Here is a 72,089-nt window from a genome sequence, read left to right as displayed (position 1 = left end):
AAAAATTATGAAATTTTGACACAATGATCTTCAGCCTCTTAGCTTCCTTTTCCAATTGGCCTTGCATAAAAACTCTTTCGGAAAGTCGACTTATCATAAAAAAATGTTCTTAGTGTGCAGTTTGGCTGAAACTGAGAAAAGGAAAGTAATAAGGTTCTTTTATAATCAATTCCTTAACAAAACTTAGGGATAATTAACATGAAAATATGATAAATAATGCACCTATCAAATACCCCCAAACTAAGCTTTTGCTAGTACTCGAGCAAAACAAAAATAAAAGACAACGAGGAAAGCACTAGACCTTCCATAAATTAGGCTCAATGCAATCTAAAACGGTCACCAAACTTAAAAGAATTAAATACCTTTCAAAATAAAATTAACCAAACCTTACACGACATTCTCAAGTGTAGTGGGTGAAATAACCAATGTCAATACAACTTACTCAACCCAAATAGATATATACAAACCAAAGCTTCCACTTCAAATCCTCTACCATGAATATCACTCATAAAGAAATCACACATTAGAGGCCAAAGTGTTTCACTCAAATCATGATAAGCAATACAAAACCCCATAAGCTTGCTCTTCACATCGTCTCTCCACTAATGTAAATCAATGCAACACCAAAGATCAAGGGTCTTTACAAGGGTTGTAATGATAGGCTAGGTTATAAGCTATCAAAAAAAGGATAGGGAAAAACTAAAACTTAAGAAATACCAAGACCTCTTCATTATGTAATTTGGCCGGCCCTCTTTTGACACTTGATCTTCAATTATTAGTGTCCAAGACTCATGATGTAGGGATGGAACAATTTCAAACTTTTATTTCCTAACTTCGTAGATATTTTTTTTCTTTTTTTTTCTTTTCTCTTTTTTTTCTTCAAAAATACGATTAAAATAAAGATCATACTACACATGGTACCTCGGTACACGCCACTTCTTTATTGTAGAACCCAACCTTTATCTTCCTTGATGTCCACTTGGTATCCCTTAATCTATAAGGTATGGCAAATATAGGTTAAATGGGTAGGGATGAATGTGGGTAATGAAGGAAAAGGCTAAATGTTTGGCTTCAAGAGGATAACTAGGGATAATATAACATAAAAGGTTGGTTAGAAAAGCTCAAACAGTCCAAAGATAGCCTTAATCATCTCTCTAATGTTGCATGACTTAGGATTTCGCCTCAAGAGATATTGAAGCAAGTTCTAGTGAATGATAATGCTATCATGAAACTCACAAGAAAGAATATGCAAGAGACTCAAAATCTCACAAAGGTTCAATAAGTTTTCTCTTAAAATCCACATATAATTCTCTAAGTTAAAAGCTAATCATCCTGAGATTGGTTATTTATAAAAAATAAATTTGAGAATGATCGTGTAAGAATCTGATTAACCATATAAAACAATTGAAATTTCACATAAAAAGAACCAATTCAAATAAGTTTGTGACCTAGAAGAAAGTGACGTATTATCATTGACTTATGGAAGATCTAACTAAAAGAAAACAACTCAAGAAAAAAAAAATCTTTTTGAATTTTTGACAATTTTTTTGTTTTTATGACATTAATTTTAAATAAATGACACATTAGAAAAAAAAAACTAAAAAAAAAAAAAAAACAAACTAAAACCTAAAAAGTAAGGAAACGACCCAATTAAATTAACTTTCAGCAAAATCAACTCCTAGCAAACTATAATCGGCAATGCTTTGAAAACCATAAATTTTTCGATATTTTTTTTTTCTTATGCTTTCAATGCTTATAAAACTTAAATCCAATCCCTACCCCCAAACTTAAATTAAACATTGTCCTCAATGTTTAAAACATAGAAACATAACAAATAACACATGTAAAGAGGGGGTTTCGAAAACTTCCCCGGATTTTTCATTGGAGCATGAATGAACAACACTAAAGCGTGATGCGAGATGCCTTATAATGAATTCCCCCAAACTTGAATTTTGAATAGCCAATGTTCCTGAAATCATGAAGGAAATTAAAAACTGACTCAAAAAACAAAATGAAAATTACGAAAAATAAAAGAAAGATTTAGAAAACGTGGGTTGCCTCCCAAGAAGTGCTTCTTTATTGTCACAACCCGTCCCGAAATAGTATATTTTTAGGTATGAAAAGTCAAGTATGCCCTTGAACGGTTGTAATGTTGTGTGGTTTAAACTTTGGATTTGGACCAATTCATTAAGTCCTTAATATTTTGGGACCAATTAGAATTTAAAGACTTAAGGTTTTGTGCTATTGGTGACCCAACTAGGACCACACACACACCACACGTGCATACTCAGATCTCTCTCTCTCCTTTCTTTCGCATTTCTGCAAATTTTGAACTCCTAGCAATCCCAGGAATCCAACCATACCTTTGGTTGAAGCATTCCAGGCACGGATCGAAGGTTTGAAAGGTGATTTTGAACTCCTAGCAATCCCAGGAATCCAACCATACTTTTGGTTGAAATCAAACCCTTCGGAAACCAGAGAACCAAGAACCCTAGATTTGATGCACTGTTCATGCATACGTAAATGTGGAGTTTTTGGAAGATTCTAAGGTTATAGGAAGCTTTAGATTGTCTTCACGAAGCTCAGAGAAGAAAAACCAAGCAAATTGGACGTCGGGAGACCTAGTTTCGACAAGTTACAGGTTTAGCTAGATTATCGGGGGATTTTCTGGCGAGTTCCATCGTTTTTGGAGCATTAAATAGGTATGGGGATGTTCTACAAGTTAAGAGCTTTAAATTGAGTTAAGTTTCATGAAGTTTGGATGAAAAATGACTGAGATATTAAGGTTAGAAATTTTCCAATTTTTCCGACGACGACGACGGTTGGCGAACCAAGGAAGGAGACAACGAAATATTCCGTCAAACTTGATGGAATATTCTAACAGCGTCAGGTTAGTTTTAACGGTATATGCTATTTTTAACGAAATATTCCCTAACGCCGTTAGGGTTATCGTCAATGTGCCTGGCACGTGCCCGCGTGTGGGCGGTGCGTTTGGTCGTGCCTTGGCTGGCGCGTGGCGGCGCGTGGATGGTCGGAAATTTTTTCTAAAAATATGGGGATATTTGTGGAGTTGTGTAGATCATGTTGGTATATTCAAACATCCCATTTGAGCAATGTATGAGAAGTTATTAGCTAATATTGGTTATGTGCTTTAAATTAACGTTTATTTAGTTAATTCGCATATAGGTGAGACTTATTCCGAGGACGAGCGCAGTCAAGGGCGACTCGGGGGCTACGACCCTTCGACATACCAGTGAGTGGGCTTTTGGTTTTCAGTATATACTTACATACTTGATATTTTCTCAGAAAATGCATTTAAATGAAAGTATGCCTTGAATGTCATGCATATAGATTTATATTTTGTATTTGCTATAGTATATGATGCATAATATATAATTGTGGTGTTGTGGATGCTCAGGTAAGTACTAGGTGAGTTATGTTTGGTTATGTGAATCATCGATGATGTGATATGTGATTGAGAAACATTGAGCTCATAAACTTGCACCTAGGGTGATTATGATTTAGCCAGAGATATGGCACAAGCCTGTATATAATGTCACCTCCCGCACCATATGCTCATATTGGATCCAATTTAGGTGCACAGTCTTGTCGTATAGACCATCCTAGGTGGTTCCGACTCGTAGGTGACTAGCGACTTATCGCTTAGCTATCATGAGAGAGTAGTATTGAGCATAATTATATTACACCCAGTCTTGTCGTACAGACCTTTAATTGGTTCCGACTCGTGTACAGTGTAATGTCATATAGGTCATATTAGTGACTCCGGCTAGATTGACTATTGAGCTATGAATTCAGCCGTACAGATTTCTACAGGTGTTCCGGCTAATATGTTACTTTCCTTGAATTTATTCTCACCCGAATTACCTATTATGTTATATCTTGGCATGGCATACTTATGATTATGAATATGTGAAGCATGATTTGAATTGAGATAATTACATATACATTTATGCATATGTCTATATTCTATCTCTGGGAAAATTATACATGTTTTACGACGAGGGGTTAGAACCTTTGAGAAATGAAATGGTTTTGTAAAACATTTGTTTTTTTGCCCACTCACATTTTCTGTTTTGTGCCCCTCCAGGTTTTAGGTAAGCTTGCTGTTGGTGGCGTACGAGGATTTTGGCGGTTCTGACAAATTAAAATAATTGTAGGACATCTTATGGTATTGTATGACTAGTACTTGCCCTATTGGATTGCACCTAGACTTTCTACGCTCTAATTAGGTGTACTTACACTTGTATTTCACTCTTTGCACTTCTGGTTTATGAGTGCGCATTAGTAACTTTCGATTGTTATTTATTCATATATTTCCTATCCTTATTGTTTCCGCATTGTGCACATGGCTACGTCACCCTCACATGACTGCCAGCATGCCTTGATCTCGATCGGGGTGTGTCATTTATAGTCATAAGCTAGACTATGCCAAAATTAAGTGGAGGATGGTGGATCATTGAAATGAGGAACCACTCCGTGAATATTCTTCTTGTTCCTTTTCTTCCACCTTGTAACTTTGAAATTTGGCGTCGATACAAGGCAATGAGGCACCGCATATTTCTGCTTCTTCTTTATTTTCGAAGCTCGAGACTTCTTTCTCTTCTTCACTTTTTTTCCGCTGCTCTTCCACTATATCTTGGTCATTTGAATGGAATTGAGTTGACCATACATATCTTCAATTTTTGGTTCAATTCCGGATAGAATGAATGAACTAGGAATAAAATTTTACAACTTAAATTTCATTGTATTGCATAATTGAAATATATACACATACAATCCTTGTTCCATAGGGAAACAATAAAGGACACAAACATATATCCTTCCTAATAAAGGACTCCTAATATTTACACAATCTTTACATTCCCTTTTAATATTTACTCACGTTTTACACTTCCCCTCAAGTTGGTACATAGATATCATCAGGGCTGGTCCTGAGTTTTCGCGTGCCTAGTGTGAAAGCTCAAAATGTGCCTTTTTTATTAATACGGAAACATATGTTTAAAGAAAAAATTTAACGAGGGCTGGAACCTAGTCGAAGCTAGGGGAAAATGTGGGAAAATTACAAGAAATGTTGTGGTCTTTGTTGTAAGCGAAGCTACTTGATTTGTTGAAATTTTTTACATTGTTTTGGTGCTTTCAATTTTGCTCAAGTTTTTTTGTTTTCTCAGGAACCAAACAGAATGTTGAAACGTATAGGATAATAAAAATTCCCACTTTACCTGATTTAGTGCCTGTTTTCTGCTTGTAATATGTTCAGTTTCTCAGGAAAATTGCTTTTTCTTAGATCTTATGAAGAAAATCAAGAGGAAGCAGCCAGAGGAGGCCGGTGTCAATTCACACGAGAAAATGGGTTTCCTTATGCAAGCATTGTGTGATGTAGGATTCCCCTTTCCGAAGCCAAGGAATGTTAGTCAATATGTGGGTTTTCATTTCATTGAACCTATCCTATGAACAAAATATGATAGATCTGATCCATCAAATTAGAAAGAAATTTAGGGGTTTTTTTCTCCATTCCCAAAATCATAGTTCTCAACCCTAATTAAGTTATAATAGAAAACATGTAATAGCAATTGATAAATACACCCTTATAATTTGTACAGCACACCCAAATTCCCAGAAACCCTAGAATGACAATACAATTAAAAATGGGAATAGAAAATTAGGGAAATAAATTCAAAAATTCGATTGAGGGTTTGCAAGGTGAAGCATACCTGATTCTCGAAGGTAACAAAAGACTAGGAAATTCAACCAGACGGAGGTGATGGAGGTCATCGTTGTAGAAGTCGTCGGCTTCAATGGCTGTGATGAGAGGTTTGCAAATAATATGACCCAGTTTCAATGAGAGAGAGAGAGAGAGATAGAGAGAGATTATAATGGCAAGCGGAGAAATTATATAATGATACTGCAGCCATAGGGGAAGAAGGAAGGCTGCGTTTTGGGGAAGAAGGAAGACTGCGTTTAAGCACTTCAACCATGAAGTTAGGGTTTGAGGATGAAGGAAAGTTGGGTTCGAGGAAGAATGAATGGTTTGGGGTTTGGGGAAAAAGGTAGGCTGGGCTTTTGTTGCCCCTTTCAATTTTGGGCCCTGGACAGTTGCCCTGGTAGCACTGGGCATGAGCCGGGCCTGGATATCACACATGCGTAACTTTGCAAGTGAGTCATCAAACTTTCGACTACACACAGCATGAGTAAGAATATTTGCAAGTTGCTTATTCGAATTCACAAACGGTATTGACACAATCTTCTTCTCGAGCTTTTCTTTGATAAAATGTCAATCAACCTCCACATGCTTTATCCTATCATGCTGCACTGGGTTATTAGCTATATCTCTCACTGACTTGTTATCACAATACAATTTCATGGTCTCCTTCCACTTGAACCCAAGACCCTAAAAAAGTTTCTATAGCCAAAGAATTTCATAAATTCCTTAAGCCATGCCCCTATACTCGGCCTCAAGAGGATCGTGATACCACATTCTGTTTCTTACTTCGCCATGTAACCAGATTCCGTCCAACAAAAGTAAAATACCCATAGTAGATCACCTATCATTTACATCACCTGCCCAATCAGCATCCGTGAACCCTTCAATCTTTAAATGCCCGTGGCTCTCATACAAAACTCATTTTCTTGGTGCAGACTTCAAATATGCTAGGATACGCATAATAATAGCCATATGATCTACACTTGATGAGTGCCTAAACTGACTTACGACACTCACATCATAGGCAATATCCGGACGTCTATGAGCCAATGTAAAACCTAGAAACATTTATTTAATTATGTGGACCTTGTAAAGGTCTAGGTGGATAAAAATAGGGTGTGTGTCAAGTTGTTATTGGGTATAAAAAAAATAAAAAAAAATAAAAAAGACAAAAGGAATGGAAAGCACGTGAGTTAAGATGATCCTTTCATTTTTTTGGTTTTCGGTCCTCAGTGTCCAAATGATCAAAAAGGAAGAAACAACCATGGTTCTTCTTTAGGTATCAAAAAAAGAAAAATGCATCCAGTCTTTAGACATCCGATTTGCAATCTGTTTTCGCCTCTGTTGTCACATCCCGAGCTCGACTCCGCCGTAGCACGATATTGTCCATGTTGGGCCGTGACCACGCCCTCACAGTTTTGTTTCTGGGAACTCACACGAGAACTTCCCAATGGGTCACCTATCATGGGATTACTTTTACGCGCACTCGCTTAACTTCGGAGTTCCGATGGAACCTGAAGCTAGTGAGCTCCCAAAAGGCCTCGTGCTAGGTAGAGATGGGAATATACGTATAAGGCTTATAAGATATACTCCCTTGGGCGATGTGGGATGTTACAATCCACCCCCTTAGGGGCCCGACGTCCTCATCGGCACACATCCGGCCTGGGATTGGCTCTGATACCAAATTGTCACATCCCAGCCCGGGCCCCCACCACATCTTGGGCTCGACTCCACCGTAGCACGATATTGCTCTCATGCAAACTCGCTTAACTTCAGAGTTCCGATGGAACTTGAAGCCAGTGAGTTCCTAAAATACCTCGTGCTAGGTAGAGATAGGAATATACATATAAGGCTTACAGGATATACTCTCTTGGGCGATGTGGGATGTTACAATCCACCCCCTTAGGGGCCCGACGTCCTCGTCGGCACACATCCGGCCCGGGATTGGCTCTGATACCAAATTGTCACATCCTGGCCTGGGCCCTCACCACATCTCGGGCTCGACTCCATCGTAGCACAATATTGTCCGCTTTGGGCCCTCGACTCCATTATGGGATTACTCTCTTGCAAACTCACTTAACTTCGATTTTTCGATGGAACTCGAAGCCAGTGAACTCCCAAAAGGCCTCATGTTAGGTAGATATGAGAATATACATATAAGGCTTAGAGGATCCACTCCCTCGGGCGATGTCGAATGTTACAATCCACCCCCCCCTTAGGGGTCCGACGTCTTTGTCGACGTATATCCGGCCAGAGATTGGCTCTAATACCAAATTGTCACATCCTGGCCCAAGCCCTCACCACATCCCGGGCTCGACTCTACCGTAGCACGATATTGTCCACTTTAGGCCCCGACCACGCCCTCACAGTTTTGTTTCTAGGAACTCACATGAGAACTTCCCAGTGAGTCACCCATCTGTGACCATAACGTCGAGCTCTACAAACGAAGGTAAGAATTCAAAGCTTATTTGCATATTCGATTTTTTTTTAATTGGGGATTTCATGTTAATAAGTTTGAAAATTCATGGTTGAAGTGCTATATGGTTGAATTGAGAGTTTTGGAAGTCTCAAGGCTGGTCGAAGAACATTATTGAAGAAGATAGGTAATTAAGCTACGACTCATATGAATAAATATTAGATTTGATTATTTTGGAACATGCACGCACTGGGTCAATGGAATTGAAGAGTATTAGTATGTGTTGGTGCATGTGAAGTGTGTATTGATATGTTTTTTTTTTTTTTTTTTCTTTTCCATTAGGCACTCTCATGGCTTAAGCAAGTTCAAATGATAAGAGTGAACATTGTGGAAAGAGTTGGTACTTGAAGCTTGGAATACCAGGTAAGGGACTCACACCCTGGTTAGTGGTTTTCGGTACGTATTATGTATGTAAGTATTGATGCATGCAAGCTATGCATTGGATTTTGTTGTTGTTAGAACTTCATGTTAGGAAAAAGAGTTTGATTTTTTTTAGCATGTGATTTATGTTATTCTATATTGTAATGACGACCTGAGAGTGAGGGGAGCTGTGTGACTACCATGGGCTTCGATCCTTTAAACCTTCAGAGGGTTCTATACAAATGGACTCGTACCATTAACCGTAAGGGGAGGGTACTTGTGTCTATGTGGTATAGGTTGTAAGTGGACACTCTCACTACCCTACCTTGTGTTGGTATTACTTGAGAATTTTATTTTAGGTACGAGTAGTTGACCGCATGTTCAGTTGTCCAGACCAAAAAAATGTAGGGATCCCACTATAGTTACTTGTACAAGCATGAAATAAATTTTAACTCAAGCCAAAGGATTTTGTTGTGCAAACGGTTTCCTTTATATGTAGTACAAAGGTATATCTAGTTTGAAACCTAGCTAGGGTGCCTTCCGAGGGGGTGCAAATGATTGTATGTGATGCTCACCCTTACATTTTCAGGTGTTGTGCAAGATATAATGGAAGAGTTGGACTAAGGTGTGTAGTTGTAGCTTGTTAACCTCAAAGCTTTTGAGTCTGAAAATCAGCTTTTGAAATGTAAATATTGATTTTCTGGTTTCAGTGAAAACTGTGTATGTATAGCCTCTTTTGCTTATGTAGATATTTATCTAAACCTATTACTCCTTTCGCTTTTGTAAACTAAACTTCTGGGTTTTCTTTGGTAAAACGATTGCTTATAAAATGGTTTGAATGTTATGGCTTTTACTTGAACTCGAATATTTATTTTGTTAAAAGTTTTAGATGCCTTGCATATCTTAAAGATATAGGAGAATTGTCGTGTTCTAAAAATGGAGCATACAACTCTCATGCGTTTTTAAGATTCGCAGCGTTGTCCCGTTACATTTTTAGGTCATGACGGCCAAATAAATTAGTCTTCCTACAAGTCTCTGATATCTACCTTTATCAACTGATTTCTAATTTGGATCCAAACAAAGATGATGCCTTTCAACAATGGGAGTGTCTACTGGCTTACACCCTAGCATACCAGCTTCTTTTAATAAATCCAGAACATATTTACGTTGAGACAAGAAGATACCTTTAGATGAGCGAGCAACTTCAACCCTAAGAAAATACTTCAATTCCCCCAGGTTCTTTATTTCGAACTCAGCTACAAGGTTTCCCTGCAACTTTGAAATCTCATCAAAATCATCTCTTGTTATAATCATGTCATCTACATAGATGATTAAAGCTGTCACTTTATCTTGTCTCCGTTTTACAAACAAAGTGTGATCAGAATGACTCTAATGATACCCATTCTTTTTCATAACTTAAGTAAACCTATCAAACCATGCACGTGGTGATTGCTTAAGTTCATAAAGTGACTTACGCAACCCACATACTCCGGTATTCCCACCAGCACTATACCCGGGAGGAAAATCCATATATACTTCTTCCTCCAAATTCCCATGGAGAAAAGCATTCTTCACATCGAATTGTTTTAAAGGCGAGTCCATATTTGCAGCTAAAAAAATCAGAACACGTACCGTATTCATCTTGGCAATTGGAGAGAAAGTTTCCTGGTAATCTACACCATATGTTTGGGTGTATCTTTTAGCTACCAACCTTGCTTTGTACTTGTCTATTGATCTATCAACTTTGTATTTAATTGTAAACACCCATCGACATCCAACTGTCTTTTTGCCTTTGCGTAGAACCGTCACCTCCCAGGTATTATTTTTCTGTAATGCTAACATTTCTTCATTCATTGCTTTTTCCAACTTTGGATACATCGAGCTTCATCCACTCAGGTTAGTACTTAAATAGACTCCATATTGTCCACCAAAGTTTGACGCTCCAATGCAAGACCATTGCATGATACATAGTTGGCTATTAGATACCTCACCTTCCTTTCCGGAGAAAACCTATCAGGGGGCACACCTCGATTTTGTCTTAATGGCAATTTATATGTACTTACATTATTACTTGGATTAGTTACATAATCATCTACAATACTTACCTCAGGTATATTTAGAGAAGATGTATTGGACGACACTGTGGAGCTAGAGAGAGGATGACATATCAGTAGGTTTGACAAGTGTCTGCCGTGATTGAGTACTAGTCTCGGCAGGAATCTTCCATGGCCGATCAGAAGCTGTCTCGGCAAAAGCAAACTGAAAAGCCTCCTGATGTTTGGTATAGGCTGACGAAAGTTCTGCCATAGGTTCAGCAAAAGCTGACTGAAGGTCAACAAGATCATTCCCAACACCTGCAACCGAGTGTTATTCGACAGTGGTAACAAGTGTGCTTTCGGCAACTATGTCTCCCCCTAGGACCTACCAACCTAGATCACCAATAATGTTCTCCCCTTGGTGATCTAAAGCGGAATACACTTGAGTATAAAAATACTTTGATTTAGAAAATGTCACATCCATGGTTACATGCATATGCCAGTCTTAAGATGATAACATTTATATCCTTTTTGATGAGACGAGAAACCTACAAATACACACCGTAGGGCACATGGATCCAATTTACTGCGATGAATTTTCTGGATATGAACATAAGCCACACACCCAAATACTTGAGGTGTGAGACTATTAGTAGACACCACTAGATGTTGAGTGAGAAATTGGAAAGGTGTTTGAAACTCAACAACCCGAGACAGCATACGGTTAATCGCATCCACGGTATAAGTAACAGCTTCAGGCCAAAAATGCTTAGGAACAAATGCTCCAAGAAGTAGAGCATGTGTCGTTTCTAAGATATGGCAATATCAACTCTCAATAACCCCATTTTGTTGTGGGATGTGAGGACATGTTGTTTCATGGAGAATGCGTTAATCACGGAGAAACTCCGATAACTCAAAATTAATATATTCACTGCCATTGTCAGAATAGAGAAATTTAATAACAAAAGAATATTATGTCTGAATCATCTGAGAGAAAGATTGAAACACCATAACAACATCACTTTTATTTTTCAACACATATAACCAAGTCATACGAGTGCAATCATTAACAAATGTAACGAACCATTTAATTTCAAAATGCACAAGTTCAAACGACAAAGATCTTTTATTCATACTAGGAGGAAATGAAGCATAATGGCTTTTAGCAAGAATACATACTTCATAATGTAAGTCTGATTCATTTATTCCACTAAATAAGCCATATGCAGTAAATACCCAAAATATGCATGCCCTAACCGACGATGCAATAACCATACTTCTTGTAAATTACTAGTACGAGACGCTCGAACCGCATTAGCTCTGCTAGGAACGACATCATCCACATAGTACAACCCCTCTCTCTTAGGGCTATGCCCAATTATCTCCTTGGTTTGAATATCCTGAAGTAGACAAAAAGATGGATACATTAGAACAACACAACCCAATTGTTCAGTAACTTGTGGTATTGATAATAAATGATGTGATAAAGATAGAACAAGTAAGCAACAATGTAAAGAGAAAGATGGTGTGAGATGCACGGTGCCAGCGTTAACCACGGGTGTAAGGGTGTCATTGGCAGTTGCTATACTTTTCCTGTGAGATGTTGTCATATATTGAAACATATTTCTATCATATGTCATACGATCCGTTGCACCAGAGTCCAGAATCCAAACTGTATGATGCTCATTATCGGAGGCTAAAAGAACACGCCCCACAATACTTGTGTTGGATGATGAGTCACCATGAGTAGTACGAGTCAATAGAGTTTGACTTAGATCACTAGAGCTAGGCTTGGCCTCATTGGTTATTGGTGTGGCAGCAATAAGGAAGGCACGACCTTCAGTTGTTCCCTCATTGGTATGTCCTTTGGCACACAATTGTTTCTTCAATTATGGAAACCACTCAGGCACCCCATGCTTGGTAAAACATGTATCTTCAGTATGACGGGTTTGATCGCAAAAAGTACACTTCAAATCATCTTTGTTTACTCGGGTAACGGGACGAGAATTCAAAGATGGATTAGAGGAATTAGCTTGATGGAATGATGTAAGTGGTCGAGATACCATAGCCACCGACGGTGTCCCTTGGCTATTTATGTTACTCCTACCCATCATAGTGGTATGTCGTTGTGCTTCACACCTAACAACAGAAAACACCTTCTCGACAGATGGTAAGTGTTGAGTTCATAAAATATCACTACGTACCTTATCAAAGATATCATCCAAACTGGCCAAGAACGCATAAACATGATCTATTTGGATTTCTTCACGTAGAGTCTTGAGATCAGTAGTACATTCCATCTTGATTGGTCTCCGTTGATCTAACTTTTGCCAAACGGACTTAAGGTCAGCATAATACACACTAACAGGCCAACCTTCTTAATAAATTTGAGAAATATCCGAACCATCATATTATGTTCGAGCCACCTTTTCCCAAACTTCTTTAGTGGTACGATGGTGAATGAAAATATCATGATAGTAGGCTCCATAAAATTGATCAGCCACTATTTCACTATTGCATTCCCTATCTCCCATGTTTCATACCCATCATTATTATCTTTAGGTTCCTTGATACTCTCTGTCACGAAGCCCTTTTTACCACGTCCAGCGATGTGCATCTCCAATACTTTGGACCAAAGAGGGTAGTTTGATCTGTTGAGTTTCACAGTGTTTGGTACGACGAACGCATCATTCTGGATAACAACCGAGTTCAAAACTGGATGGTTGGTTGATGTACGGGAACCACCCTCCAATTTCAGCGCCAAGTTATCACCTACACTAGTCATTCTGACTTGCAGGAACAAATTTCACCGTACTTAATAAACGACACAGCACTAAACACGGTAGCAAGAAAATCACATTGCTGCAAATCCACCAACGCACGACTGGACTTATTGCTGCAAGAAAAGCACAGGAACAAGTCAGCTGAGAATAACACATCAGTGGAAAAAAAATTTATTTTTCAGTGTCTAGGGTTACGGCAAACCAGGCTCAGATGCCAAATAGAATTTTACGACTTAAATTTCATTGTATTGCATAATTGAAATATATACACATACAATCCTTGTTCCATAAGGAAACAATAAAGGACACAAAAATATATCCTTCCTAATAAAAGACTCCTAATATTTACACAATCTTTACATTCCCTTTTAATGTTTACTCACGTTTTACCCTAGGAACTTTAAGATCAATGGATTCAAATATGTAACACTTAGGAATTTTAGGTGGAATTGGATTTGCTTCAAGCACTTTAAAATTTGGTAACTCATCAACACCTTGAATTTTGGCAGGGAGTGCCCAATTAGTAGTGGCTATTTGGCTAGGCGACTCATTCAAGGGGTCATCCAACTTTGAGTTTTCTATCTTTTCTTCATCTTATGCTAATTCACTCAATTCGTGGTCAAAAGTCCTCCTCACTTCTCAATGTGGTGTAGGCACTATCTTCTTCATGGAATGCATCTCGCTTAATTGAATTAAATTTGGATTCACTTGGAAACATTTCACCGTCTATTTCACTCAATACTGCAGCAATTTGACCAACTTGCTTCTCCGAATTTGCGATTGCTTGGGCATTTTATTGCTCCCATATTGGAGAATTTGATGTCTTTTAGTGAGAATTTGCAAAAGTTAAGTTGTTGTTTGTTGATATTGCATATTAACTTGAATCATCAATGCAAAAGCTTCTTCCCATGAAGGTTTCTTGGGTTCCACTGGTGTGGCTTCTTGTATAAACTCAGAGAATTGAGCACTAGAAGACCAATTTTCCGTTGGAAATTGTTGATAAGTCATCTCTTTCCTACTACAGGAAACAATGAAACGAAGTTAAAAAGTAACAATGGAAAAGGAAAATAATAAATAGAAATTAAAAAATTTTGTAAAAGAAAAGTAAGGGAAAGAACTTAATTCCACCACAAAGAGAATCCTACAGTGGGTTTGAAAACTAACAAACTACCGCAACCATTTTGTTTTTGTTTTTTTTTCAAAAAAAAAATTAAAAAAAAACTATGAAAACTAAACTAGAAAAATTAAGTAAAGCGCAATTAACAAGCCAAATTAGTATTAAGGGGCAATCCTCGGCAACGGCGCCAAAAACTTGAGGCGTATTTAAACTAACTTAAATAATAGATTAATTTAAACCAAATTAAACTCGCAAGCGCACGAATCAATTGTAGTAATATGTGCAAATACGAGGTAGATCCCACCTGGATTGCTTTAACACCAATTTAACCGATTAATCACGCTAGACTTTATTAAACAAAGAAAGGATAGATTGAATTGAATAATTGAGTACTTGATTAAGACTAAAATTAATAAGAAAAAGAAAAGACAATTAATTAAAATAACCACACGACAAAAGAAAACCCAAGGTTATGAATTCACCAATAACAATCATATTTACTTTTCCTAAAGCCAACTACTATCCAATTATAATGCCAATGTTACAGGTTGTTCTTTCTAAGGTATGAATTAATCTGTGGTCAAGCATCAACTCTTGTATCTCTATATGATAATTCTATCCTATTGGTTAGGCATACAATTAAACACATAAAAATCCATTAAGCGTAGAAGAATCATGTAAACCAAGTAGGACTAGCTTGATATTGGTCATCCTCACTAGTTTGTCTACTCTTCTTAATCTTAGTTCCAATAAACCTAATTGATTGGTCATCCTCATAGATTTATCTAACTATGCAAAATTCCTAAAGGTGATCAGTTATTAGAAATCCGAATCTAGAATAAAATACTCACAAAGATTAAGCATATAACATGGCATATAATAAGATAATAATTAACAAAGTAATTCGTAAATATTCATGTCATGGTTTCATCATAGACGTGAGAAAATAACTTAGTTACACATAGAAATAAAAATAAAAATAAAAGAAGGATAGAACCCGGAATCCATGGCAAAGCACGTCCCCAAGCTCTTCTTCACTAATTGCGGAGATGATGAATCGTGTAGCGGTGCGGGTGATATCGAGGGATGCGGGGATGTAAAGAGAGCTTAGGGTACCTTATTTATACTAGAAAAACCCTAAAAGGTCTGGGAGAAACTCTCCTAAATAAAACCAACTCTTAAACAATTAATGACACAAACTAGGAAAGAATCATTCTTGGCTAGGGAAACACGTCATCTGTCTTGCACGACAGTTTTGGGGTCGATTTATCTCCTGGAAAATTCTGTAAAAATATGAGAAACATAGCTTTATCTTTTATCTTTCCAAGCATATATTGCACACCACTAGGAAAAAATCAGAAAAGTTTTCAAATCTTCATTCTCCTATAGCTGAGTAATTCTGATGGGAAAACAACTTTTGCGGGATTGATTTGTAAAACTAGAATGAATGGTTCCATGAAAAATTATGAAATTTTGGCATAATGATCTTCAACCTCTTAGCTTCCTTCTCCAATTGGCCTTGCATCAAAAATCCTCCGGAAAGTCGAATTATCACCAAAAACGTTCGAAGTGTGCAGATTGACTGAAACTGAGAAAAGGAAAGTAATAAGGTTCTTTTATAATCAATTCCTTAACAAAACTTAGGGATAATTAACATAAAAATATGATAAATAATGCACTTATTGATGAGTCAATATTATACCATATATTTTACCCTATTCTTAGTTATAGTTTGGTTATTTTGGTAGAATTTTGATACTTTGTTATATATTTTCAATGTAGGACATTTGACTTCCTCTGGAGAAAAAAGTAAACAAATAGATGAATTTTGGAGTGATTCCAATTGGAGGATATTTGTGCTCCTTTAAAGATGATTGTATCAAAGTTTCAGATTTTTTTACTAAGCCATTTGACCGTGGCGATGAAATAAATGCCCAACGTGCAACTTTTTCAGATTGACGTTTTTGGACATTTTGGGTATTTTAGAGGTCAAGATGGTATATTTTGTGGAAGATTCCTTCTGAGGATTTGTAGGGGACGTTTCCAGCTTTCAAAAGAGACATTTTGGAATCAAATCGAAGTTGATGTGACTGGTCAAAAGTCTGATTTTATGAGAAATTTGAATTTTAGTTTAAATAGGAAACCTTTTATTTTATGTTTTATTATTTTATTATGCTTCCTAGTTTTATTTAAGACCTTTTAGGTTTTTATTTTGTAGTAGCATAAATAAAGATATTTAGCCATTAGGGTTTTGAGGAAGGAAGGAGAGCAGGAGAGCACACACACACACACACACTTTAGAGAGTATTTCAAGTTTATTTTCTAGGTGTTTTCTATTCTTATTCTCAATAATATTTTGTTTTATAGTTGTTCGTAACTAATTTCCTTTTGCTAGGGTGAAGCCAAGAGCCTTAACATGAATATGTGACTTTATTAATTTGCTTATGAATGGATGCATTTTTGCTTTGAATTATTAATCACCATGATTAAACTATCTAATTGTCTTAATGATTCGCGACCATTAAGGTTTTTAGACAAGTAATTTGATGCAATTTCTGTTGAAACATCATTCTGAAATTGAGGAGGGCTTCTTGTGATTAGTAATTGTAAGTTCACTTAAGGCAAACATCACGCTCTTAAGGGTTGCATTGTTTTTCAAAGGGTTTTCACAAAACGTAATGAGTTTTAAATGTTTATATTTGATTTGAACATCACAGACGGGTTGCATGTTAGATATACGTTTTCGCTTGAACATCATGAGGAAAATATGTATTAGGAAAGCCTAACCTTCAAAGCATGAATGTAGAAATGCATAAGTAATTGGTAAAATTGCATAGAATTGTTAATGGTGATGACAGAACCCTAGTGTTTAAATTGTTTTCCAAAATCGTTTTCTTTTGCTTTCTTTACTTTGTTGATTTTAATTGTTTTTATTTAATTTCGTTTTTATTATTTTAAATTTCAAAATCAACCTTTTCAAAACCTTGTTTTAAATAATAAGCTATGAATTAGTTTAAGTACATATTATTCATTCAATCCCTGTGGAAAACGACCATACTTGAGCTACTATACTACGATAACCTTATACTCTTATAAGTATTTTTAAGTGTTTTTATCCTTACTTTTGTAGGTGGCAAAAACCCTATCACTTATCACTATTTAGTAATGGCGTGTCTCTTTACGTATCATCTCTACTTGGTTATTAATTAATTAAGATAATTAAATATTTTTCCTGTATTTTTTTTCTTTGCTTTCTTAGTAGCCTTGTAATCCCTTTCTAGTTTTATGTTGAATTTGTGTAACATGAGAAAGCAGCATGATTTGTTGCACAATTATGAGTTTGCGGGTATCATCATTCTCATTTATATGCTTACTAAATTCGAAAGGAATTTGAGTATGATATATTCATGTGTTTACTAACCAACTAAAAATGATAAATTAAGTGGACCTACATTGATTTTGGGTATCTCATACCGAATTCTTCATCTTTCCATCTCTGGTAAGTAAACAAGGCCATGATTAGATATGTACGTAATACCACCAGCATTTAGAACAATTTCCAATTCGGGAGAGTAACTTCGAAATTTTTTTTTTGTTTTTGAAGGTGTGAATTCGAATTTCAACCATATAAGTTTATGGACAATTTGGAAGGAACATCATCCTATTACATCAGCTCATTTAATAGTATTTTGAATACTGTTGTGGCCTATTTTTCTAAACAGAGAGAGATGGTACAACGACAAAGAGAAAAGAGAGAGTTGGGTAATTTTGTGGTAATGTTTCTCATCACTTATATCTTTATTTATAGTAATCTTAGTAGACTTACTCACCTTGCAAGTAATACAAACCTAAAAGAATAAGCTCTTCTAGATTACATGGAAACCCTAAATATAATCTAAAAATGATTTAGACAATCACTCATGTGGTATAAGTAATATTACAACACTCCCCCTTAAATGTATTACTCAAGTACTTGTCACGTCAAATCTTCGTGGATGATGTAGAAGCAGTTGATGAAGTCGTCTCGTCTAGTCAGCATGATGAGCAAATGCAAGTCTAAAAACAAACAAAAGAAAGCATATTGAAGTGAACCTCACAATACCTGACTATGGTAAAACCCAAGCAACACATAGTCTAAGGAGAAAAGTGATAAAATGCATTAAATAAAAACTAAATATCTTCATGATGCAAGTAGAATGCACACAAAGGTATGATCAACCTATAGTAGGTGTTTTATCAAAACCTCGTCAATCCAAAAAAAAACCCAATGGGAGAAAATGATCCAGATCGTAGTGCCACACCCCTACCTGATATCCAAAAAAAAATAAGGGTAAAGATGTGATGGATATCACCAAATAGGTGATGAAGCCATAGGTAAAAATTTAAAATTTGTATGTGACAAAGAACTCACAATTACCATGTAAGGGAAAGTTCAACTACAACAACCCTTCAACTTGGACACAGTAGGATTCAAACCCATTATTACATGTCACATCAGTTCAGAGCACACCAGTAATAAAAGCAACAATACTCGCAAATCTCTTGGTGATGTGCAAATATAATCACAAGCTTGGTTACAATTTATTTCAAGCAGATAAAGATAGAAGTAAATCACCCTACTCCGTAGGAGAGATGCACTACTTCTAAAGCCCACTCGTCATCATTCACCATTGCTTTCGTCTCACTGGGTCATGACGGGGTAAAAAACTAAGTTTGAGTGGATCATAATCATTTATCTAGTTTGAATCAATTCGACGAACCCCCGTTTTAGAAAACCCATATGGTATAAAATACATACTAGTATCTACTGTTGGAAATGTGCCCTAAACTCAACCATATGATGATACTTTATGGACATTTCACATGTTAAACTAAACTTGTTTAATATAAGGGCAAAGATTATTTGTATAAAGTTGTCTCATATAAATGTTATATGCTTGTACAATAAGTCCAAGGAATCTGTAATTAGGAGAATGTGACATGAAGAAGCTAGATTCATGAGACCATTCTCTTTCATACACATATCCTAAATGGTCCTGATCATAGGATTGCTAATTGGGCATTGACAATCCGTTGTCTTCTCTGAGGGAGAATAGCTAGTCTCGAGTCATTAGTGTGACTAACACCAAGACAAGTACTTAGGTGCTCAATAGAGAATGAGTCCACTGAACGCGATTGACAACAGTTCTTATACTCATGTCATATGAGAACTCATGGTTGAGATAATGCAAAGTAGTCATTTGACCTGAGGCATTATAGTTATCTTGTGGTTAGGTCCTTGATCTTTGATTGTGTTAAAGGCACTCCAACAGAGGGTGTCCACGACATAGTTAAGCTTAAGTACTGTATTAGAGAAATGCCGTATTATATTTGTAATCCCAAACCCAAACTGAATAAGTTTTCCAACCTCTTCTGGTTAGCTTGGGTAGCTAGGTCATACTGCTAGGTGTCTCTCATGGCTTATGTAAGCCCTAAAGGTGTATAATCACTAAAGGGAGAATTGAAAGTAAGTTTCAATTCACAATTGATTAAGAATAAGTTCTAATCACCCACTGCCTCGCTAAAAGGAACCTAATGGATTGCACACCTTGTAAGATAATGGTTGCAGGAAATCACAAAGATGAGTAAGGACAATTAAATAGTTTAATAAATAAGGCAATGATTAATTAATCATACTAAAGGTTCGTATTATGCTTTTACGTTAGTTTCGGGTTTCGGGACCCAAAAGGGTTTTGATCTACAAGGCCCATTGAGTTTAAGTTGTATGACAACTAAAATTAAATGGAAATTAACCCAAAATTAAAGTCAAAACCGGCATTGCACAAGAGGGAGTGGTGGTGCATTATTACAAGTTTGCGACTCACTTAGAAAAAGGTATACATGCAACTTTAAAGCCTTAACCTCTTTAAATGGTTTTTCTTTGAGGAAAGATGAGAGAACACAAACTCTCACTTCCTCTCTAGGAGGCTAGCCATGTGGGAGGAAGATACTAGCATGTTCTTCCTCTTACATCACTCATCTTCTTCCTACAACTATCTTTGGTGTAGAAACTTAGAGGCTCTCAATTTTGGGAGCTTTTGGAGAATCCATTCCTCCATCCAAATCCAAGAAGATATGGAGCCAAGAAGTAAAGTTCTTCCATCCACATCCATGGAGCCAAGGAATAAGGAGACAAAGGAAAGAAGACCCTCACATGGGTGAATATCCTCTGCAAAGCAAAGAGATACTTCAAAGGTATAAAAGTCCTCAACTCTCTTTGTGTTTAGAGTTGAGTCTTGGTTCACCACCACTACTAGGCTTTGAATTTAAAGGTTTAAGTTTTTTTTTAAAGTGTATAGAAACATGCTTCCGCCATTTAATTGTTAAATGCATGTATTATTTTGCTTAATAAACTTAGTTTTTTCATATATTTTCATCTACTACAATATATAGTTGAAAATACATGTCAGTCACAAATCAGAAATCATACATAAGGAACTGCAATACATTACAAACATCTACTAATGCGAGTATATGCACATGTATGAACATATGCATCTACATGTATATGGCTAGCAACTGCCACTCTCAAGTTCTTATTAGCATTTGCTAGTACATCTAGCCTCTACCAGAAATAATAACACTTGTAAATATACAATGCTGAAGATAATTCTACACTCAATTTACAACAGACAATATGGTGACAATAAATCACAATATAATATAACTCAATTAACTATCATGTACTCAACAATATCAAATTTAGTCTCTTTAGAGACCAAAATCAATGCATGTATGTTTATCAAAATCATCATGTCTATTCGTAGAAATTTAGATCGTTCCTCTACAATAAAGGCCTTCCTTTCATTAGTACAAGTCATGTGTTTTTTTCTTTTTTTGGGGTAAATCCTTTTTGTAGAAAGGAACAAAGTTTTTATTCCAAACTTAGATTACAAACCAAAGGCCCATATACACATATAAACAAAACAAAACAGGGGCCACCACATCAAACTCAAAAAGGCCCAACCACAACCCAAAGCTAGAAACAAAAACAAAAGAAAATTCTAGAGTCCTGTTACCACCACCACAAAAGTATTTCCCGATCAATCCTTTTCGCATTCCCCAGCAGACACCAGAAATCCTACCAAGTAGCACCCCAGAGATTAAAAGCATGAAAATCCCATCACCCCAACCACAAATGCTGTGCCGATCTCAGCCAGAAATTAAAAGAAGTCTGTGGATTTACCACGAACAACAATGCCAACATAGGCAGACAGAGAGAATGAGGTGGTGTTGTAAACACTCGAGCCAGCGTGATCACCGAAACTCTACACAAGTTCTTGAAAGATCGCAACAAATTGTATTGAAAATTAACTGCAAACCGAAATGAAATTGGTCGAGGAAGATGGACGTCCATGAGAATTGAAGAAGAGGGTAAATCGGTATGGATAGCAGGAGGTGAAGGCAGCAAAATGAACAAAAAATAAAACTTAGAGAACGAAAGATCTTCCACTGACCCTCGCCACAGCGAGGGCCGGCAGCGATAGAATTAGATGACAGGGAAACCACTAACAGTGGAAAAGACTCTCAGAATGAGAGAAAACCTCTCACACATAGAGAGAAATAGTGCTTAAAAGTGCTAAGTATTTAGTACAAGTCGTGTTGGCACCGATATCAATACCTTTAGTCACTTCCAAGTCATTTAATGTTTCCAAGTTTCAAACTTGATAAATAAATCTGACTTAGTGAAAACGAAGTGTAAAACTTGATATAGGACGTTGAATAACCTTAGGGTAGGTTTTGGGTCCCTACATGCCGCCATCGTAAGGACAGACACATGCCATAATAACAGGCATCACACACCATCACGCATCACCTAGTTGCGGCAGACGCGCCGCCACAATCGCCACCAGACAGCTGCGCTGGTGCAATGGTAGTCGTCGCCTAGTGCTACCACATTTCAGGTGAGTGTGAACTAATGATGGTAACCGCATATATGTTTGTCGTTAGAGATTCAGTTAATGTTGACGTCGTTAAGTTCGTTGTTGACCGCCGAGCTCTATAGTCAGAATCTTAATGGGATTCTGCATATTTCCATGAAAATGCAGTTCATGTAATTGAACTACAAAACTTAACAATAACGTTGGGAAACTCACCACAATCAAAACCAACAAGGTTTGGACAATAATTAACCTTGAACTCGACAAAATTTGGTCGATTTCCCTTGCTAAAAATTGAAAACTGAATACAAAGGTATACATAATCTTCAAATCAAAACCAAAAACCACACATAGGGTATGAGTCCATCACTTGGACTCAATTTAAAGAAATTTTGAGCTCGACCGACATCTAGTTCATCGATTTTCACCACAAAACTCGCCAGAGAGCTTCTGTAAACTCTAGTCTCGAGTTCATCTCTTTTCTATCATCAACATTTCAACAAAGTCCATCACCAAGTGAAGATGGTGGATATGATTGTTAAGTTTATGTAGTGTATGAATTATGTGCTTTATTAATTAAGTTTATTAATTGTCGTTTGTATTAAGTTGATGTTGTTTATTATGTTGTCGTTTGTATTAAGTTTATGTTGTTTATTATGTTGTTTATTATGTGGTTTATGTACTTTATTAAATTTATGTCTTATTATTATTGTTTCTATTTAATCTAGATGTCTTCAATAATTATTGTACTTATTATTGTACTTATTATTTCAACCTCCATTCAATAAATTATCCAACGTAGTAGACAAATAACAACATAGTACACTTAAAATTATTACATAAATGCTCAACCAACATCATCAACGTTCACCTTCTCGGCGCCACACATGCTCAACCAAATCCTTGCGGAGTGTGTCATGAATTTGAGGAGCTTGAATTCTATCTCAACCGTTGGTGAAAGTTTGGTGTTGAACGGTTGGTGAAAGTTGAAAGTTTGGAGTTGAACGGTTGGTGAAAGTTTAAAGGTCGGTGAAAGTAGCTTGCTTTGTGAAAAAATTAATGATTTTTCAATATTTATTGGAATTTAAATTTTTTTAGATTAAAATGTTCATAAAATTAATTTACAATAATCTACATTTTAAAAAAAAAAAAAATTGATTTAAGAAAAAAATTAGCCTAAGTTCATTCTTTAATAATTCCGAGCTAAAATTTTAGGCCAGAAGGGTTGGAGCAGAAAAGATGTTTCTGGGCTAAAAGCCAAATTTTTCGGGCTAAAAAATTTGGCTTTTAGCCCAAGGGTTGGAGATGGTCTTAAGAAAATTTTGTTCCGGAAATTTCTACAATTCCAGTGATGGCAGTTCCCAAACATGTTGACCATCTAGCATGTAACAACTGGCGGAGCCACTTAAGGACCATGATAGACACAGGCCCCATCAGGCTTCTGCAACTCCTACCACAACATTAGCATGTTGGTTGACAGGACTTTTCTGACCCCTGTTTTACTGAAGAAAAATAATTTTAATATAAAATAAGGTCTACTACATGGTCTGTTGCCATGGTAGCAGTTGTAAGCTATGACGTTTTCTGTGACAGCCCATCCCTGATTTTAAGAGTTTTAAAGTTTTAATAAAGGATTTTACAAAAATGCCCTTTGAGGTACGCGCATTATTCAAGATTAATCGTTGTGTCATGCCATCTAAGATTTTTTTTCTTGACATATCCTCGTAGTACTCGTCGCTACGGACGTGTGAGCGCTGACGGTTCATTATTTGGAGTTATAACGAAAAAGATTTTAAAGTTTGAAGTTTGGGCATTTTATAAATTTTATTATTAAAATTTGGATGGCCCAGATTTAATGAAGAATTAAATGGATGGCTTGGATGTAAGGAAAACAAAAATAAATAAATATAAGTGAAAAAAGGTTTTTGTGTGTGTGTGTGCGTGAGAGGAAGAAACAGAGGAAGGAGATTGGGCAGAAATGCCCAATCGGGACAAGAGAGAAGAAGGCATCAGGAGGGATTGAGAGAGGGAGAAGCCGACCAATCGGAACAGAGGAAAGGAGGAAAGGAGAGAGGGCGAGAAGCGGAGGAGAGAAGATCAGAAAACGGGTTTTCCCCCAACCCGTTTACTCGCGACACCCACACCCAAATTCCGGCAATTTTCACCGGATTTCTCACAAATTGGATCAAGGTACCACTTCCAATCAACACCTAGGCCTTCCCTCTTCATGTTTCACCCAAAAAATCATGAAATTTCGTGGTGATTTCGCGAAGAACACCCACACGGGTGCCACGACCTTCTTGTCCAAATTCTTCAAATCTTGAAATGTTTTCTTTCAATTACTAACACCATTAGTATTTCCTTAGGACCTGGAACAAAGCCTAAGCTTTGATTTGGACGGTGGAGTTGATTTGAAGGTCGAATTGGAATTCACCCAATTCTAGGGTCCGCACGGAATTTGATGAATTTGAAGTGTTTCCAGGCCAAATTGGCCTTGGCCACAGGTATGAAAGTTGCTCTACTCATTGAGATCTTAAATTCTGTATTTTTTGAGAATTTTTGGAAATAGTTGGATTTTCCGGCGAGCCGGGGCGGCCCGTGCGGTGGCGCGTGGCCATTGGGCCGCCAATGTCATTCTTAGCATGTGTTTAAGATTCTAGGTTCAGTTTTGATAATTGATGGACGTAAATTGAGTAATTGAACCTAAGTTCGTTTTGATTCGTGGTTAGGTGAAAATGTGAATTTACAATCCAACCGTCGGATCATCACTCAACTTTGATACATTGTAATACGTAATATTTGAGGATTATAGGAACTTATGGATCGGGAATCCGATATACGGATCTTTTGGAATTGGAGTTGCAAGTTCATAATGTAGAATGTTAACCGTCACTTGGTTTTGGAAATTGACGGAGATCCGACCGTTGGATGGTAATGAAATTTTGGGATGTTGTCCTAGAGGTATATTGTGGACCTTTGCAAGTTATGGATTTGAAATCTGAGTTGCAGATCTTCTGGATCGAACTACGTAGTGACGTGTTTTATATAAGTTACATATTCTATCGATATGAATTCTGAGGTTGGATTTGATTATTGTTCTAGGCGCCGATCGTCCTGACGCCTTGATGTGTGGTGCTAGGGAGTTGTTAGGCGAACTCCAGGTGAGTGGGCTGTATTTCTGTTTATACCTATATACTATTGATATTTTTCCCAGAAATTGAGTTTAAATGAAAGTACGTTTTAAAATGCCATGCATGCATATTATGAGATATATGAATTGATAATTGATGCATATATGTTAAATGGTGCTGTGGACGCACAGGTGAGTATCAGGTGAGTTTTATGTTAATCATATGATTTGTTGTTGATGTGAATTGTGTTGAGAGCTCATAACCTGCACCCCTGGTGTTAGTGCTTATATTATTCACCGCACCGCACGCTCACCTTGGATCCAAGTAGGTGCATGTTGTACAAGCCATGAGAGGGTTCCAACATGCTAGTCGTACAGACCACTAGAGGTGGTTCCGACTGGTTGGTGACCTTAGATTATGTGCACAGATGATTGATGAGAGAAGCACTAGAGCGTATTATTACACCATTCTTGTCGTACAGACTACTTTAGGTAGTTCCGACTTATGTGCAGAGTAGTGCCGTACAGGTCACAGTGGTGACTCCGGTTGGATTGGATATTGAGCTATAGAATTAACCATACAGGACCAACGGCAGGGTCTCCGGTTGATTCCTTATTTCAGCTGTTATATTGATGCATCCATATTCTGTTTTTGACATTATGGCATGGCATACTTTTTGGTTTTGATAAAGATTGATGATTTGAGATATTTGAAGGTATATGCTATTATGCTATTTTCTGGGAAAGTATACAGGTTTTACAGCGAGGGGTTAGAAATGTTTTAAATGAAATGTTTTCGAAAAACTTTGTTTTACTGACCCACTCAATTTTGTTTTGCGCCCCTCCAGGTTCTAGATAGCAGAGATTTGGTGGCCACGAGGAATCCAACGGTGTTCTGACAGAATTCACAAAAGTAGGACTCACCCTCGGGTGTTTCATCTTAGTAATTGTATTTTTTAAAGCTTCCGAACTGTGTAAATGGTTACGTCACTCTCACGTGACGGCCAGCATGCCCTCCTTCGGGACGGGGTGTGTCATTTTCAACTAGTTCACCGTTTATGATATAATTTTGTAATACCAAGTGTCCCATAAAATCTCTAAAGCCTCATCATTTCTCTTTAGTTTATAATTACCATAATAATGTAACTGTATTTTTTTTTCACTTATAAGTAGGTGATTTTAGATCAAACTCTCATTAAAAGTGAGTATACTAAAGTATTGTTGCTCACTCATTGCATCAAAATACTTATCTAGTCAACACAACAAACACCTGAAATTTTCTTACGTTATTTATATTGTGCTTAATTCCCTTAATATGACCTAGCCTAAATGCCTCTCCTAACCTCAATTTCTGGCTCTGCCACTGCAATACATCATGAATACATGAAAAACATTGTGAACACAAGACAACTCCAGTGGTAGATCTAGAGGACACGTACAACTGCAATCAAAGGCAATGTAACGAGGACATAATATTCCTTTTTAAGGTGATAGTTTTAGAAATACATGATCACCTACAATCTATTTCCTACCTTTGGCATGTCTATGTGCAATATCTTTATGTTGATCTTGTGCTACTTTCAGGTTTCTCTTCATCACTTTAATCTTTTCAATGACGTCATCCACTAGTTCTAGACCCAAAATAGCTCGTTCACCCAGTTCATTCCAACAGAATAAGGTTCTGGAAGATTTCCTATACAGCGCCTCAAATGGTGTCACACCAATACTTTTATAGAAATTATTGTTGTAAGCAAAGTCCATCAATGGTAGATATATGTCACAAGTGCCATCGAATTGTATTATAGTGGTTCTCAACATTACCTCAAATGTCTAGACAGTTCTCTCGGACTGCCCATCTATCTGAGGATGAAACAGTTATGTATAGTAATTGAGTACCCATAGCTTGATGAAAAGCTTTCCATAATTTAGAAACAAACATCACGATCAGAGACAATTGGTACAAGAACTCTATGTATCCGAACAATCTGACTAAAGAAGAGTCTAGCCAATTTAGCAATTGAATAAGTTTCACGAACCACAATGAAATGCTCTAACTTCATGAGTTAGTCAACAACAACTCAGATGCCATCATAACTATCCCGTGTCTGAGGAAGCTTATATAGAAAATCCGTAATAATCTCTTCCAATTCCAAACAGAAATAGGAAACGGTTGAGACAACCTTGAAGGTTTCTACCTCTCAACGTTGATTTGTTGACAAATTAGACATCTTTCCACATATTCAACAATGTCAATCTTCATACCCCACCAATAGTAGCATGGTCTAATAATATAATACATTTTGGTAGCACCATGATGCATAGCTTAGGCCGAAGTGTGCTTCGGTAGAATCTTTTTTTTTCTTCATCTTTAGGGACATTTAGTCAATTTCCCAACATAAGCATTCCATCTGTTTTGATTTTAAGATCTTGTCTGATATCATTTCAGACATAAATGACCATTCTTTTGAGCTGAGGGAACCCGATCAACAAGTACGTGCCTAACTTGGAAATAAGCTAAAAAGGCTCAACCATCTTCAACTCCTAATTGAACTCCAGTTTTTCTCATGTTCACAAGAGTAAGTAGATAAATCTCATGAAGAGTGAAAAAGTTGACGATAAGACTTACGATTAAGAGCATCAACTACTACATTTGCATGACCAAATGATAATCGATCGTACAGTTGTAATCACTGATTAGTTTCATATTTTAGCTTTGCCTCAAATTAAGATACTTTATGATCAAACAGACACTTCAAACTCTTGATGAACAAAAGTATGAAATGACTCTTCGTAAAGATAGTGTCGCCACATATTCAATGCCAAAACTACTAATGTCAACTCAAGATCATAAGTAGTATAGTTCTGCTCATCACATTTCAGCTACATAGAAGTATAAGTTATCGGTCTACATGTTGCATCAGCACATAACCTAGACCTTGATATAAAACGTTAGTGGAGACTTCATATTCTCCTCTCTTATGAGGAAGCGTAAGGACTGGTGCATGAGTAAGATAATACTTCAGGTCCTGGAAACTTCGCTCACAATCTTCATTCCACTCATTAGTTATTCTCTTCTGGGTCAACTTAGTAAGTGGGGTAGCTATAGAAGAGAAGTCTTTTACAAACCTTCAATAATAGCTTGCAAATTCCAAGAAACTTCTTATCTTTAACATATTCTTTTGTTGTTTACAGTTAACTACTGCAGAGAATTTTTGTGGATCTACAAAAATTTCTTAGGCAGAACTGACATGACCTAAGAAAACCATGCTAGCAAACCAAAATTGACACTTTCCTAACTTAGCATACAATCTTCTCCTTCTTAATCTTTCCAACATTAGTCTAAGATGTCTTGCATGATCTTGTTCACTCTTAGACTACACATGTATACCATCAACAAAATAGTATCACAAATTTGTCTAATCGAAAAGGCATAACATGAAGTTCATAATGACCAAACCATGTTCTAAAAGCAGTCTTCAGAATATTCTCACCACAAATCTTCAACTGATGATATCCCAATCTCAAACCAATCTTAGAGAGAACTTGGGCTCATCTTAACTGATCGAAAAAATAATCTATTATGGGAAAATGACAATGATTCTTTGTTGTTGGCTACACAAAACCTTTGTCAACTAGTTCTTGAAGCCAAACATTCATTTTCCTTAGTTCAGCTAGTGTCATCCGATACAACGTGAGATATATAAGATTGATTCTAGTTACGAGTTTGATAGAAACCTTAGTCTCTCGATCTGGTGGCAATCCAGGTAAATCTTTAAGAAATAGTAGTTCATTTCCTCGTGCAATTGATGACATCATGATATTTGGAAAGGTAGTTCATTTCTCAAATTATTCGGAGTCAACATGGTTTAAGGGAATAAGGCGCAGTTAAAGCACAATCCAGATCCTAACCTACATTTACCTTCACTGTATGTGAAACAAATAGTACACAAAGGGATAAGATCTCTTCTAAAAGAACCACTCCATGATCCATTTCCGAAAATTTTGAGCTTCTAGCCGATAACTTACTCAAACTAGGTGTAGCAGGATTTTATGCTTCATTAGATACTGAAGATTGTCTCTTCTTTAAGCAGTTTTCTGTTTCATTCAGCCAATAGACAAAGTTTCCTTGAGGTTCTTTGCCTTAAACTTATTACGAAACCCACTAAATTAATCATTACTACCTGTTGATAGGAGCATATTTATGCGACTTAGTTAGCTTGTTCTTGTGCATTTATATTGTTTTTTCTTAGTCAATTATGTATTTTAAGCTATTTTCGTGTGTTTGTAGGTTCAAATAACAAAGTTAGCAACAAAGTGCTATTTGGAGCATTTTGGAGCATTTTTGGGCCAAGATTGGATAGTGCAAGCATGGAGACATGAGGATGGACGTTTTTGAAGAATTGAAGACTAGAAATCAACATGTGTGTGTGCAAGTGTGTTGACCTACAACTCCAAACATCCATCCACTACACCCATTAAATCCACTCATTACCAAACATACACCCACTACACCCATTACATCCACTCATTACCAAACACTCACCCACTACACCCATTACATCCACTCATTACCACAACATACACCACTACCACCTTAATTAGATGGTGGTCCTCTCCCTAGCCTATAAATACATCCACCCTTCACCATAACAAGGGGAAGGAGAAAAGATCCATCAAAAGACACTACATTCACATCTCACAACTCCATACATTTACACTTTCATTCCTTGGCCGAGAGAACACAATCCACCCATCCACCCTTCACCATAACTCACCTATATCCATCCACCACCATAATTTACCACTCATCCATCAAACCACACCTTGTGCCGCAACAAAGAGAAGGAGGACCCTTGGATGTGCTTGCCATTCAAGTTGGATTGTTGGAGCATTTTTAGGTGTTTTCATTCTTTTGTTTTCAATGTCTAAATTTGTTTATCTTTGCTTTGTGAGTATGAAGAACTAAACCCCCCTTAGCTAGGGGGGAATTCGAAACCATGTTCATGCTTGCAATATGATTTGATTACCTTCAGTTGTGATTTCATAAGTTGTTAATTCAATTTGTTTAACTGCTTGATTGATAACTTATTCGTGTATGTTTATTAAGAGTGCACACTTAGTTTACATGCATGAATATGATGCTAGAGTATAAGGGAGTTTCACCTAATAGTTACAAACTTATATTCACAAGTAGTGGAGGTCGCTTATAAACGATCGTGTTAAATAAATTCTTGGCAGGAGTTTCATGCTCATCATGATAATGAATGCCTCGTCAATACTTATAGTTTTCATAATGCTTAATGATCTTTGATTGTATCTTTATTGTGCTGTTCACGTAAAGAACTTTTGAAAAATGCTTGAATTGTTGTATGCGCTTTCCCATCCAATTCAATAACTTAAGGAGAACTTGAAGGTTAATTTAAGCAGACTTAATTAACCTGGGGTGTTGAGTTTCATGATTGATCGAAAGAACAACTGAAAATTGGTTTATGTGCAAGTATGCCATGTGTGGAGAAGAACCTCCTAGCTAGCCTTCCATCCATTCAATTTACTCAAATTCGTGCAGATTTCATTAGTTCTTTAATTTACTTGTTTTGTTTTCAAATTCGTCAAAATCAAAACCCCTTTTACTTTAAAGTGTTTTATTAGTCAAAATCTATTTTGATTTGTGTTTTTAGGTGTCCCAAAAGTGTGTTAGAGTCCAAATCTGCCCAGTTTGTGTTTTTAGGCAGATTTGAGCGTTTTTAGCTTGTTTTGAGTCCTTTGAGTTTGTTTTAAGTTCTTTGAGTCTAGTTTAGTGTTTTTAACTTTGTTTATATGTTTTTAAGTCAGTTTAGAGGTTTTAGCAAGCCCTCCTAATCCCCGGTTTAGAACGATCCCTACTTGCATTTATACTACAATTTGACAACAAGAGGGTTTAATTTGTGTGTTAAGTTAATTTTCGCATCACCCGTCTATTTACCTTTCATTGTTTGTTTCTCATTCTTGCAAATATTCACTTGTTCCACACTTTGAGCAATACGAAAAGCAGATTCATACATAGCTTCACCACTATGAAAGTGCACAAGGGTTAAGTCCAGTTATGACCTGCTTCTTGTTTACTTCATCATTATCTTTGGAACTCTAGTGAACGAAATTCAGGTTTCATTGCTTGAAAACTCGTGACTTAGAAAACTTCTCTTGAACCTTGTCTTGAACATTTCCCATATCACAATTGTAGTGGTGGTAATAGATCTCTTTTCAGACTTCTGCCAATTCTTAACACTTTCTTCTAGGAAAAAATATTGCAGTGTTGACCTTCTGATCAGCAGGACATCTCATTAATTTCAATACATCCTCTATATATTCCAGCCATGATTATGAAGCTTCACTCAGTTGCGACCGTCAATGGTATAAGCTTCATGGCTAAAGACAATTTTTACTAGTGGACGACCTCTTTTTCACTTGGAATCAATTGAGCTAAAGGATCGGTCAATTGCTTTAAAGCAGGTACATTAGTTTATTCCCGCCTAGAAGGCATAATTCTATCAATAAAGACGCTAAATTATTAGCACAATAACATGCATCATCCCATGCAAATGCATAACTTCTAACCATGCTCTGATACCCAAACAAACACACCCAACCCAATAGATATCAAACACAGGGTAGAGATGTGATGGCCACTACCAAATAGGTGACGAAGCTATAAGAAAAAAAATTAAAATTTGCATGTGATAGAAAGAGCCAATGAGTTCATGTTTAGCAAAATAAAAGTTCAACTACAACAATGTCCTCACTTGGGGACACGTAGTGTTGAAACTCATTATTACATGTCACATCAATTTAGAGCATAGTAGTAGTAAATGCAATAATACTTTCAAATAGTTGTGCAATGTGCAAACAAAAACACAAGTTTTATTATAATTTATTTCAACTAGATAAAGATAGTTCTCCATATGAGAGATGCACTATTGCCTAGTCCACTTGTCGTCATTCACCGTCACTTCTGTCTCACTAGGTCTTGTGGAGGCAAAAAACAAAGTGTATGTGCGATCACATGTATCTACTTGTATATTGCCAACATCTACTAGCTCTCAAGTCATTACTAGCGTCTACTAGTATATCTATTATTTACTGGAAATAATAACACATGTAACAATATGTGGTGAAAATAAATCATAATATAATAAACTCAATTAAATATAATGTACTCAACAATCTCTAATCTAGTCTCATTCAAGAACGAAATCATTGGCATGTAAGTTTACCAAAATCATCATGTTCACCAAAACTGTTAATGAAAAGATCCACTTACAGAAACTCATATTGTTCCTCAGCAATAGGCGCTTTCCTTTCATTAAGACAAGTTATGTTTGCACCTGTATTAACACATTTAGTCACCTACTAGTCATGTAAGTTGCACCTTTATTAACACATTTAGTCACCTATTAGTCATGTAAGTTTCTGGTGTCAAATGTGATAAATGACTCTGAACTAGTGAAAACAGAGTGCACCACGTGTTTCATGACATCGAATAAACTTACGGTAAGTCTCATATGGCCACGCTCCACTGCACGCCAAGCACCGTTGTACAGGCATCATGCTCCACGGTACACGCCACCATCGTCGGCGGGTAGCCGTCTCAGTCGACCTCGCACAGCTACGTCGAAACAATTGCAGTCACCGTCCACCGCTGCCATGTGTCAAGCAAATTTGAGCTAAAGAATGTAACAGAATATAGCTTTCAGTTACATATTCCTTTACAACTAACAGAATCCTTCATTGAAGTCGTTAAGTTCGCTATTGTCGAGCTCCGTCGTTAGAATCTTTGCCGAATTCTACAATTTTTAACCCAAAACATAACTTAGTCTTCGTACATTCGTTTTCGAATCTGCTTTTTCTCACGCACTCATTAGCACAAGTACTAATTGAACAAAACTATAAAAAATGATAAAACTAATTTATACTCAGTGGTCCGTAATTATTCAACATAAACTTTGCCAAGGCATTTTCGTCAATTCATACTTTTCGGTAATAAAAGACATTTATTTAAGCTACGGGTCATAATACACAAGGAAAAGAGTACACTAACGAAAATTGAGTATACTTCTGAATAATATCCCTGAGTTTGATTAAATTTCATAATGAGAACTACTAGCATTGAAAGTCAGACAATTTATTAACAACGAAGAAGATGTTGGGTGTAGTGCACTGAGCTAAGTACAATAAAGCATCATTGCACTCAGAAATAGGTATTCAGGCTCCAAAACCTCTTCCGCATCAACTTTAGGATGAAAAGGGCGTTCTCGTTTTGCATCTAGTGTTCAAATAACCATACGAGTACTCGAAGGTTTTGCTTTATCCTCATTAAAGTGCCACAACCTTCTTGGTGTAGTTCGATTGATGAACTAGAATACCATCCAAACAATGCTCAATCTTTAGGTTAAGATAGTATCAACTGCTGCCTAGATCTTTCATCTCAAATTTCGACTTCTGCTACCAAACCGTTTTCTCAAGCTTTTCGGGAGTCCCAATAAGCTTCATTTCATCGACATAACTGAAACTATGCAAAACCAGAATGCGACTTCTTGATAAACTAGCATGGTGATATTTAATTCTTCACATATGCCTGACCAATCAATACTTAATCAGACAATAATACAACATTCGTCTGATTATTTCAATATATAGATTAAGTGCCTCAATCAAATAAGATGGTGTTCCATGGTATAGAACTATTTGGTCCAGTCAATATAAGTCATTTGAAAATTTTCATGTAGAAGTCTTATCAAGATCCCCATAGAGATACGTAGTTACCATGTCCATAAGCTGCATATTCAGTTTTTCAAAAGCTACCAAATTGATAAAGTAGCGAAACGTTATAACAGCCATTATGGGGGAATACGTCTCCTCGTAAACAATTCCAGGGCGTTGAAAGAATCCTTTCATGGTAAGGCGTGCCTTATATCACACTATTTCATTCTTCTCATTACGCTTCGTTACGAAAACCCACTTATAGCCAACATGCGTCACATTTGGAGGTGGCGGAACTACAGACCCAAATATTTTACATTTCACAATGGAATCGAGTTTGACCTCGGCTTCTTGTTTCCAGTTTGACTAATCAATTTTACGTCGGCATTCATCAACGGACCGCAGTTCAATGTCATCGCTCATCATGATATCAATAACTATTGTGTATACAAATACATCATCGACTATCATCTTATTATGATTCCAAAGTACATCTAACCTTGCATACTGACCAATATCTCTCTATACTTGGGAGGCATATTTGTCTCTACAATGGCACTTCCATAATCTAGAATACCCTTATGTGTTGGAATGTATGAGCTAGCAATGGTAGGATTCAACCTAGGTTCACTAGTGTGTGTCGTGGGTTTTCTCTTCCAAGGTTGTGAATCCTTTGATCCTACACGTCTGCCATGCTTCAGGGTAGTAGCAAATGATTGGTTGGCCACCAGTGTACCAAGCCAAGCAACAGGTGCGGCCACCCGTCCTTTGGGGCCATCTCATCCTTCCAGTGCGATGTTTCGACGTACACAAGGCACATCTATCCTTGAATGCACGTTTGCAGCTGATATATGCGATCTTGTCACTTTCACTAGGTCTAGACACAGCTCTTGCAATTTTTAGGGTTTTGGAATCCTAATTTTCTTTTCTTTTCGATATACTCACACATATTCATCATCATATAACATGCATATAGCATAGAACAGTAATCACAGTATACATAGAATAAATTAAATTCAAATAGATTAGGGTTTTACGATTACTTGGATGTTTGATGAAGATGTTGAAAAATGTACGCACGATTTCCTTGGGATCCTCTGCTTCTCACATAGACACGTTCATGCTAATAACATGTTATGAAACTAATTATAAAAGTGGGTAAGAAAAGAAGGGAATGAGAGAGAGATATGGGCTCAGGTTTATGTGAGAATTGTGTTCCACCTCCTAGCCTTATGCCTTTATTTGTACTAATCATAATGGTTTTTCTTGCCTTATAAGTAATACAAATTCTACAAGAATTTGATCTCCCAACTGCTTTGGGATTCCTATTTTAATGTACATCTTGATTTTTTTTCTCTGCATCTGTTTCTTGTTGCAGTTGATAATGGCACAAATGATTACTCAAAGTATTTATTCAAAATGTCACGCAGTAAAAGAAATAAAAGATGAAATTGTTGCAAACAGACTATAGAAATTACATCGTATCATTAATTATTTCCCACTGCCACCAGCTGGCGCTACTTACCAACTTACGAATGGCTCAAAATAAAGGATGTAATTCACAAATCAAAAGTCAGAACCCTTGTGTAAACTACAACTCAGCACCTTGTATCCTTTCTGCAAAATTAAGGACCATGCACGAGCAGTTAGCCTGTTAAACCTTGCATATGAAAATTAATTTCATCCCCCCCTCAAAGTAATATTTTAATCTTGAAACATAAATTATATGAATAAAAAATAAAATAGTAAGGTAGTTAGTACTACCGTCTAGTAGTATTTCTCTTTATGTGTAAGTGAGAGGTATATATTACTTCCGATTCTTGATGAAGCCAAGTTTGAATTGGTTATTGTGGTTGGCTCATTGTATGACTTTGGCAAAATTTTCCACATTGAATCTTAACATATCATTGTATTAGAAAAAATGATTGTATTAGTTAAAATATAGAACTACGAAAATGTGTATTGGATATATGACTTTTCCACCTACAATTCAGATAACTTTCAGACTATTTGTTTATTTCAAAAATATGTTTCCTCCAATTTTGGCAAATTCTCATGTGTGTGTGTGTATTAATTAACCAAAAAATAAATCACCAAAAAGTTAAGAATAAGTCAAGGTAAGTTACTCAAATGTAGCATCTAATAAAGGTGAAGATAGCATTTACTTCCACATCTAGATCCTGTAACCTTTTTTACCGTGATTAGCACTGCCTTGTATGATTTAGAAAGCTCTATAAATTTCAGTATTCATAGACTGAGGCATCTCTTTCTCAACACTTGTATAAATGATCTTTGTGGTCGTTGTTGGTTGTGAATGATGTTTGAATCAAAGAAAACTCATCTTCGGTTCTTTGCTTTAACAATTATTCTTCTGTACTTGCACCCTATAGCACTTACAGCTAAACCACTTGGTAATGCTAAATATATGGACTTGTATTCGAAACTGATTTCCGCACACTCATTTTCTCCTCCTACTTACTCATGTGCAGAAGGAGAAGTCGTGAGGGAATCATTTCCATCATCTTACAATGATCATCATTATTACATTCATGTTGAATTCGAATTTTTTATGCAGACCAAGAAATAGAGTTTGATTATAGAGAAGGAAGCGAGAAGGGGCCACAACACTGGGGAGAGCTTAAGAAAGAATGGACGGCATGCAAAGATGGAAAATCTCAATCACCAATAGACTTAATGGAGGATGGTGCCACCAAAGTGATCCCAACTTTTAGGGATCTTACAATGCACCATAAGCCTTCTGGTGCAACCCTCAAGAACGAAGGTCACTATATCGCGGTGAGAAAGTTAGAATCACTTTAGAGTTGTTTCATGGTTTTAAATGAGTACAATGTATGTCACATAGTATTATAGTCTAGCGGTATTTTCTTTACTTGTAAGTAAAAAGGTTTAATTGACTTTCTCACCTCTTAGTGTAGATAATATCATATATATGTTAAAAAAACATAGGGAATGCATGGTCTGTGAAGTTTTACAACGTATGTGGTAACAAAAAGTTATTTATTTATTTCCATATTGAATATCTATCGTCTGTGAGATTTGAATTCAGGATTTCATAAAAAAAAAAAAAACTGGAGATTAAATGATATAGTCAATGTGAATTCAGAAAAATGGTGACTGAAGAAACACTACATTAATATTAACCCAGCATACTCACTATTAGACCATCTCCAACCCTTGGGCTAAAAGCCAAATTTTTTAGCCCGGAAAATTTAGCTTTTAGCCCAGAAACATCTTTTCTGCTCCAACCCTTCTACCTTAAAATTTTAGCCCGGAATTATTAAAGAATGAAATTAGCCTAAATTTTTTTCTTAAATCAATTTAAAAAAAATAAATAAATATGTAGATTATTGTAAATTAATTTTATGAACATTTTGATCTAAAAAAATTTAAATTCCGATAAACATTTCGCATTTAGCCCGTGGGGAAAGTTGAGGGGTATTTGGCCCAGAAATAGCATTTGGCATTTAGCCTAAAATTTTAGCATGGGTTGGAGAGTGTTTGGGAGAGTAATTTGGGGGGTAATTTGGCTTTTAACCCAGGGTTAGAGATGGTCTTAGCAAAAATGTTAGTGTGCTGCTTTCATTTTCAAATACAGCTTTGGTTTTATTCCTCTTGCCAATTTCTTGATTATGTATTGTAATTATTTGGATCAGCTTGAATGGGAAGGTGATGCTGGATCTATCCAAATCAACGGCACAAATTACTTCCTCAAACAATGTCATTGGCACACCCCATCCGAGCACACCATCAATGGCATAAGGTCTCTCTCCCTCAGTTCCTTTGTCTTTAAAATCCAAAATGTTTCTTCCTTCTCTAAAGAGTTCTCCTCATTAGGTATGATCTAGAATTGCACATGGTACACCGAAGTGCCGACAAGAACAGTGTAGCTGTAATTGCATTCCTCTACCAAGTTGGTCCTCCCAATCCTTTTCTCTTAAAGGTGAAAATCCTCAAAACACATATATATGTAAATGAAATTTTAAGAGATTGATGGCGTTATTCCAACTGTTCCACTTTTTTCAGGTGAGCAAGGATATACTGTCTGTGATTGGTACGAAGGAGAAACACTTGGGAGTGATTAATCCAAGTGAAATAAAATGGCCTAGCTTAAGATTTTACAGATACGTGGGATCACTCACAACCCCTCCCTGTACTGAAGCTGTTATTTGGACCGTAAACGAAGGGGTACAACCCCTTTACCAACCCTAAAGAATTTTTCCTGTCTTGATATATATCAATAAACATTTAGCTAACCATAAACTGCATCCTCAGGTAAGTATTGTTTCAAGAAGACAACTGGAGTTACTTAAACAAGTAGTTGTTGATGTACGTCACCTTATCTTTGTTTAGTGGTTACTCTTTCTTTTTCTATTTTTTTTAATTTAACAATTATTTAGATTTGAACTTAGGTAAAAATTGAATAATGGAATAAAACTGACTAAAATATGTTAGCTGTCTTTATTTGTAGAGATACTTCCCTTTGGCACAATTCACCACGCGGTGTTTGTTGAACCGGTAATTATGCCACTAAAACTTAATTATGGCACAATTCACCACGTGGTGTATATATTTATTTGTAAATATATATAGCATTTGTGTCTAGTTATATCATTCAAATAAAAACACAATTATCTTTTAATCAAATATGATATGTTTTTTTTTCTTCGTACAGACTTTTAGTGTTAAAAAAAACAAGTCGACATTTAGTCTTTACACATGGGCACAATCTTTGTGGCTAATGTCAACTTGTGATGCATAGATGGCATGATTATTTGTGTGTTAAAAGAAAAGAATATGAATATAACTAATTTGACTCAATTGATGTGAAAAATATGACAAACGATATTTGTGCTTAAAAGTTGGTTGTCTGTGAGTAATTTTATATAAGTATCACGACCTCCTTCAAGATCATAAAACCTCCAGCTAAACCGAATGCTCATTGCTAGTAAATACTGTACCAAGTTTAGATACACTAGAGCATCAATTAACTTTGTATACTCATCAGTGAGGTATAAATTTTGGGGACATGCATATTAACTTTTCTCTGTTAATTATAATGCAGTATGCAGTGATGAATGCAAGGCCATTGCAACCTGCCAATGACCGAGGTATCAAGCTCTATGGCTCGACATCATGGTTAAGTGATGACAAAGTATCTCATCACACAACGATTAATGCTGCATCAAGCCCTCAAGAGTCGATCAATGCAGCGAGTCCACAAGAGAGTAGCCACAGCCCCAAACAGGGTAACCACAGTCCCCAACAGACTGTTAGACTATTTCCGCAAGTAATCGCGTGTCTGTTCGTGTGTCTTCTCCACTTGGTTATTAATTAAGATATCAAATATTTCCTTTGTTGGTTTTTTGTGCTTTCTTAGTAGCCTTGTAATCGCTTTGTAGTTTGTGTTGAATTTGTGAAACATGAGAAAACAGCATGAATTTGCTGCACCAATTGTGAGTTTCTGGTGTCCCATTTCTGGTAGCCTTTCATTTTCTACCTCAAACTCAACGAAGGACATTACTTGATTAGGTTCAAGCTCGTAATACCAGTATTTAGAAGTAATCTTAATTCGGGAGGGTAAATTCAAATTTCAACCGGGTAATGTTGTGGATACTTTGAAAAATATATCATTCTTATTTGAGGCATAAATCCTTTTTATAATCCTAGCATCACCCATTTCTAAAACAATAAGGAATCTTTAGTACGAAAAATAAATAAAAAAAACAAATGCAGACACCCCAATTATCAGAAAGGTTTAATATAAAATCATCTGGTGTGAATGGTACCATTCACCAGAACCAAATAAGAAACAAATGAATTCCAACGTATTACCCACTGAAGCCACATGTCAATAAAACTAAATATTTGTAAACAAAAATATAAGTATTTCCAATTTATTCAACCATAAGATTTTTCCATATCTTATTTAGTTGCCACTTGTTTAGTTATTAGAATTTTCTTAGGGATAGTGCAAATAAACTCACGAATAATAAGAATATCTGGATTTTTTTTTTTGGTCAATAGAATATCTGGAATTAGACCACCACACAAGCAGTTTGTAACTCAGCTAATTAAAAGCATTCATTAATCCACCCAATGACCGGAATTCGTCTCCTCTTATTACTATAGTCTAAAGTTGAGGGGATTGTTGTGGAGCCAAAAATAATCACAAGGCGACACGTGGATTCTTGGGTAAAAGATGACAAAAATACCCTTGAGGCATACTGGGATTCCTACGCGCGAGCAGCGGGCAATCATCCCTAAACCAAGTCAAAAGTGTCCAAAATAGGTAACAATTTAAAGCCTATTTCATCAAATCCTTTCTATAAGGTAATTCCTAAAACCTAATTTATTCTATATATTTTGTATTCCATTATTTAGCTAATCAATTAGCTAAATGATATTTTCCTTTTGTATTCCCTAAAAATTGATTAATTAAGGGATTAATTACCTAATCAATCCCTTAATTATCAAATAAAACACCCATTCACACCTAAAACTACTAAGAGGCCGGCCACCTCCCTTTTCCTAACCTTTTTCACCTTTCTCCATTTTATTACCCCATTTATACAAATAATCAATTTTGTAACTCCTAATTAAACTTAAATTAAACCCAAAAAACCCAAGCCACCTCCTATCCCTATAAATATACTCTCATTCTCACCAAAAAAACCAATTCCAACACTTTTGCAAAAATCCCAAAATTCTCTAAACACTATTTCTCTCTAAATTCTAACTTTGGCATCAGAGGTTCTTCGGCCAAAGGCCCCCCCCCCAAATTCATCGTGGGCGCGTGAGGCTTTTGGTGTTAACCTAAGGTGTTAATTGTTTTGTAGGTGCAAAATTGTCCAAGATCAAGGAGGAAGAAATTTGCATCCACAAATTAGAAGACTCTCGCACAAAAAGGTTTTTTCTTTATTTTCTAGTCCATTTGAATATTTTTCATACGTTCTTATTATTAGAATTTTTTACTTGCAAAGGTTCTTTGATAAAACGTATAAGCAAAATATAATGGCTAAAAATTTAGAAAATTCCACAAGTGAAAATTCTAATGTTCAAGAAATGGGATTGCGGAGATCCGTGAGGCTAAATGCGACAATAAGTGGAGCAGCACCACCACCACGAGTTTCCACCATGGGAACCACCACGGTGGCTACCTCGGTAGCCACCCGTGGCGAGGTCCATGGTGCCTTCACCACGGCTTGAGCCGTGCCATCCAAGGCTCACGGCACCAAGGCCACGGCCCAAGTCGTGCCATCCAAGTTTGCACGGGCCCGGGCCCAAGCCTCGCATTTGCTTGCATCACATACTAAGCAGCATGGTCCCACCAAGCAACCTGCTTTCGCGGCCTAGCCTGTTCCCGCCAAGCAACCTGCTCTCGCGGCCCAGCCTGCTCCTGCCAAGCAGCCTGCTCTCGTGACCCAGCCTGCTCCCGACGAGCAGCCCACTCCCGTGCCCCAGCCTACTCCTGCCAAGCAACCTACTCTCGCGGCCCAGCCTGCTCCTGCCAAGCAGCCTGCTCTCGTGACCCAGCCTGCTCCCAACGAGCAGCCCACTCCCGTGGTCCAGCCTGCTCCTGCCAAGCAGCCTGCTCTCGTGACCCAACCTGCTCCCGACGAGCAGCCCACTCCCGTGGTCCAGCCTGCTTCCTTCGAGCAGCCCACTCCCGTGGCCCAGCCTAATTCCGTCGAGCAGCCCACTCCCGTGGCCCAACCTGCTCCTGCCAAGCAGCCTGCTCTCGTGACCCAACCTGCTCCCAACAAGCAGCCCACTCCCGTGGTCCAGCCAGCTCTAGTCGAGCAGCCCATTCCCGTGGCCCAGCCAAATCCAGTCGAGCAGCCCACTCTCACTGCCCAGCCTGCTCTCGTGGCTTTCCAAGCAGCCCAAGTCGGCCCAAGACTATCTCAACCATCCGGACCTACCATCGAGCCGAAGGCATTCTCACCACATTTTTTCACGGATTTGACATTTCCCAACTCAAATCTCGCGCCTGGAGTCTACCACCCTTCCACTGCCCAAGGAGGCGCATTCCTTCCAAGCTTTTCCAATCCAAATGGCGAACAACACTTATCTCGACAAGTCATAGAGTTGACGAGCGCCCTTGTACAACAGACAACCTTGGTGAATCAACTTTTGCAACGCATCAGGATCCAACGTGCCCCGGACGAGGTATCCCGAAGTAGGACAAGGGCAAACAGACTTTTCCAGCAGCGTCCCGACAAGCAGCCACTCGACCAGCCACGAGTTGAACGTTTAGGCAGTGTACATTCCTATCTTAGCGCGCGGAGGAGTATGCACTCTCGACTAGGCCCATGGATGAGCATGCATTCACGGTTGAGGTCATACTCCGATAGTCAACATGAGCAACCTTCCGGGCAAAGTGTCCATTCTCGGCTAAGCCCACAAAGAGCATCCTCCACCTCACATCAGAGTAGGCAGCACGACGAACGGAGAGAAGCAGTCACTCAATCCCGCTCAAGTTCAACCAGCAGCCTGCGAAGAACTCGCTCGCCTGCTAGGAACGCACCACATGCACTGCATCCGCGACATAGATGAGCCAAACACATGGAAGAGCAGCCTAGACCAGCAATTCATGGCTGGGGGCAGCCGAGAGCTCCGCTACCCCAAGAAAGGAAAATTCAGGAAGAAGTAGAGAGACTATTGACCAAGCGATTACTTGATTTCCAACGCAACGAGGTCACCGACGAGGCACTACGACAGAACATGACCAATATAAGCAGGTCACCCTTCACGGACGAGATCGAACAGGCAGAGCCTCCACGCGAGTTCAGCATGCCACATGTCACATCTTTCAAAGGGGATGAAGACCCGGAGAGACACTTAAAGCGCTACCGAAGCGCAATGATCCTTTATCGAAACAACGATGATCTCATGTGCAAGATATTCGCCACCACTCTACAAGGCGAGGCGCAAGATTGGTTCTACACCCTGCCGCCACAATCCATCCGGAATTTTTACGAACTTTCTTTGGTTTTCACTAAAGAATATTCATCTTATCGCTCGATCAAAAAGAAGTCTGACCATTTGTTCGACGTCAAGAAGAACCCAAAGGAGTTGCTTCGCGACTATGTGAGAAGGTTCAAAGTAGAGAAGGCAAAAATACTAGGATGCAACGACTTGATAGCTAGAGCAACCTTCCAAAAAGGACTTCCAGCAGACCACCCGCTATTCGGAAAATTGATCATGAAAGAAGATCTAACTCTGGCAGACTCTTTTGCTTTGGCAGAGAAGCATGCACTTTGGGATGAGGCTCGCCAAAGCACATTCAAGGACTTGAAGAAGTACCCGACATCACCTCCCTAGAAGCAGCGGAGGACTTATTCGCATGTTTAACGGTATCTAAAGTAGCAATAAGCTCTACCATCATGCGAGAAGAGATGGGGGCCTGACTACCTGTATTCTACAGTTCAAAAGCTCTCATCGATGCTATTAAAAATTCAAAAGCTAACTTTGGCGATAATTGTTGTAACTTAAAAGCTTAAGTTTTACCTTCAAACGCAGAAGGCAGCCGAGCACACTTTAGCCACACTTGCTCCCTCAATGGAGATTTTTGGCCTTTGCATGTTGACGACGCATCCAACTACGAAGGCTCGTGAGCAGCCGTGGTTCTTGCCACCCCAGACATTTCAATACTCAAGCAGGCGATCACTCTAAGCTTCAAAGCATCTAACAACGAAGCAGAGTACGAAGCCCTACTAGCAGGCCTTCGAATGACAAAAGACTTGGTGGTGAAAAAGCTTTCCATTCATTCCGAGTCCTAGCTAATCACCAGCCAGACTACTAGGGGCAAAGGCATGATGATCATGGTAACCGACTACTTCACCAAATAAGTAGAAGCAGAGCCCATAACGATCATGGTTCAGACGGACATAGAGCGCTTCATATGAAGGAGTATCATTTGCCGATTTGGCATCCCTTAATCCATCGTCACCGACAACAGCCCGCAATTCTGGGCAAAGATTTGGCGAAGTTCTTCCAAAAATATGGCATCAAGTAGCACATGTCTATGCCAAAATATCCTCAAGGCAATAGGCGGGCCAAAGCATCCACTAAGATGATCCTCGACTGCCACAAGAAATCCCCCACCAATAAGAAAAGAAAATGGCCAGACAAACTTCAAGGATGTCTATGGGCATATCGCACAACCAAAAGACAAGCAACCGAAAGGAGATGGCCACAAGCTTAGATCTGGCAGAAAAGAGGTGCGAACGGACTATCACTCGCATTGTAGCCTACCAGAATCAACTCCTCTCCAGCTACAACAAAAAGGCCAAGATCCGGCAGTTCCAGCCCGGAGATCTGGTCATAAGAAAAACCTTCATCACTGCCAGCAGAAAAGGCTTAAAAAATATGGATCCCATCTGGAAAAGTCCGTACAAGATCAGCAGAGTAGATGGCAAGAACAATTACACCTTCGCCACTATAAAATGACAAAAAGATCTAAAAACAGTGGAACGCCTACAATATGAGGAAGTACCATGTGTGACTTCTCGCTACATCAAAGCCCGAAGACTCAAGCAGCTTGACGGGCACTACCTCACCAACCGAGGATTATCCAGTTGTTATGCAGTTCTTACCTTACATCTAAGTTCTCGTTCGTTTAACTCATTTTTCAATGAGGAATTCAGAAGTAATCACGACTTGGCTTGGCTGCATGCTTACAACAACTGATCACTTTTGAACTTCAAAAGAAGACCGCGCCCTTCTTAGAAACTTACCGCAGGAATTGCGCCTCCCGATAGACCAACCATGCTCTCCAGTGCGAGAGGGTAAACTAATTGCTCTCCAACACGAGAGGGTAAACCAATTCCCCGACACCCACATGGGTCAGCTCTCCAAGAACGGGAGGATAAACTCTACACTCCGAATATCTAGACGTGGATGAGCCGGGCTGCCCTAGTATAACTAGATGCACGATCGCAATGGTCTTTTTCAAGGCTTAGCTAACTGAAGGATTTTGGGTCTCTTGGCCTAATCCGTGGGGAACCGGGCCCTAGAGATAGAGAGGGCACATTACGCAGTATATCCGATGGACGGCTGCCCTAGAATCTTAAAGTTCCTACCGATTGCACTAAGGTAGCCTATGGATTCCGGAATACTGCCTACGGCTTGCCCTTCAAGCAGTAAAGCCTCACTAGACTTATACAACCGCACATTCTTGTGAAAGGTTAAACAAGCTAGCACGCATATACGAAGTTTTATCCACTGCCGACATGCTACGTAATCGATAAGCTTCACCTCTGCCAAGCGTGGAACAACCTACACCAAGTCTTAAAGTGTTATGATACTTGCTATGCAACCTATGAAATTGGAGAAAGTCAAGGTTAACAGCTTAGTGGTTACGTGGACTTGTCTGCTTCTGTAAGTAAGGCATCTGGCTGCCAACCCAATGGCTAACAACTTTGCAAAGTTCTACATTAACACCTACGGCTACATAGGCTACGCGAGGTTGTCTGCTTATAAAAAGTAGCATGCTTGCCATTGGTTTATCAAGTCTAAAGGTTAGGGCATGAACAAAAGAAGCAAAAATGAAGAAAAGCTAAGGAAAACATGTTTATAAACGACTAGCAAAGGCCGAAGGAGTTCAAGCAAAACAAGAGTGACAAGGAAAAACAAAGAAAATCTTAAAGGCTACCTAGATGACTACACTTTAGCAGCCTGGACATCCCACGACTATTCGGTCGCCACACCTTCAGCAGCCGCGAAGCTCTTAGCAGCGGCATCACCCCCGACTGCTTCAGCCTGGACACCAACTTCTCCAACTACTTCACCAATACCAACATGGACGCGCTGCAGCTTATCCACTTCTTTCTTCAAACTTTCGTTGATCTTTAGTACACCTTGAAGTTCCAACATTTGGGGTTCAAGCCTATCGACGATTCTCTTGAAGTAGATCACTTGATTATAAGCAGCAATCAACTTTTCATCATTTGCATAAGCAGCGAAAGAAGTCTTTGGTTTTTTTCTTAGCTGGTATCTCTTGAGCAGGCAGGGAAGATCCCTTTTCCCACCTTCACTTGCAGCAGGGTCCACAACGGTGATTGGACGAGCCAATGCATCTGCTTTGATCCTATTCACCTCTTATTTTGGGAGCAGCCCACGTTTCTCCTGACGAAGAGAGTTAAAGTAGGTAACGCCATTCGTGGTACCCAGCAGAAGAGTTCAACCCAACATTCCAGCAGCTCATGACGTCCGCAACCTCTTCATTTCTCTCAATCACCTGCCTAGCTCGCGTCATGTCTAAAAGCCCAAAAAGACATGAGCCATGTGACTTGCCTAGCACTGCGCCACATTGCCACAATCCGTGGCCCCAGCCATACAAGATGCCTTTAGTTCTAGCCAAGTCGAACAGCTTAAAGCAGTGGTCTCTGTCACAATACCTCCTCGGCCCATGCCGAGCCGACTCCTGGCCCATGCCAGCCGACATGCTGCACCACCCCGACGGCTGCCCCGAGGTAGCACCATCCAAGAAGAAGACAAGGAAAATTAATTTTTTCTTACCTCAGTACGGCATGAAGAAGACGAATAAACCAACGAAAGATGGTCCTTTGCACGGGCAAGATGTAGAAAATTGCTAGAGGAGGGGGAACAAATATCCTCTAAGCTATCTCTCTCTTGTAGGGTAGAATAAATCGCTTTCCAAAGTTGAGGTGGACTTAAATAGGCTTTGAGAGAAATTTATTTCCCTTTCCTAGAAGGATCTAATTTCCTACTAAAGAGAGAATCTACATCAAAATAGGAAGCAATCCCACGTTTCCTAAAGCAAGATGATCTCTACACCTGCTGCCCTTTCCTACAAGCAGCCCAACAGGTGTGGAGGCATTTGTGGAGCCAAAAATAATCACAAGGCGACACGTGGATTCTTGGGTAAAAGATGACAAAAATACCCTTGAGGCATACTGGGATTCCTACGCGCGAGCAGCGAACAATCATCCCTAAACCAAGTCAAAAGTGCCCAAAATAGGTAACAATTTAAAGCCTATTTCATCAAATCCTTTCTATAAGGTAATTCCTAAAACCTAATTTATGCTATATATTTTGTATTCCATTATTTAGCTAATCAATTAGCTAAATGATATTTTCCTTTCGTATTCCCTAAAAATTGATTAATTAAGGGATTAATTACCTAATCAATCCCTTAATTATCAAATAAAACACCCATTCACACCTAAAACTACTAAGAGGCCGGCCACCTCCCTTTTCCTAACCTTTTTCACTTTTCTCCATTTTATTACCCCATTTATACAAATAATCAATTTTGTAACTCCTAATTAAATCTAAATTAAACCCAAAAAAACCTAGCCACCTCCTATCCCTATAAATATACTCTCATTCTCACCAAAAAAGCCAATTCCAACACTTTGGCAAAAATCCCAAAATTCTCTAAACACTCTTTCTCTCTAAATTCTAACTTTGGCATCGGAGGTTCTTCGGCCAAAGCCCCCCCCCATTCATCGTGGGCGCGTGAGGCTCTTGGCCTTAACCTAAAGTGTTAATTGTTTTGTAGGTGCAAAATTGTCCAAGATCAAGGAGGAAGAAATTTGCATCCACAATTGTGACATTGTTCATAAGCAACTGTGAAATTGGGTTTATTTTTATTTATTTACCGTTTTGCCATTCTTCACAAAAATGCTCTACTTTGGGTGCTGTTATTGGGCCTAATGTGGCATTCGGCCTGGGTTTGGGAACGCCTGCACTCCAAGGGTTAAAGGCCTGCCCTGAAACGACCCACTCAAAAGGCTAAATTCTTGCACTGAAACATCAAAATTATTGTTTTGCCTGTTTTGATTTCAGATCAGATGGACAAAGGTGAAAAGTTTGGGGGTACTTTTTTCATTGCAAGTTTAGGAGGGGGTATGCTTGGTTTCAATGAGATTGAGGGGGATGCTTGTTGATGGAGCCATTGCAGACAGAGAGGCGGATGGTTGTGAATGGGGTAATAGAGATCGACAGAGATGGGGAGGAAATAGGGATTGCAAAAAAGTTACATAGCCAAAAAAAAGGGCCACCAAAGTAGTATAATAAAAAGGCCAATCCAACAAAAGGATTGGAGCCCAAAACAACAAAATAGCAGAAAACCTAGCCGCCTACTGCCTATTACACCACCAAAAGCATTAACCATCCGCCTTGATCCTGCACCACCAGAATATGCTGAAACTAAAAACATAGAAATCCCTAAGAACGAAGATGAATGAAGCTCCATCATTCACCAACAATAACAAAAAAAATATGACCCATAACATAAAGAAAACCAGTGAGAAGGAACATCCCACTGGCGAAACCAAGGAAGCATGTGAGAAGGAAATCCCATAATCAACATCGCCGACAAAGGCGAACATTGAGAAGGACCATCAAAGGTCAACAAAGGTGGTGGTGTGAACACCCGAGTCAAAGCTCTCCACACCCTCTCTAGATCCACGACAAGATACAGTAAACTCCATAATCAAAATAATTGTAGGCTGATAGATGATGGAGATGGAGCCAAGTGAAGAAGAGAGAAAAATTGAAGATGGAAGACATAGAGGTAAGAGAAATCCAAAAAGGAATGGAAGAAAATGGGTTGTTTGAAAGCGTGGTAGAGAAGAAACATTGCGGTGAAAAGGAGGGGGAAAATTAGAAAGTCGAAGAAAATTAAGTAAGCCGGAGAACAGGGGAGAAAGCAGGCTGACAAACATGGAAGAGAAAAAAACGAAAGGGAAACGAGGTTGCCATCGACCCTTACTTTCGCAAGGGCCGGCGGCAGAAAGAATTGCCAGATCTATAAACTCACATAGTCAGTGGGAAAGACTCTCAAAATGAGAGAAAAACTCTGAGGTGGAGAGAAACAAAGAAACTTATCATTTGTTTTAGCACAACACTATAACACAATTATCTAATCTGCCTTCACCAAATGACAGTCTACCTATGGGCCATTTGTCCACCTCTGCCTGCAATCTTTTGACATCACCAACTGTAATCAGAGCTGAAGCAAGATGAGTAGATTTTGATCGTCCCCGTAAAGATCACCTTTCGGCACCTCTATGTCTACATAGAGACATGTTATGCCAAGAAAATGTTTGATGAGCAGATCCGAGCGTTTCGTATAGATCATCTTCCGGCACCTCTATATCTACATAGAGACATGCTGTGCTGAGAAAATGCTTGATGAGTAGATTTTGACCCCCCGTAAATATTACTTTTCGGCACCTCTGTGTCTACAAAGAGACATGTTGTGCCAAGAAAATGCTTGACAAGTAGATCCTGGAACTTTTAGATGCATCTTTCTGTATCTTTTTAATGGGAGCTCAACTTTCTTTATACAACTGCAACTCCTGAGATTTTTTACAGGCATAAAGAAACACAAAGGTTGCTAGCATATAGATTCTTGTAGATGACCAAAGTTTACCTAAGACAACACTTGCCTGCAAAATAAATTTACTGGAGAGAAAATGAAGAGAAAAGAAACATAGGTTTTGTACCTTCTGATTGTTGCTTGTAGTTTGCTCTCCTTCTTTGAAAGACTTGGTTCGGAACTGCCAGTAATGGAATTACTTTGTCTTTTCTTCCGGCAATACTTTGTTGCTTTTTTTCTTTCTCTCAAATTCTCTCTCAATTTCTGTAGAGTACCTCTTCCTTTTTCCTCCTCCTACTGCAACTAGTGCCTATTTATAGGCATCCAAGGAAAGCCCTAGAATTTTACATGAGGCAAGGTAAAGGCCATGTTCTCCACCACTTTCTCTTAACTTCTCCCACCAATTGTATGCTGTCCTCCATGTCCTTTTGTTGCAGAAAAATGGGGAGCTGCACGTCATCTTCTTTTTTGCAAAGAAACACATATTTTCTTACTATTTATTTTTTATCCCTTTTTTATACGTAACCGACTGCACGTCTTCTTTTGTTGAGGAAGCCATCTTTTGCACAACTTCTTCCTTTGTAGAAGCAATTTTTTATTATTTTTTTATTATTAATATATTTTCCTTTGTGAAAATATATGGTTCAATAGGGCCTCTGCTCTGTTGACCTTGGACCCGTGGCTAAGATTGATGCCTAGTTCCACGGCCACAACATAAATTATGAAATTTACGTAAATATAGATAATAAAGATCGTTTACGTAAATTTCATAATTACAATCAATTACGTATCTGTTCTTCGCTATATATTTTGTACGACGAAATCTTCGATGCACTGAGCCTGTGCGACGAATTACTTATTCGTCCCACAAATTTTCTTCCGCGACAAACATTTTGTCGCGTAAAGGGCGTGTAAAACGCAATTAAATTTACCGCCATATTTCAAATATATATGTTTTGAGCGACGAAATGTTCGTTGTGTAAGGGGGTCATCAACATGCGACAAATCATTTCCCGCCAGAGTCTTGTGTGACAAGGGTTTCGTCACGCAAGATTTTTACTCTAAACAGTCAGTTTTTTGAGTTAGAGGATTCAATGATGTTGAATCAGAGAATCAGTGCAGCATTTTCTGAGGGGTTTTGCATGACAAAAGCTTTGTCAAGCAAGGTGGCCAAGGTTCCTATAAATAACTAGTTTCAGTTTCCATATTTCTCAAACCTTTTTTTGGATTACAATTCCAATTGTTATTTAAATTTGAGAACGATGGCCGACTCAGGTGCTCGTTCGTCGAAGAGGATGCAAGGTGAAAGTTTCAAAAAAGGTAATACCCACTAAATTAATTATGTGTTTTGTATGCATTTTATATTTTGTGTTATTATTTTTAATATATATTTTTTTAGTAGACAAGAAAAAAAAAAAGATGTGGTCGTGGTCCGATACATTTTTGGAGCGAGCCGCTATTGAATCAATTATGAAGAATTGATAGAAATTTAGAAGTTAGATATGCGCAACAAGTTTATGTGCAATGTGCAGGTATTAGTGCTTGACAAATGCAGTGTGGATTGGGAGTCTTGGAGAGCTGTCTCTGAGGAGATAAAGATGCACTTGGTTGATAAGTTAGAACCTGATTGTGACATTGACTAGAGTGACCCAAATTTGATAAAGTGCATCGACAACATATTCAAATCCTCTTTCCGAGAGTGGAAGTTTCATGTTGAACGTGAGGCAGAACTGAACCGAATACCAAAACCACCAACTACAAAATAGAATTTTATTTATGTTTAATTAAATAATAATATTTGGGTTTTAAGTTTTTATTTATGAACGTTACTTTTTAATATGTGACTTTAAAGTTTTGGTTGAATAAAATATTATTGTAATAAACGATTATATTAATTAAATATGCATGAATACTTCAATTAATTTAAACATTTGTAGATTTGTTCGGATATAATTTAATACTTTGTTTATTAAGTGTGTATGTGATTTAAAATGAATAAAGTAATAAATGAAAAAAGTATTTTAAGACAAAAAAAAAATTAACAAAATAGTGACGAAATCACTTTTTTGTCGCTCAAAGGGGAATTAAGCGACTAAACCACGTCGTCGAGCAAAGGTTATCAAAACGTGGAATGCATATGTTTTACGTAACAAAGGTTTTGTCGCGCATGGTGGGTAAAAAACGCAGTAAGCGAGAACATATTTGGCTTTTATGTACTCGAATGAAGAGGTTTTGCGCGACAAAGCAAGAGTGTGACATTTAATTCAGCTTCCCATATGCAGAGAGGCAAAAACTGCAAATTCCTTGTAGCTCTGCCTCTCCTCCCTCAGCTCAATGTCTCTCCTCTCCCTAAGCTCGATCACTCGGCCTCGTGCTTCCGCTCTTCATCACCTATATATCATTTGGTAAGCGAATTTTTTTTCAATAATTTTTTTTTTAAATTAAACAATGAAACTAACAAAATTAAATTTGTTGTGTGTAGGTGTTTTTTTAGCGACTATCGGCGAGAAACGCATTAGGAGGTATATTTTCCTTGACTATTTCATTACCATTAAATGTAGTTTATTTATTTATTTATTTTTAGGATTTATGTGATACAATTTATTTGTATGCAAACATTTTTGTACGGTCGTACAAAATTTTTATTTATTTTTCTTTTTGTACGAAGTTAAGTATTAACTTTGTACGTTTTTTCATGAAAACTTAGTTTCCCATTTGAGAATTAGTTGGATTTCGCGCATGGATGCGAAAGCATGACTGTGGTCCAATTAATTCTTGAATTATCCCAATTTTTGGACAGTTTGGGAATGCACAGTTATGTGTCGTAATTTACCGTTCACGGATTAGATTTTGATAAGGATAAATTTGGTAGGGTGTACGTGTATTCTTTGAGTGCTACGTATGTATTTAGTACATACGTGCTGCACTTGAAGAACTGCAGGTATATGCTGCCAAATTTTTTTGACATCGAAATCTAATTTGATAAAGCTGTAAAATATGACACGTAGCCATGCATTCCTGAATGGGATAGGACCTTTACTGAAGGCATAAGGTGGCATGTTATAATTGAAGTGTTTGTAACGATTGTGATTTTGTTTTTTTCGTAGGTGATGTGGACAAACAATGGATACAGAATCCTAACAAATGTGCAGACGAATACTTGGATGGAATAAATCAATTCATTGATTTCGCAATGGTACACAACCAGGGTTTACCTTTAATCCAATGTCCGTGTAGGAAGTGTAACAATTCAATGGTTGAGTATTATGAAAATGTTCAATACCATTTATTAAGACATGGTATGATGGAGACATGTACCACTTGGAATCATCATGGGGAACGATTAGTACATCCTTCATCTTCACATGTGACCCCATTAGTTGAGGCAGTTGAATCTTATGTTGATCCAAACGAACAAATTATGGATATCATAGATGATGCTTTTCCAAACGCCTTGACCAATTTTGATCAAGAAGGGGGAGATGACGTCCCTCGAACAATGGATAGTGGAGCCTTTAAAAATTGTGAAAAACTATTAAAAAGTGACAAACAAGAATTATACTCCGGTTGCAAGGACTTTTCGGTACTGACGGCTATCGTGGAGCTGATGCATGGAAAAATAAAATTTCGTATATCTAACCAGTGCTTTGATTATTTTTTGGGCTTTTCAAGAGGATGTGTCCAAAGGACAATTGTTTACCTAAAGATCACAAAAGTGCAAAGTAGGTGTTGAATGGTCTAGGAAGGTTATGACAAAATTCACGTGTGTAAAAATAATTGTATTGTTATATAAGGTTTAAAATGACAGCTCAAAATAGAAAGACGAAGATTCAACAAAAAGTTATGCGTTATCTTCCAATAAAGCCCAAGCTTCAACGTTTGTATGTGTCAATGCATACTACTAGCGACATGAGATGGCATAAGGACATACAGGTGGATGGCGATTTGATGAGGCATGGAAAGATTTTGATCGTTTGTACCACGATTTTGCTCGAAAGACGTGGAATGTAAGATTGGGGCTAGCCATAGACGGATTTAATTTGTTCGGGGTATTAAACTAAAACCACAGCACTTGGTCAATCTTCGCAATTTCGTACAATTTTCCGCCTTGGAAATGCATGAAGAAAGAATATACGATGATGAATATGTTGATAATTAAGGATTCAGGCAAGTCTATTTTATTTGTGGCCGTTGGTCGATGATCTGAAAGATTTATGGGAAATAAAGCAACTGGGCAAATGTTCACCTTGCGAGCAGCAGTGGTGTGGACTATAAACGATTTTCCCGCGTATGTTATGATGCCCGAGTGGAGTACTAAGGGTTATTTGGCATGCCTAGTTTGCAAAGAGGACACTACGTCTTCTTGGCATGCCTAGTTTGCAAGGAGGACTCAATTACAATTGATCTCGAAAGTCTCCCAAGATACAATCCACCTGAGGGCGGGGATGATGTTGTTGATGTACCAACGGATGAGGATGAATGGGAGACTGAAAGTGATCAAAGTGAGGATAGTAATATTTATTGCACCGAGGATGAGGATTAAGGACTTTTAACTTATATGCAATGCAATTAAGTGTATTTAATTTTTTGTATATAAACAATTCTTAATTTACTAAAATTTGTAATTGGATAAAGGATTTAAAAAAAAAATTAAAGTCAAGTTTAAGTGATGAACATTAGAAAGTCATTCCGCATAACATAATAGCATGACGAAAACAAGAAAATTCGTCGCTCAAGGTAGGGATGCACGACGCAAGGGACGCATTTGTTGCACTTAATCGTTTGCGCAACGCAACAAGTTAAGTTCATCACTCAAGGTCTTCAAAATTTCCCAAAATCAAAATATGGGCGCCTTTTTCTAAATGTTAATTAAACATTGAGCAACAAATGGGATAAATTCATCACTAAAGGTCCTTCAAAATTCCCAAATTAATGTAATATCTAAATGCAGGTCCATTTTCTCTCAAGGGGCATGGTTTACTTGGCCTTGGTTTTGTTGAAACATTTTCCATTAACCATGGTTGATTCTTTGTTGGTTGTGCTTACCAAGCTGGTCTATGGAAACCTGCCTAGCTATGGGGTAGAGAGGCCATAAGAGGATCCTTTTATATGAAGGTGAAGAACGGCAAATATCCGGCCATTGACATTGGTGCCTATCGGAAGATCAAATCCTGTGAGAATCAGGTTTTGCCGGCCGAAATAGGCAGCATAAGAGGCGGCTAGGTTCAACTGAAAAGTGAAAAGTTATACAAATTTGACACAATCATTTTCTGTACCGGATTCAAGAGATCGGCGAATTTGTGGCTTAAGGTGACTACTCAAAAACTGTATAATAATCATTTTTTTTAATTTTTAATTTTTAATTGCTTAAGGTGATATAGAAATTTGTTATGATTATGACCAAGCATCCCTAATCATTGCAAGGGAAAGAATGAATTATATTGTGTGAGACTATCGAGAAAAGGATTATATGGATCCATGGAGGATGCTCAAAACATAGCCAATGATATTAAGTCAAAACAAATGCACGAGAACTTACCTACACTTTTGGCTACCTAACATTCCAAATCAATGAGAGCATTTTTGCTCACCACCATTTAGTGTGGTATATGTTCACCACTTTATTTATCACCGTTAGATAAGTTTGAATTTCAAGATTCCTGTAGTAGATAAGCACAATCTCAAAATTCAAACTCATCTAATGGTGATAAATAGGATGGTGAGCATACACCACATAAATGGTGGTGAGCAAAAATGCAATCCCAAATCAATATGACGATGCCATGTTGAAAAGTTAAAAACACTAGGCGTTTCGCCGGTCTGAAATGAGACATTGGTGCACATTGAGTGTCGGAAAATCTCTCTCCTAAGTCCCACTTTTCTATTTTTCCTCTTTCATTTTTGGTTGTGAGTTGTCATTGAATGTGAATTTTAAATAAATAATAAATGACATTTCATTATTAGGAAAACTAATAAAAATAACTTGAAAACTTTGAGTTTTAACGATAAGAACAAAATAAAGGGTAAAGTGAATAGTACCAGGATTGACTTTTTAATGTAAAAATGTGATTTTTCGTTAAAGTGAATAATGCCGAGAGTTTTTCATTAAAGTTCCCTTCATTATTTTTGTTACAGTAAATAACTGAAGCAACTTGGATACAAATTATCAAAATTGTCACACTAGCTAAGAAATTTCAAAACCGAACACCTTATAACGACGGCGCTGCTACGACAGGAGCCAATTGATAAATAATTGTTGGCCGGTAATCATAACCATATCAAGTTGGAATGAATGTATTTACACAACTGTCTTGCAGACGCAGCATGCCTGTGTAAACAAAATGGAGGACAAGAACTTTCCTAGCATTTTCTTCTTTCTTTAGTACCTTCCAAGATACTCAATATTTAAAGGGGTGTGATATCCATACATCCCATTTTACTTTTTACACATTTTTTTAATTTTCGACCGTCGGGTCGGATGAATTGAAGAAGATCGGTGGATAAAAATTATCAAAGGGTGTGTGAGAAGAAATTATCAAAAGGTGTGTGAGAAGTAAAATGCACACTCCTATTTAAAAATAGTGCATTATTTGCCTTTTTGTAAAATACAAGAGAAAATTTGTATAGCATGTACCGAACAATGGAGAACTGAATATCAAAAATTTCATTACAAAGAAATACATTTTATAACTGTACATTGACGCATATATATACTCGAAATGGCCGATTAAAAAAGTTGACAATTAAGTTTACACCCAATTTTTTAAGTTTTAGGTTAAGCCCAACTAAAATTTATTCGATTTAAACCCTTTGACTATTATACCACCTAGGAACCTTTATTTTATTTTATTTTAATTGAACAATGCCTTATAACAGGCTAGCAATAATGTGATTCAAATTTGTTTTTGGCAAGAATTGAATCCCTTTGACTATTATACCACCTAGGAAACCCTTTTTTTTTTTTAATTGAACAATGCCTCACAATGGACTAGCAATAATGTGGTTTATATTTGTCTTTGGCAAGAATCAAACTTACCTCCCACTTACAAGTAAAGAGAAATATCACTAAACCATAGTATTAAGTGATCATTAGAACCTTCTTTGACCTGGCCTAGTCTAAATCAAAAGACCCCTGGACATTTTTTAGGATAAGAAGGAACCGCTATGATGACCACTACGTGCTACAAAATGTTCTTGTAAATTATGGCCAATACCAGATATATAAGTAGTGATTTCAACTAAAGAATGAACTGGCTTATTTCTAGTTTTTTTTTTTTTGGGGGGGGGGGATCCTTTCTTCACTTTCCGGTATCCATGGTGTTGAAAATAGGGAAATTTTACCAATTCATATTTTAATCCCGGTAAAACGGAATTATTTGGCTCTATTTCATTATATCTCATCCATATTCTAATTCCATTCATTTAATATTAGCACAACATTGAATATTGGTTCAATAGCTATATCTACATATAGACCCAAAAAATGCAAAACACTGGAAAACTTAATTAGATCCTGTGGGTAGATATAGACCCAAAAAATGCAAAACACTGGAAAACTTAATTAGATCCTGTGGGCGTGTGACTGAAATTAATCATACGGATGAGCTTGAACCCAGCAATCACGTAATCAAGTGGTGTTGAAACTGACTTGTACATCAGACTTGTTTGAAAAGAAGGTTGCAACCAAAACCGGGGGTTTCAACTTTTTTCAGATGAAATAAAAAGAACTTGAATGTTATCGAAATATTCTCTTACATTAAAGAAATTTAATATTACTAATAAATTTTAAAATGACAGGAATTGAAATGACGGGATTTTATTTTCTAGAATTTGTTAATTTTCTTGTTTGATTAACCTAAAAGAACAATTTTATCCAAAAAAAAAAAACCTAAAAGAACAAAGAAATTGAATACGGAATTTGTTATTTTTAAGCTCTCAATCATAGAAATTGAGAAGTGACACATATTTACATAGAATTTAAATTTAGGAATTAGAGGTCCTAAATTACAAGTTTTTTTCCATGTGGAAATTCTAAATTCCTATGTTTATGAATCTAAACAAGAAAATTGATGCATGTCAATTTACAGAAATGTTCTCTTGTTTCTTCTCACTAAATAAAATAAAAATTAAGAAAAATTAAAAGAATAATGTGTATATTACAGGCGTGCGATTATTAATTAAGGAAATTAATAATTAAAACAGGAAGCAATGTTTCTTTTACTTAAGGAATGTTGGTCAATTAATTAGTTTAATCGAATGAGTATTAATTCATTTAATATTGGTTACTAGAAATATATAAAACCAACCCACAACCATGTTAAAGATGAACATCATGTTGAAATATGGTCAAATTATAAGGAGTCTTTGGTTATAGGCCCGGCAGCCTATTTAAAGGGCCTTTTTTATATGGCCCATGTGAAAAGCCACGGGGTGGCTAGGGTTCTTTATAAGGCAGCAGCTGCTGCTGCTTTGTTTTGTGTGAGCAGCAGAGAAAGGAAAAAAAGGGGTGCTGCAGCCCCACTTTGAAGAGAAGAAGAAAGTGCTCATTTTTTTTTGTTAGCAATCATCTATTAAAATAATTGTTATAATTGTTTTAGGTTACATATAGAGAGGAAATTATTCATTATATTTTTTTCTCTATTTGTTCCTTTGGTGTATAAGAACTATTGAGTGTATTGGAGTTTTGGGTTGTGAGATTGTCAACACTTTGTAAACTCTCATTTGGTTAGTAATGGATTATTGGGTGAACTCTTACTGCTTCGAGAACGTACTCTAATTACACTGACTTTTGAAGAACTTGTTAAAATTTTGGTGTCTTTTTCTATTTTTTGTTCTTGCATTTCATTTGATATATTTCATGTGGGTTAGTTTGTGTTGGTTTCCAATTGATTTAGTGCTATCTTAGCACAACAATTGGTATCAGAGCACTGGTTGCTCTTGGGTGCCGTCTAGTTGTTAAAGATGTCAAACAGGCAAGATGATAGTCCTTTTGGAAGCAACTCCGTGTTTGCAAGAACTACGGTGCAAAATGCAAAGTTTGAAGTGGAAAAATTTGATGGCACAAACAATTTCGGAATGTGGCAATGTGAGGTCAAGGATGTGTTGGCTCAACAAGATCTACTTGCCACTTTGAGAGATAAGCCGGAAGATATGTCGAAGTCTAAATGGGAGAAAATAAATTTATGGGATTGCTCTACAATTTGGTTGTGCCTTGCAAAAACTCAGAATTATTTTGTAATGCGGGAGACATTGTCAAATGTGTTGTGACAAAATTTAGAAGACAAGTATATGACGAAGAGTGTGGAGAACCAATTGCATTTGAAGAAAAAGCTCTACCACTTTCAATATAAAGAAGGTAAAAAAACGATTAGACACCTTGATGCTTTTAAAAAGTTGATTGCCGATTTAATGAATTTGGATGAGGATATTAAGGATGAAGATATGACCTTAATATTGTTGAATTTTTTGCCAGAGTCTTATGAGCATTTTGTTACTACTATTATGTATGGTAAAGAAACTGTGAAATTTAAAAATGTATCGAATGCTTTGATGAATTATAAAATGAGGTATAGAGATAAAAATCATGATAGTTCTTTTAGGGTGCGTTTGTTGCACTGGATCATCTTGGATTGGACTAAACTCAGGGATTTAGCTAGATTGGCTTATACTAGACTAAGCTGGATTAATTAGTGAAGCGTTTGGTTTAGTGTCAAACTAATAAACAAAATATTTTTTTTCTTTACCATTTTCATAATTTTTTTGGTGTGACCTTTATCATTTTCTAGAGCCCACTTTCTCTCTCGAGAAAGTTCTCAATTTTTTCCATGAAAAGTTATCCTCACACCCCAAAATCATCGTTTGCTCGATTGGGTTCTTCTGATAATCACTATGTGGAGCCTTTGCAACCACAACTTTGTCTCAATCTTTTGCACATGTTCACAAATATGCTCAAATCACAAAACCCAGATTCCCTAGAATTGCAAAAACCTATATTCAAATTAGAAAACCCAGATTTAATCGCAAATTCACTTGAATCACAAAACCCAACTTCGCTAGAAGTGCAAAACCCATATTCAAATCATGAAACCCAGACTCAAAATGCAAACCCCAAACTCAAATTGCAAATCCAAAATTTCGTTCTAAACTTTGCAACATTTGCAGAAATCAGTTTCCACATTAGTTTCTGCAAAAATCAGTTTTCACCCACAAAATCGAGTAAAGTAAATGAATGAGAGCGCATGATGAGGAAGCAAGCCCTCTAGAGGACACGACTTGATTCTACCTTCTTCGAGTTTCAAAACGAACGAAGAGATCCTGGGTTTGTGAGTGTAAGCGACGGCGACGCGAATAGACGAAGCAAGTAGAGAGATGAGAGAGGACATGAAGCAAAGAAAGAAGGGATGCAGCGAAAGTCTTAGCAATCCCATGGTTTTCGGGGGGATTGGCTAAGACCTTTTAGTGAAGGAGATAGTCCACGCGAGTCCTGTTTAATCCCATTTAACTTAGTCTGTGTACGTAACAAACACGAGACTACACTAATGTCTAGTCTTATCTAGTCCAAACAAACGCACCCCTAAGGCTTTATTTGTTAGATGTAGGTCATAAGAGAGGAGATCTTTCTCTAGTAAGAAAAAATCAGTCTTGACCTAGAGGAAATTCTGAAGGTAGAAAAAGCTTGGAAAAAGATGAATGTGCTTTTTGTCATAATAAAGGCCATTGGAAGAAAGATTGTCTTAGGTTGAAGACCAAAGGCAAAGTGAGTTCTGAAGCTAATGTTGCTGAGCTTGAAACTGATTTTTCTGATTTTGCTTTAATTGATTCCTCATCATTTGATTGTGCTACCAAGTGGGTGTTGGATACGGGTTATACTCATCGTATGACTCTTTACGAGGATTGGTTTTCAAGCTTAAAAGCGTTTGATGGTGGTGTCATTTTCATAAGAAATGAGAATCCTTGTACAACAAAAGGGATCGGTGTAGTTCGTTTGAAGTTGCATGATGACATGGTTAAAGAGTTGACAGGTGTTCAGTATATACCAAATTTGAAGAAAAATCTTATTTCTTTGGAAAATTTAGAATCCAAGGGCTTCAGGTTTCATTCAGATAGACAGACATTGAAAGTTACTTATGGTGCACTTGTTGTGATGAAAGCTCATCGATATGGTCATTTGTATATATTGCAAGGAAGTACTGTGACAAGTGAAGTAGCGGTAGTCTTAGAAATTATGGGTACATCTAATTCTGATACTACTAGACTGTGGCATATGAAATTAGGCTACACTGGTGAGAGAGCTCTAAAAGGGCTTGTGAAACAAGGTATTCTAAAAAGTGCCACAACTTATAAGCTTGATTTTTGCGAGCATTGTGTCTTGGGGAAGCAAACTATAGTGAAGTTTAGTACTACAGTACATCAGACAAAGGGCATTCTAGATTATGTGCATTCGGATGTTTGGGGTCTTACAAATACTCCCTCTTTGAGTGGTAGACATTGGTTTGTGACTTTTGTTGATAATTATTCTAGAAGGTATTGGGTCTACACTATGAAGCACAAGAGTGAGGTGTTGAGCATTTTTTTGGGTTGGAAGAAAATGGTTGAGAACCAGACTAGGATGAAGATTAAGATTTTGAGATAGGATAATGGTGGAGAATACACATATGACCATTTCCTTAAAGTTTGCAAAGAGGAAGGGATTGTGAGACATTTCAGTGTCAAGGGGACTCCACAACAAAATGGAGTTGCATAAAGATTGAATCGAACCTTGCTTGAGAAGGTTAAATGTATGTTGTCTTAGTCGGGTTTAAGCAAGTCATTTTGGGCAAAGGCAGTTACTTATGCATATCACATCATCAGCCGGTTACCCTCAGCTGCTATTTAGTGTAAGACCCCAATGGAGGTATGGACTAGAAAACCTTCTTCTGATTATGATTATATTCGTATTTTTGGTTCACCTGCTTATTTTAATGTAACTAAAAATAAACTTGATCTTAGAGCCAAAAAGGTTATCTTTCTTGGTTTTAATAGTGGTATCAAAGGTTACAGGTTGTGGTGACTAGAGATGAAGAAACTTGTAATTAGTAAAGATGTGACATTTGACGAAGAAAGTATGTTTAGAGACTCTGAGAAGAATGTGAAAGATGTCCAACAAGTGGAGTTTGAGAATGTAGCCTCTAGCACTTCAAATCTTATTTCCGCTGATGTCAAAGCCACTACAAGTGAAGAAGTGGGAGACCAAGAGGATGTTGAAGAAGTTGAAGTTGAAGACTCTTTTCAAGATGAAGAACAAGTTTCACCTCAAGAGTCTATTGCCAAGAACAGATGGATGAGAAATATTACTAAGCCAACTCGGTATAGTGATTATATTGCTTGTGCTCTTCCTATTATCATTGATGAGATTCCATCCAATTTTGAGGAAGCCATTGACAGTGAGGAAAAGGACAAGTGGTGCAATGCCATAAGTGATGAGATGAATTCTCTTTTGAAGAACAATACTTAGTAGTTATTGCCTAAGGGTAAGAAAACTATCGTTTGCAAATGGGTCTATGCCAAGAAGGAAGAAGTTGATGAGAAAAACAGTGTGAGATTCAAAGCAAGATTAGTTGCTAAAGGGTTGTTGAAGTTCCTTTCGAGTGCAAATATAAGGATACTATAGCGGCATACGTAAGGATGTCGAACCACAGGGAATGAGAAACAACTTAGTAAAACCTTTGACTCTTACTAATTAGCATTAGTTAAAGACTCCTATGACTTAAAATGGGGGGTTTGAGTAATTTTGGAAAAGAAATAAAGACAGAAAGAAAAGGGACAAATTAGAACTAAACAAACCTAAGACATGAAATAGGTTAGAAACATTTTTAGGACATAAATCTGACTTCAAATAAAAATAGGCCTTCCCCTAAACATTCCTGAATCAGTGATATGATCTTTTAACTTATCCCTTTCAAATGCACAACTAAGATGTTCACATATCTAGCATGACATATAACTAGATTGTATGAATCATCTCTTACTTTGCATGTTAGATGCATGGCATATACATAAAACTTATATTTATAGGTGCAACCTAGCATCGCATATACTCAGATTTAGCACCTAGAAACTCATTAAGAACGAAATGGATTATAAACATCACATGAATCCTAGAACATGACATTTATCCTAGAATTTCATGGAATCAATTTACAAGATTAGTTCTGAACCTAACCACATATTGCTAATGAATGAAAGAAGATATGGCAATCATCCTTGTCATTCCCAACAGAAAGCAAACATAAACAGGGTAGCTAAGCTTTAAAATATGTTCTTGAAAGGATTGAAACAGAAAACTGATTCTAGCTTGCAAATGAAATTGATAAACTACAGCTGCATCATAACATTAATTCAATTATGTCTAGGGCTTGTGCAACTTGATGCACTCCTCAATTCGTATTATGTTAGCTCTTGTTGCTCAATATGATCTTGAGCTTGTGCAACTTGATGTGAAGACGGTTTTCCTATATGGTGATTTGAATGAAAAGATTTATATGTGTTAACCAGATGAGTATAAAGTGAAAGGGAATGATAATTTGTTTTGCAAGTTGAAGAAATCACTTTATGGCTTGACGCAATCTCTAAGACAATGGTATTTAAGGTTTGATAAATAAGATGATTTCTAGGCTCTTAAAATGTTCAAAATAAGATGATTTCTTCAAGCCCTTACTTTCATCTTAAAATACAATATAAATAGCAAAATACCTCGTGATGCATAGAGATTTTAAGTCAAAAACCGAAGTAAAAGAGGGCATATAAATATTACAAATGAATGCAATGCAAAGTATGGCAAATAATGGCATAGTATAAATACTAACAGAAAACAAAAACAAAATAGATGTTAAAAAATAAAAAGCCTAGTTGGGTTGCCTCCCAACAAGCGCTTTATTTTATGTCTAGGCAAGACATGATGTGAAGGTTAAGTGGTGGATGATGGTGGTTGATTGAGAGTCTCAGTGACCTGAGGAATTGGTTTATAAGCATCATAGTATGGCTTAAGATGATGGCCATTCACTTTGAAAGTGTTCCCTGTCTGGATGTTTTGAATATGAAGGAAGATTTTGTGAAAACATGTTCATTTAAGCAACATCTATTAGCATGCAATTAACAATTAAAGGCGGAATCATGCTAGCATGCACTTAAAAACAAAACATTAACCAAGAAATTCAAAGCCTAGTAGATTGGTGAACCAAGAATCAACTCAAAACAAAGTGAGTTGAGATTTATACCTTTGTAGATTCCTCTTTGCATAAGCAAAGGCTAATCACCCAAAGAGAGGGCCTTCATTCCTTGCTTCTTAAATCTATGGATTTGGATGGAAGAATAGGATTCTCCAAGTTCCCAAAATAGAGAACCTCTAAGTCTCCACACCAAGGTTAGATTGGAGAAGAAATGAGTGACCTTGGAGGAGTTGGTTTGCTAGCAAATCCCTCCAAGGGGGCCGGCCTCCTAGAGAGAAAAGGAGAGACATGTTCTCTCCAATTTTCTCCAAAAGAACCCTTAATGATTTTAGGCTATAAAGTCCTTTATATAGTCCCTTCAAATAAGTGACCTAAAGAACCAAAAAGCCATTCTCTCTAACATGGCCGGCCATAAGGGTTTTATTGGGCTTTTGGGCCTTTGTGAATTAAGTTGTCATACAACTTAAGTCAATGGGCTTGACGTTCGAAGCCCATTGGGCCTTGAGGCCCAAAACTAACCCGTGGTCTTTTACGAACTTATTCGTTTGATTAATTAACATATTAATTAATCCTTGCCATAAATAATTAAACCATTTAATTATTCTTACTCATCTCCATTGTTTCTTCAATCTCCACCTTACATGGTGTACGATCCATTAGGTTCCTTTTAGCGAGGCAGTGGGCGATTAAAACCATTTCAAATCGATTGTGAATTGAAACTTACTTTCAATTCTCCCTTTGGTGATTATACACGTTTAGGGCTTCCACAAACCATGAGTGACACCTAGCAGCATATCATGGTTACCCAAGCTAATCAGAAGAGGTGGAGAACCTATTCAGTTTAGGATTACAAATGCAATACGGTATTTCTCTAATACAATACTCTTGACCACATTGTTTGGTTTGATAGTTTATTCATGTCTACTATCCAATGTGATTCGTTTACTTATATGATTATCTTGAATGTGATTTGGAACGTCTTCCTAAATCTCATTCATACTCTGATCAGAGATTTTCAATCATATCATAGAGTATTCTCCCCCAAACGGTTTGAAGGTTAGAGATCCCTTGTTGCGCATTCAATTGTCTCCATGGCTAAGTGGCTTAACCCCAACGATGTCGTGGACACCCGCGGACGGGGTGACTTTGACATAATCAAAGATCAAGGACTTAACCACAAGACAACTGTGATGCCTCAGGTCAAATGACTACTTTGCATTATCCCAACCATGAGTTCTCATGTGACATGAATATGAGAACTCTTTGTTGATCATGTTCAGTGAACTCATTCTCTATTGAGCACCTACGTACTTGTCTTGATGTCACACACACCAATGACTCGAGACTAGTCACTCTCCCTGAGAGAAGACACAACACGTACTGATCTTAACGGACTGTCAATGCCCAATTGGCAATCCTATGATCAGGAACGTTTAGGATATGTCTACGAAAGAATGGTCTCATGAATCTAACTTCTTTAGATTGCATTCTCCCAATCACATATTCCTTGGACTTATCGTTTAAGCATATAACATTTATATGAGACGGCTCAAACAATAATCTTTGCCCCTTTATATTTAAACTACATTAGTTTAACTTTGTGAAATGTCCGTAAAGTATCATCATATGATTGGTTTTAGGGCACATTTCCAACAGAATGTCCACTGCACCATAAAGATAAACATTAGTGACAAGAAACCGACCATACCAACGAGAATGAAGCTTACTAAGGAAGAGCCTAAGGTGTGAATTGAATAAAAGAACTTTCTGCCCAATTTCAAACGACTTCCTATGGATTGCTTTGTCATGATATGCTTTGGTCCTTTCTTTGTAAATTCGAGAGCTCTCATATGCATCATTCCTTAACTCATCAAGCTCACTAAGTTGAAACCTCTTCAAATGGCCTGCCTCCTTTAGATCAAAATTAAGCTTTTTTATTGCCCAATAAGCTTTATGTTCCAGCTCCACAGGAAGATGGCAAGGCTTTCCATACACAAGTCGGAAAGGTGACATGCCTATGGGAGTTTTATATGTTGTTCTATAAGCCTATAATGCATTATGCAAGAGCAGCGACCAATCTTTTTTAGTAGGGCCTACTGTCTTCTTAAGGATTTGTTTGACTTCACGGTTAGAGATTTCAGCTTGTCCGCTCGATTGAGGGTGGTATAGTGTGGAAACCACGTGCGTGACTCCTTTTTCAATTGTTGAATAATTAAGTTGTGCATCATTTAAAGTATGGCTAGCAGTAAATTACATGGGGAATTCCCTTGATATCAGCTATTGTCTAACCAATAGCTTTCTTATTCTCTCTTAGAACTCTTACTAGCTTTTCTGTCTCAATATCACTTAAATGGGCATTTATAATAATAGGAAAAGTATTCTCATACCAAGATAAGCACATTTAAGATGTTTAGGGATTGGTTTGAGTTCTAACCTTGGAGCTTGAATCATAAAGGGAATTGGCTTCCCCGTTGAGCTAGGAAGATGCTCAAAACATGGCCATCTTGAAGGCGTGTAAAATGGCATAGCTTTTAAGGCAACAAGTATCTCAGTTCTTGCTTCGTCATATGCATCGTCCTTACTTTTAGTTAAAGTGAGTGCTTTCTCTAGTGGATCATCCCAACCTTGTGTTTCAATTGGTGCTTGCAATGTTAAGCTTAAATCAATTGAATTGCATTCATGTCACTAGGATACCTCATAGTTTCAAGGATTGAAAAGTTTTTGTTTCTCCTAGAATAGTCATGGTAAGCTTTCTGGAATAACAATTAATGATGGCACGAGCTGTGGCTAAAAAGTGTCGACGAAAGATGAGAAGAAGATAATTTGGTAGAGGGCTCTCATCCATGTCTAAAATGTAAAAATCTGCTGGTAGAACTAGGCTCAAAGATGAGTAAGAGAACGATCTGCTAGTTGAATCATCATATGAGTTGGCTTGAGATCACCTAATTAAAGTGTTTCATAAATAGAATAAGGCATTGAGTTAATCAAAACACCTAAATCACATAAACATTTAGAATTCAACTCACTAGGTTTCGATTTTACCTTCGGAACATTCAACTTGGTTGGAATGGTGCTCTCGTCATAAAGAGTTGATTTGGGCTCCTTGTGATGTTGTTGGTAATCTTCTTCTTCCTTTTGTTGGACAGCCACAAGTTCATCAATTTGTTGAGACTCCTTGGTGCTATTAAGCTCCTTTCCAATCCTCAAAGTGATCACATTCACCTATGCATTGTTCAAATCTTTTGGATTTACAACAACTTGACTATGAACCTTACCTGGTTCTCTTTGGTTTATGACTACTGTAATCTGTCCAACCTGAGTTTCTAAGTTTGCAATTGAATGATCAGTCTTGTTCATGAAAGCTTGGGTTGAAACCTTGAGGTCTTGAATGCTTTGAGCTAAAGAACTCACTTGTCCATCCAATGTACTCATGATATCTTCAAGAGGTTTGCTCGGTGTAGCTTGGGGAGGTGGCAGATTTTGCACATTGTTGTTGTTTCCCCATCTGAAATTAGGATGATTCCTCCATCCTGGGTTGTAAGTTGGAGTAAACGGATCATTTCTAGGTCTCTGATTTCCTTGAAATCCTCCTACCATGTTTGCTTCTTCATGAAACCCTTGAACTTAAGGACATGCCTCAAATTGAATAAAAAACAATACCTTGAGAAGTTGATTCGGAAATTTGGAGTTCATGATTCAACTAAACCGGTTAGTACCCCTTTGGCTCTTCATTTTAAATTGAGTTATCTACAATGTCCTAAAACTGATAAAGAGAAGCTGCATATGAAAAATATACCATATGCAAATTTGGTTGGTAGTTTGATGTGTGCAATGGTATGCTCTAGATCGAATATTGCTCATGCAGTTGGTATGGTGAGTCGATATATGCACAATCCTAGTAAAGAGCATTTGCATGCAGCTAAGTGGATATTGAGGTATCTTCATGCTACTTGAGATGTTGGTTTATGCTTTTGGAGGGATGACTATGGTATTGGCAACTTTGCAGTTGGTTATGTTGATTCCGATTATGCAGGTGACTTGGATAAAAGGAAGTCTACTATAGGCTATGTATTTACTATGGCTAAAGGGCCAGTTTGTTGGAGGTCCATTTTGCAGTCGTCTATTGCCTTGTCAACTATAAAGGCTGAATATATGGCAGTTGCTAAAGCTATAAAGAAGGCTGTTTGGATACATGGACTTATTAGAGATTTTGGGGTTGATCAGAAGTAGGTGGAGGTGCATGTTGATAGTCAAAGTGCCATTTATTTGGCTAAGTATCGGGTTCATCATGCGAGGACCAAGCACATAAATGTGCGTTATCAATTTGTTCATGAAGTTGTTGGTGAAGGAGAGATCATTCTCTAGAAGATTCCAACTTAAGACAACCTCGCTGATATGTTGACGAAGGTTGTTGGTGTAACCAAGTTTGTTATTTGGTTGAACTTGGCTCACATTTTGCCTATATAAATAAGGCGTTGAGCAATAGGAGCTTTGGAGCATTTTGGCTCGGCATGAATTATTCTCTTGCTACTTTTAGGAGTGATTTTGTATCAATTGTTGATTATGTTAGTTTGGCTCGTCATGGCGCTTTCAGAATTTGGCCAAGGTAGAGATTGTTGAAATATGGCCAAATTATAAGGGGTCTTTGGTTACAGGCCCAGCTACCCATTTAAGGGGCCTTTTTTATTTGGCCCCTGTGAAAAGCAAAGGGTGGCTAGGGTTCTTTATAAGGCAACAACTGCTACCTTTGCTTCGTGTAAGTAGCATAAAGAAAAAAAAGGGTGTCATAGCCCCAGTTTGAAGAGAAGAAGAAAGTGCTTCTCTCTTTGGTTAGCAATCATCCATCAAAGTAGTTGTTGTTACTTTGATGTTGTAATAGCTTTGAGCTATGTATAGAGAGAAAATTATTCATTATATTTCCTTCTCTATTTGTTTATTTGGTGTGTGAGAGCTATTGGGTTTATTGGGGTTTTGGGTTGTGAGATTGCCAACACTTTGTAAACTCCCATTTGGTTGACAGTGGATTATTGGGTGAGCTCCTACTACTCCGAGGACGTACTCCAGTTACACTGATTGCTGAAGAACCTCGTTAAAATCTTGGTATCTTTTTATTTTTATTTTTGTTCTTACATTTGATTTGATATATTTCTTGTGGGTTAGTTTGAGTTAGTTTCCCATGTTTGGTGCTATCCTAGCACAACACACCAACCCATTAAATGCAGTCGGTACAAAGGAACTAGATGTTCTATTAGTCCATCCTATCCGTTTATCAGTCATCATGCGGCTAGACATCATTTTAAATTTTTTATTTAAAATTAAACACAAAAAGTACCTAGCGACAGTTGGCTGCACAATGTAAAATAAATGGCTAAGATGAATTGATTATTAGAATCCTCACAAAGAGGATCCTTATCCGTTTGCTTGTACTTAGAATATGCTACAAGCTAGCAAAATGTGAGGCTATTATGCATAGCTTATGTCGGTAGAGTGCATGATAAATATAGGTGTGTTGTTGTAAGTGAAGCAACCAAGAGGACAGTAGGCAAGCAACCAAGTGAGAAGTGACAAGCAAGAAGTAAGAGCAGTCTTGTAAATGAGTAATCTTGTAAGGAGTGTGAGGGGTCTAGAATTTATCTCTAGAAAGTGAGAGAGTGTCATAACTTTTAAATTGTGTCTTTGAGAGTTGTTGTGGTTTAATATTTTGTGTGTGTGATACAAGTAATTTGTTTACTTGTTTTGTCTCTCCAACACTTTAAGAGTTGTGTACTCTAATTTTTCTCAACAACAACCACTAGGTGTTCATATAGTAACTCTCTCTTCTTCCTGCTTAAGCTCGAGAAAGTGCCAAAACAGCATACACACGAGTGAAATTCAGGAACATAGGCCTTATTCGTGGTTTTATACTTGTGACTTCGTGTGTCCCTGGTGCAAGCTATTTTCTATGGCTTAATATGGCTGGTGAAAAGGGAATCACTTTGAACTATATTAGAAATAGAAAATATGCCCCATGGCTTCCACCGTAAAATACTTATGATACCATCGATATTATCGGGGAGGGGATGGACTTAGCCTCACAATGAGCTAACAATAATGTTATTTAAATTCGTCATTGGTGAGAATCGAACCTAAAACCTCTCATTTACTAGTGAAGAGGAATACCAGTAGACCATAGTACTCAGTGGCAATGATACCATAATTTATATATAAGGATTGATATACAGTCATCAATTGTACTAATTGAAACAACATGGTGGTTGTAGACCATGATTTATACAAGCCATTAATAATCGTCCATTGTACTGATTGACACAACATGGTGGTGTTGCCAAGTATATGCAATCTAACTTGGATTAAAAATGCAGCTCATGAAAATATTATACGTCAAACCTAATAGTTTTCAATCATATAATCACTGGCTTTGATACCAACCGTTAGCCTTATATAGTTATATAATTAAATCACAAACGAAGGAATGGCGAACCTGATTCTCATAGTAACCATGGAGGTTGAACAAGAAAGATTAAGGCTACAGCAACACCAAAGTCTTCTATAAACACCTAGCCGGATACAACTACTTTATGGGAAGTATTATGTTGTGTGTATCTACGGTTTGCAGGGACCTTAGTATTTATACAAACTAAGAGCTAGGGGTTCCGTCCATAAAGAAAACCTAATCCCACTTTCTTAGCTACCAAGAACAGTATCATAATCACAAGTAATTAAGGATTTCATCAATCCTTGTTATATTATAAGACACTTGATATAAGATTAATATCTTAAGAGATCAAATCACAATCTACATTATTCTCCAATATTACATTCCTATTACATATAGCAGACCGCTTAAAGGTTGATTTATATTGGATAAATCCAACACACATTCTGCAAACTATGGGGAAGTCCCTGATGGTAGGCCTTTGACAGTTAGATGCACGGGAGCGCAAGACACCAAAATGAGACTCTGAAGAGTCAACCCCTGCCTCCTTGAACCGGAAAAAGCACAACAGTAGAAGTGGGGATATCATGGGCCCAAAGGACGCTTGATATGTATATAAGCCTGAAGGCACAGGACCTACTGGGTGAACGCATATTTAACCTTTTAAGGTGCAGTGTAGTTTGCTTACGACGTCAAGAGTAAATTCATTAAATTGAGCTAAAAGTCCACAAGTTGTTCTCGTATTTGAGGTAGTTAATTTATATCTCCACAATATATACGTAGTAATAGGCGTGTTCGCCCATGTATTGACAGTCTGGGTACTAGTGTCCATAGAGAGAGCTTGTTCATCAAGTTTAAATATCATGAACGACTACTTTTACATGGAAATACATCAAATACATCCATTAAGCCATGGCCTCTATAACCGTAACCATAATATATTTATGTTGCCCTGGTCTGGTCGTGGCCTCCATCCCTTTGTTGGGTTGTTATTGAGTATTTTTTTTGCGTACGTGCGAAGATCATATAAAATTCCTTTTTTCAGCAAGTTTAAGAAAGACACAAAACAAAAAGAAAAGTAATCCATCAAGTTATTTTCATTCATTGATTAGCTCATTCAATTATTTGCTATTTAGGACGAGTTATATTTATAAATCTCTTTCCGCATATGTCTTTGTAATGCTCACGAGGAGGAGCATTTCCAACCCTCTATCTTTTGTGGTTTATCTTTTTTAAGTAATTCCAAATCCCTCACCTAAAAACATATATAGCTAATTTTGTTGGTTAACGACATTTTTCGCTCGGGTTTCGTTACTTCTTAGTCGTACCTCTCAGATTCCCCAAAATCTGAGCTAATTATAACAAACATGATTTGTGGACACGAATATTTTGAGAGAGAGAGAGAGAGAGAGAGAGAGAGAGAGAGAGAGAGAGAGAGAGAAAGAGAGAGAGAGAGATTATAATTACGTACTGGCTACAGGTTATACAAGAGCCATATATTGGGTGTAAATCACAGACACACAGACACATTGATCGTGGAGAAATTGTGAATTGTTTCCCCATTCAGATCCCTCTACTGGCAATTGCAACATATATATTTCTATAAAACCTGGGAGGGAGGAGCTCTTGGGGGTCTAACAATTTGTGACAATTGTCTCTCAAAACATGGTTGGATCAAACCAAATCCACCTTGGCTTCATTGCTTTCACATTTTTTCTTCTCTTCTGTGATGCATCACCCATTACAGCTTCCAAATTTACCCATGAGCTGGGTAATGCCATATACATAACCTTA

The 72,089-nt window shown here is 37.4% G+C and overlaps 2 protein-coding genes across 3 annotated transcripts in view; both read left to right on the top strand.

Moving 5' to 3' along the window:
* Window positions 1-36,550: 36,550 nt before the first annotated feature.
* On the top strand, window positions 36,551-39,751 carry LOC126619574 (alpha carbonic anhydrase 4-like). 2 transcript variants are annotated; one of them, XM_050287980.1, is made up of 7 exons: window positions 36,551-36,690; window positions 36,855-37,075; window positions 37,954-38,060; window positions 38,135-38,240; window positions 38,324-38,485; window positions 38,573-38,626; window positions 39,363-39,751. In XM_050287980.1, the coding sequence occupies exons 1-7, from the start codon at window positions 36,594-36,596 to the stop codon at window positions 39,633-39,635; spliced, it is 1,020 nt and encodes a 339-aa protein (XP_050143937.1). In that variant the 5' UTR covers window positions 36,551-36,593; the 3' UTR covers window positions 39,636-39,751. The 2 variants fall into 2 exon arrangements, with proteins under 2 accessions (XP_050143937.1, XP_050143938.1); XM_050287981.1 differs by lacking the exon at window positions 38,573-38,626.
* A 32,015-nt stretch (window positions 39,752-71,766) lies between these two features.
* Window positions 71,767-72,089, top strand: part of LOC126619575 (alpha carbonic anhydrase 7-like) — a 1,914-nt gene continuing 1,591 nt past the window's right edge. Inside the window, exon 1 of the mRNA XM_050287983.1 lies at window positions 71,767-72,066. Coding sequence (XP_050143940.1) covers window positions 71,961-72,066 — 106 coding nt within the window. The 5' untranslated portion in view covers window positions 71,767-71,960. The remainder of the gene's footprint in view (window positions 72,067-72,089) is intronic.

The sequence above is a fragment of the Malus sylvestris genome, chromosome 4, assembly GCF_916048215.2.
Source record: "Malus sylvestris chromosome 4, drMalSylv7.2, whole genome shotgun sequence".
NCBI lineage: Eukaryota > Viridiplantae > Streptophyta > Magnoliopsida > Rosales > Rosaceae > Malus > Malus sylvestris.
Note: the sequence above shows the minus strand (reverse complement) of the source record. Positions and strands in the feature narration are given on the sequence as shown.

Bases quoted from the DNA above. Each gene is read 5' to 3' on its own strand.
- LOC126619574 (XM_050287980.1), top strand. From the start codon at position 36,594: ATGATGTTTGAATCAAAGAAAACTCATCTTCGGTTCTTTGCTTTAACA. The intron at 38,241-38,323 runs GTGAAAATCCTC...CACTTTTTTCAG, and splicing joins CCAATCCTTTTCTCTTAAAG to GTGAGCAAGGATATACTGTC. The intron at 38,486-38,572 runs GTACAACCCCTT...CTGCATCCTCAG, and splicing joins TTTGGACCGTAAACGAAGGG to GTAAGTATTGTTTCAAGAAG.